General features: G+C 41.3%; 3 protein-coding genes across 4 annotated transcripts; all 3 read left to right on the top strand.

Annotated features, from left to right (window-relative positions):
- Nucleotides 1-22,349: 22,349 nt before the first annotated feature.
- LOC131346059 (ankyrin repeat and SOCS box protein 2-like) lies at nucleotides 22,350-34,175 on the top strand. The gene is made up of 9 exons (XM_058379385.1): nucleotides 22,350-22,724; nucleotides 27,473-27,602; nucleotides 27,684-27,859; nucleotides 27,964-28,119; nucleotides 29,351-29,596; nucleotides 29,728-29,899; nucleotides 32,353-32,932; nucleotides 33,023-33,176; nucleotides 33,394-34,175. Exons 2-9 carry the CDS (start codon nucleotides 27,508-27,510, stop codon nucleotides 33,567-33,569), a joined length of 1,755 nt encoding a protein of 584 aa, XP_058235368.1. The 5' UTR covers nucleotides 22,350-22,724; nucleotides 27,473-27,507; the 3' UTR covers nucleotides 33,570-34,175.
- Nucleotides 34,176-37,176: 3,001 nt separating this feature from the next.
- On the top strand, nucleotides 37,177-45,501 carry asb2a.2 (ankyrin repeat and SOCS box containing 2a, tandem duplicate 2). Its single transcript, XM_058378699.1, has 11 exons — nucleotides 37,177-38,469; nucleotides 39,625-39,655; nucleotides 39,737-40,055; nucleotides 40,538-40,660; nucleotides 40,749-40,918; nucleotides 41,007-41,162; nucleotides 41,282-41,527; nucleotides 42,066-42,237; nucleotides 42,335-42,899; nucleotides 43,771-43,924; nucleotides 44,578-45,501. Exons 3-11 carry the CDS (start codon nucleotides 39,760-39,762, stop codon nucleotides 44,727-44,729), a joined length of 2,034 nt encoding a protein of 677 aa, XP_058234682.1. The 5' UTR covers nucleotides 37,177-38,469; nucleotides 39,625-39,655; nucleotides 39,737-39,759; the 3' UTR covers nucleotides 44,730-45,501.
- Nucleotides 45,502-48,112: 2,611 nt separating this feature from the next.
- asb2a.1 (ankyrin repeat and SOCS box containing 2a, tandem duplicate 1) lies at nucleotides 48,113-63,579 on the top strand. 2 transcript variants are annotated; one of them, XM_058378675.1, is made up of 11 exons: nucleotides 48,113-48,322; nucleotides 49,347-49,633; nucleotides 51,512-51,631; nucleotides 51,746-51,915; nucleotides 53,288-53,443; nucleotides 53,721-53,966; nucleotides 54,047-54,218; nucleotides 54,824-54,874; nucleotides 56,138-56,708; nucleotides 58,548-58,701; nucleotides 59,115-63,579. In XM_058378675.1, exons 2-11 carry the CDS (start codon nucleotides 49,362-49,364, stop codon nucleotides 59,258-59,260), a joined length of 2,058 nt encoding a protein of 685 aa, XP_058234658.1. In that variant the 5' UTR covers nucleotides 48,113-48,322; nucleotides 49,347-49,361; the 3' UTR covers nucleotides 59,261-63,579. The 2 variants fall into 2 exon arrangements, with proteins under 2 accessions (XP_058234658.1, XP_058234659.1); XM_058378676.1 differs by lacking the exon at nucleotides 54,824-54,874 and having other exon boundaries at nucleotides 48,115-48,322.
- Nucleotides 63,580-71,344: the final 7,765 nt, after the last annotated feature.

Genomic DNA, 71,344 nt, shown 5'->3' with positions numbered 1-71,344 from the left:
CCTGAATGTAGTACAGCAGTTCTACTGAGCAAAAGTATTGGCACCCTCTGTCTACTGAACCAGTGTGTAAGGAACATTCTCACTGCTGCAGTAGATTAGAGGGGTGCCAATACATACATATATATACTGCCTTGAGTCAAGAGAGAGAGAGTGTGTGTGTGTGTGTGAGAGAGAGAAAGAAAAAGTGTGTGTGTGTGTGTGCATGTGTAAATGAGTGTGTGACTATGTGTGTGAATGTGTGCGTGTGTGTGTGTGTATGCATTTGTAAATGTGTGTGTGTGTGTATATGTGTATGTAAATGTGTGTGTGTGTGTGTATGTGTGTGACTGTGTGATTTTGAGTGTGTGTGTGTGTGTGTGTGTGTGTGTGCGTGTAAATGTGTGCAGAGTGTGTGATGAGTGTGTGCAGAGGGTGTCATGAGTGTGTGATGAGTGTGTGCAGAGGGTGTCATGAGTGTGTGATTAGTGTGTGCAGAGTGTGTCATGAGTGTGTGATTAGTGTGTGCAGAGTGTGTCATGAGTGTGTGATTAGTGTGTGCAGAGTGTGTCATGAGTGTGTGATTAGTGTGTGCAGAGTGTGTATAGTGTTTGTGTAGCATGTATGCAGAGTGTGTGTAGAGTGTGTGCCATGAGTGATGAGTACAGGTATGTGCAGAACTCAGAGTGTGTGATGAGTGTGTGCAGAGTGTGTGATGAGTGTGTGATGAGTGTGTGCAGAGTGTGTGATGAGTGTGTGATAAGTGTGTGCAGAGTGTGTGATAAGTGAGTGCAGAGTGTGTGATGAGTGTGTGCAGAGTGTGTGATGAGTGTGTGCAGAGTGTGTGATGAGTGTGTGCAGAGTGTGTGATAAGTGAGTGCAGAGTGTGTGATGAGTGTGTGCAGAGTGTGTGATGAGTGTGTGCAGAGTGTGTGCAGAGTGTGTGCAAAATGTATGATGAATGTGTGCGGAGTGTGTGATGAGTGTGTGCAGAGTGTGTGATGAGTGTGTGATGAGTGTGTGCAGAGTGTGTGATGAGTGTGTGCAGAGTGTGTGATGAGTGTGTGCAGAGTGTGTGCAGAGTGTGTGCAAAATGTATGATGAATGTGTGCGGAGTGTGTGATGAGTGTGTGCATAGTGCGTGATAAGTGAGGGCAGAGTGTGTGATGAGTGTGTGCGGAGTGTGTGATAAGTGTGTGCATAGTGTGTGCGGAGTGTGTGCAAAATGTATGATGAATGTGTGCGGAGTGTGTGATGAGTGTGTGCAGAGTGTGTGATAAGTGTGTGCGGAGTGTGTGCAGAGTGTGTGATAAGTGTGTGCGGAGTGTGTGCAGAGTGTGCGATGAGTGTGTGCGGAGTGTGTGATGAGTGTGTGATGAGTGTGTGCAGAGTGTATGATGAGTGTGTGCGGAGTGTGTGATGAGTGTGTGCAGAGTGTGTGATGAGTGTATGATGAGTGTGTGCGGAGTGTGTGATGAGTGTGTGCAGAGTGTGTGATGAGTGTGTGCAGAGTGTGTGATGAGTGTGTGCAGAGTGTGTGATGAGTGTATGATGAGTGTGTACAGAGTATATGATGAGTGTGTGATGAGTGTGTGCAGAGTGTGTGATGAGTGTGTGATGAGTGTGTGCAAAATGTATGATGAATGTGTGCAGAGTGTGTGATAAGTGTGTGCGGAGTGTGTGCAGAGTGTGTGATGAGTGTGTGCAGAGTGTGTGATAAGTGTGTGCAGAGTGTGTGCAGAGTGTGTGATGATTGTATGATGAGTGTATGATGAGTGTGTGCACAATGTATGATGAATGTGTGCAGAGTGTGTGATGAGTGTGTGCAGAGTGTGTGATAAGTGTGTGCAGAGTGTGTGCAGAGTGTGTGATGATTGTATGATGAGTGTATGATGAGTGTGTGCACAATGTATGATGAATGTGTGCAGAGTGTGTGATAAGTGTGTGCGGAGTGTGTGCATAGTGTGTGATGAGTGTGTGCAGAGTGTGTACAGAGTGTGTGCAGAGTGTGTGCAGAGTGTCTGATGAGTGTATGATGAGTGTATGATGAGTGTGTGCACAATGTATGATGAATGTGTGCAGAGTGTGTGATAAGTGTGTGCGGAGTGTGTGATAAGTGTGTGCAGAGTGTGTGCAGAGTGTGTACAGAGTGTGTACAGAGTGTGTGCAGAGTGTGTGATGAGTGTATGATGAGTGTGTGATGAGTGTGTGCAGAGTGTGTGCAGAGTGTGTGATGAGTGTGTGATGAGTGTGTGCAGAGTGTGTACAGAGTGTGTGCAGAGTGTGTGCAGAGTGTGTACAGAGTGTGTGCAGAGTGTGTACAGAGTGTGTGATGAGTGTGTGCAGAGTGTGTGATGAGTGTGTGCAGAGTGTGTGCAGAGTGTGTGCAGAGTGTGTGCAGAGTGTGTACAGAGTGTGTGCAGAGTGTGTACAGAGTGTGTGATGAGTGTGTGCAGAGTGTGTGCAGAGTGTGTGATGAGTGTGTGCAGAGTGTGTGCAGAGTGTGTGCAGAGTGTGTGATGAGTGTGTGCAGAGTGTGTACAGATTGTGTGCAGAGTGCGTGCAGAGTGTGTGATGAGTGTGTGCAGAGTGTGTACAGAGTGTGTGCAGAGTGCGTGCAGAGTGTGTGATGAGTGTGTGCAGAGTGTGTGATGAGTGTGTGCAGAGTGTGTACAGAGTGTGTGCAGAGTGTGTACAGAGTGTGTACAGAGTGTGTGCAGAGTGCGTGCAGAGTGTGTGATGAGTGTGTGCAGAGTGTGTACAGAATGTGTGATGAGTGTGTGCAGAGTGTGTGATGAGTGTGTGCAGAGTGTGTACAGAGTGTGTACAGAGTGTGTACAGAGTGTGTGCAGAGTGTGTGATGAGTGTGTGCAGAGTGTGTGATGAGTGTGTGCAGAGTGTGTACAGAGTGTGTGCAGAGTGTGTGATGAGTGTGTGCAGAGTGTGTGATGAGTGTGTGCAGAGTGTGTACAGAGTGTGTACAGAGTGTGTACAGAGTGTGTGCAGAGTGTGTGATGAGTGTGTGCAGAGTGTGTGATGAGTGTGTGCAGAGTGTGTACAGAGTGTGTGCAGAGTGTGTGATGAGTGTGTGCAGAGTGTGTACAGAGTGTGTACAGAGTGTGTGCAGAGTGCGTGCAGAGTGTGTGATGAGTGTGTGCAGAGTGTGTGATGAGTGTGTGCAGAGTGTGTACAGAGTGTGTGCAGAGTGTGTACAGAGTGTGTACAGAGTGTGTACAGAGTGTGTGCAGAGTGCGTGCAGAGTGTGTGATGAGTGTGTGCAGAGTGTGTACAGAGTGCGTGCAGAATGTGTGATGAGTGTGTGCAGAGTGTGTGCAGAGTGTGTGATGAGTGTGTACAGAGTGTGTACAGAGTGTGTGATGAGTGTGTACAGAGTGTATGATGAGTGTGTGCAGAGTGTGTACAGAATGTGTGATGAGTGTGTACAGAGTGTATGATGAGTGTGCACAGAGTGTGTGCAGAGTGTGTACAGAGTGTGTGCAGTGTGTACAGAGTGTGTGCAGAGTGTGTGATGAGTGTGTGCAGAGTGTGTGATGAGTGTGTGCAGAGTGTGTGCAGAGTGTGTACAGAGTGTGTGCAGAGTGTGTGCAGAGTGTGTACAGAGTGTGTGCAGAGTGCGTGCAGAGTGTGTGATGAGTGTGTGCAGAGTGTGTACAGAGTGTGTACAGAGTGTGTGCAGTGTGTACAGAGTGCGTGCAGAGTGTGTGATGAGTGTGTGCAGAGTGTGTGATGAGTGTGTGCAGAGTGTGTGCAGAGTGTGTACAGAGTGTGTGCAGAGTGTGTGCAGAGTGTGTACAGAGTGCGTGCAGAGTGCGTGCAGAGTGTGTGATGAGTGTGTGCAGAGTGTGTACAGAGTGTGTACAGAGTGTGTGCAGAGTGTGTGCAGAGTGTGTGATGAGTGTGTGCAGAGTGTGTACAGAGTGTGTGATAAGTGTGTGCAGAGTGTGTGCAGAGTGTGTGATGAGTGTGTGCAGAGTGTGTGATAAGTGTGTGCAGAGTGTGTGCAGAGTGTGTGATGAGTGTGTGCAGAGTGTGTGCGGAGTGTGTGATAAGTGTGTGCAGAGTGTGTGATGAGTGTGTGCAGAGTGTGTGATGAGTGTGTGATAAGTGTGTGCAGAGTGTGTGATGAGTGTGTGCAGAGTGTGTGCGGAGTGTGTGATAAGTGTGTGCAGAGTGTGTGATGAGTGTGTGATGAGTGTGTGCAGAGTGTGTGATGAGTGTGTGCAGAGTGTGTGATGAGTGTGTGCAAAATGTATGATGAATGTGTGCAGAGTGTGTGATGAGTGTGTGCAGAGTGCGTGCAGAGTGTGTGATGAGTGTGTGCAGAGTGTGTACAGAGTGTGTACAGAGTGTGTGATGAGTGTGTGCAGAGTGTGTACAGAGTGTGTGATGAGTGTGTGCAGAGTGTGTGCATAGTGTGTGCAGAGTGTGTAGTGTGTGATGAGTGTGTGCAGAGTGTGTGTACAGAGTGTGTGCAAAGTGCGTGCAGAGTGTGTGATGAGTGTGTGCATAGTGTGTGCAGAGTGTGTAGAGTGTGTGATGAGTGTGTGCAGAGTGTGTGATGAGTGTGTGCAGTGTATACAGAGTGCGTGCAGAGTGTGTGCAGAGTGTGTGCAGAGTGTGTGATGAGTGTGTGCAGAGTGTGTGCAGAGTGCGTGATGAGTGTGTGCAGAGTGTGTACAGAGTGTGTACAGAGTGTGTACAGAGTATGTGCAGAGTGTGTACAGAGTGTGTGATGAGTGTGTACAGAGTGTGTGCAGAGTGTGTGATGAGTGTGTACAGAGTGTGTGCAGAGTGTGTACAGAGTGTGTACAGAGTGTGTGCAGAGTGTGTACAGAGTGTGTGCAGAGTGTGTACAGAGTGTGTGCAGAGTGTGTGCCGAGTGTGTGCCGAGTGTGTGCAGAGTGTGTACAGAGTGTGTGATGAGTGTTACAGAGTGTGTGCAGAGTGTGTACAGAGTGTGTGATGAGTGTTACAGAGTGTGTGCAGAGTCTGTGATGAGTGTTACAGAGTGTGTGCAGAGTCTGTGATGAGTGTGTACAGAGTGTATATAGAGTGTATATAGAGTGTGTGATGAGTGTTACAGAGTGTGTGATGAGTGTTACAGAGTGTGTGCAGAGTGTGTGATGAGTGTTACAGAGTGTTACAGAGTGTGTACAGAGTGTGTACAGAGTGTGTGATGAGTGTGTACAGAGTGTGTGATGAGTGTGTGCAAAGTGTGTACAGAGTGTGTGATGAGTGTGTGCAGAGTTTGTGATGAGTGTGTGCAGAGTGTGTGGTGAGTGTGTACAGAGTGTGTGGTGAGTGTGTACAGAGTGTGTGGTGAGTGTGTGCAGAGTGTGTACAGAGTGTGTGATGAGTGTGTGCAGAGTGTGTGATGAGTGTGTGCAGAGTGTGTGGTGAGTGTGTACAGAGTGTGTGATGAGTGTGTGCAGAGTGTGTACAGAGTGTTTGCAGAGTGTGTACAGAGTGTGTACAGAGTGTGTGCAGAGTGTGTGCAGAGTGTGTGATGAGTGTGTGCAGAGTGTGTGCAGAGTGTGTGCAGAGTGTGTGATGAGTGTGTGCAGAGTGTGTACAGAGTGTGTACAGAGTGTGTGCAGAGTGTGTACAGAGTGTGTGCAGAGTGTGTGCAGAGTGTGTGATGAGTGTGTGATGAGTGTGTGCAGAGTGTGTACAGATTGTGTGCAGAGTGCGTGCAGAGTGTGTGATGAGTGTGTGCAGAGTGTGTGCAGAGTGTGTGATAAGTGTGTGCAGAGTGTGTGATGAGTGTGTGATGAGTGTGTGCAGAGTGTGTAGAGAGTGTGTGATGAGTGTGTGCAGAGTGTGTACAGAGTGTGTGATGAGTGTGTGCAGAGTGTGTGCAGAGTGTGTGATGAGTGTGTACAGAGTGTGTGCAGAGTGTGTACAGAGTGTGTACAGAGTGTGTACAGAGTGTGTACAGAGTGTGTGCAGAGTGTGTACAGAGTGTGTGCAGAGTGTGTGCAGAGTGTGTGATGAGTGTGTGCAGAGTGTCTGATGAGTTTGTGATGAGTGTGTGCAGAGTGTGTGATGAATATGTGATGAGTGTGTACAAAATGTATGATGAATGTGTGCGGAGTATGTGATGAGTGTGTGTAGTGTGTGTGCAGAGTGGATGCAGACTGTGTGATGAGTGTGTGCGGAGTGTTTGCAGAGTGTGTGATGAGTGTGGGCAGAGTGTGTGATAAGTGTGTGCAGAGTGTGTGCACAGTGCGTGCAGAGTGTGTACAGAGTGTGTGATGAGTGTGTGCAGAGTGTGTGATGAGTGTGTGATGAGTGTGTACAGAGTGTGTTCAGAGTGTGTGCAGAGTGTGTGATGAGTGTGTATAGAGTGTGTGATGAGTGTGTACAGAGTGTGTACAGAGTGTGTGATGAGTGTGTGATGAGTGTGTACAGAGTGTGTACAGAGTGTGTGCAGAGTGTGTGCAGAGTGTGTACAGAGTGTGTGGTGAGTGTGTGCAGAGTGTGTACAGAGTGTGTACAGAGTGTGTGGTGAGTGTGTGATGAGTGTGTGATGAGTGTGTGCAGAGTGTGTACAGAGTGTGTGATGAGTGTGTACAGAGTGTGTGGTGAGTGTGTGCAGAGTGTGTACAGAGTGTGTGATGAGTGTGTACAGAGTGTGTGGTGAGTGTGTGCAGAGTGTGTACAGAGTGTGTGCAGAGTGTGTACAGAGTGTGTGCAGAGTGTGTACAGAGTGTGTGATGAGTGTGTGCAGTGTGTACAGAGTGTGTGCAGAGTGTGTGATGAGTGCGTACAGAGTGCGTGCAGAGTGCGTACAGAGTGTGTGATGAGTGTGTACAGAGTGTGTTCAGAGTGTGTGCAGAGTGTGTGATGAGTGTGTATAGAGTGTGTGATGAGTGTGTACAGAGTGTGTGCAGAGTGTGTGATGAGTGTGTACAGAGTGTGTGATGAGTGTGTACAGAGTGTGTGCAGAGTGTGTGCAGAGTGTGTACAGAGTGTGTGATGAGTGTGTACAGAGTGTGTGCAGAGTGTGTGATGAGTGTGTGCAGAGTGTGTGCAGAGTGTGTGAAGAGTGTGTACGGAGTGTGTACAGAGTGTGTACAGAGTGTGTACAGAGTGTGTGCAGAGTGTGTACAGAGTGTGTGATGAGTGTGTACAGAGTGTGTACAGAGTGTGTACCGGGTGTGTGCAGAGTGTGTACAGAGTGTGTGATGAGTGTGTACAGAGTGTGTACAGAGTGTGTGATGAGTGTGTGCACAGTGTGTGCAGTGTGTATAGAGTGTGTGCAGAGTGTGTACAGAGTGTGTACAGAGTGTGTGCAGAGTGTGTACAGAGTGTGTATAGAGTGTGTGCAGAGTGTGTGCAGAGTGTGTACAGAGTGTGTACAGAGTGTGTGCAGAGTGTGTACAGAGTGTGTATAGAGTGTGTGCAGAGTGTGTACAGAGTGTGTGATGAGTGTTACAGAGTGTGTACAGAGTGTGTATAGAGTGTGTACAGAGTGTGTGATGAGTGTGTACAGAGTGTGTGATGAGTGTGTACAGAGTGTGTGCAGAGTGTGTACAGAGTGTGTGATGAGTGTGTGCAGAGTGTGTACAGAGTGTGTACAGAGTGTGTGATAAGTGTGTGCAGAGTGTGTGCAGAGTGTGTGATGAGTGTGTGATGAGTGTGTGCAGAGTGTGTGCAGAGTGTGTACAGAGTGTGTGATAAGTGTGTGCAGAGTGTGTGATGAGTGTGTGCAGAGTGTGTGCAGAGTGTGTGATGAGTGTGTGCAGAGTGTGTGCAGAGTGTGTACAGATTGTGTGCAGAGTGCGTGCAGAGTGTGTGATGAGTGTGTGCAGAGTGTGTGCAGAGTGTGTACAGAGTGTGTGATAAGTGTGTGCAGAGTGTGTGATGAGTGTGTGCAGAGTGTGTGATGTGTGTGCAGAGTGTGTACAGAGTGTGTGATGAGTGTGTGCAGAGTGTGTGCAGAGTGTGTGATGAGTGTTACAGAGTGTGTGCAGAGTCTGTGATGAATGTGTGCAGAGTGTGTGATGAGTGTGTGCAGAGTGTGTGCAGAGTGTGTACAGAGTGCGTGCAGAGTGTGTGATGAGTGTATACAGAGTGTGTGCAGAGTGTGTGCAGAGTGTGTACAGAGTGTGTACAGAGTGTGTGATGAGTGTTACAGAGTGTGTGCAGAGTCTGTGATGAATGTGTGCAGAGTGTGTGATGAGTGTGTACAGAGTGTATATAGAGTGTGTATAGAGTGTGTGCAGAGTGTGTACAGAGTGTGTGCAGAGTGTGTACAGAGTGTGTACAGAGTGTGATGAGTGATACAGAGTGTGTACAGAGTGTGTGCAGAGTGTGTACAGAGTGTGATGAGTGATACAGAGTGTGTACAGAGTGTGTACAGAGTGTGTGATGAGTGTTACAGAGTGTGTGCAGAGTCTGTGATGAATGTGTGCAGAGTGTGTGATGAGTGTGTACAGAGTGTGTATAGAGTGTGTATAGAGTGTGTGCAGAGTGTGTACAGAGTGTATATAGAGTGTGTGCAGAGTGTGTGCAGAGTGTGTGCAGAGTGTGTACAGAGTGTGTGATGAGTGATACAGAGTGTGTACAGAGTGTGTACAGAGTGTGTGATGAGTGTTACAGAGTGTGTGCAGAGTCTGTGATGCATGTGTGCAGAGTGTGTGATGAGTGTGTACAGAGTGTGTATAGAGTGTGTATAGAGTGTGTATAGAGTGTGTACAGAGTGTGTATAGAGTGTGTGCAGAGTGTGTGCAGAGTGTGTACAGAGTGTGTATAGAGTGTGTATAGAGTGTGTATAGAGTGTTTACAGAGTGTGTATAGAGTGTGTACAGAGTGTGTATAGAGTGTGTATAGAGTGTGTACAGAGTGTGTGCAGAGTGTGTATAGAGTGTGTATAGAGTGTGTATAGAGTGTTTACAGAGTGTGTGCAGAGTGTGTATAGAGTGTGTATAGAGTGTGTATAGAGTGTGTGCAGAGTGTGTACAGCGTGTGTATAGAGTGTGTATAGAGTGTGTACAGAGTGTGTGCAGAGTGTGTACAGCGTGTGTATAGAGTGTGTATAGAGTGTGTACAGAGTGTGTATAGAGTGTGTATAGAGTGTGTACAGAGTGTGTGCAGAGTGTGTACAGCGTGTGTATAGAGTGTGTATAGAGTGTGTACAGAGTGTGTGCAGAGTGTGTATAGAGTGTGTATAGAGTGTGTACAGAGTGTGTATAGAATGTGTACAGAGTGTGTACAGAGTGTGTGCAGAGTATGTGCACAGTGTGTGCAGTGTGTATAGAGTGTGTGCAGAGTGTGTACAGAATGTGTATAGATTGTGTGCAGAGTGTGTACAGAGTGTGTATAGAGTGTGTACAGAGTGTGTATAGAGTGTGTATAGAGTGTGTATAGAGTGTGTGCAGAGTGTGTGCAGAGTGTGTACAGAGTGTGTGCAGAGTGTGTGCAGAGTGTGTATAGAGTGTGTACAGAGTGTGTATAGAGTGTGTATAGAGTGTGTGCAGAGTGTGTACAGAGTGTGTGCAGAGTGTGTACAGAGTGTGTGCAGAGTGTGTACAGAGTGTGTGCAGAGTGTGTGATGAGTGTGTACAGATTGTGTGATGAGTGTGTACAGAGTGTGTGCAGAGTGTGTACAGAGTGTGTGCAGAGTGTGTGCAGTGTCTACAGAGTGTGTGCAGAGTGTGTGCAGAGTGTGTGATGAGTGTGTACAGAGTGTGTGATGAGTGTGTACAGAGTGTGTGCAGAGTGTGTGCAGTGTCTACAGAGTGTGTGCAGAGTGTGTACAGAGTGTGTGCAGAGTGTGTGATGAGTGTCTACAGAGTGTGTGCAGAGTGTGTGCAGAGTGTGTACAGAGTGTGTGCAGAGTGTGTACAGAGTGTGTGCAGAGTGTGTGATGAGTGTGTACAGAGTGTGTGATGAGTGTGTACAGAGTGTGTGCAGAGTGTGTGATGAGTGTGTGCAGAGTGTGTGCAGAGTGCGTACAGAGTGCGTACAGAGTGTGTGATGAGTGTGTACAGAGTGTGTGGTGAGTGTGTGATGAGTGTGTACAGAGTGTGTGATGAGTGTGTACAGAGTGTGTGCAGAGTGTGTACAGAGTGTGTGATGAGTGTGTGCAGAGTGTGTGATGAGTGTGTGCAGAGTGTGTGCAGAGTGTGTGCGGAGTGTGTGCAGAGTGTGTGATGAGTGTGTGCAGAGTGTCTGATGAGTTTGTGTGGAGTGTGTGCAGAGTGTGTGATGAATATGTGATGAGTGTGTACAAAATGTATGATGAATGTGTGAAGAGTATGTGATGAGTGTGTGTAGTGTGTGTGCAGAGTGGATGCGGAGTGTGTGCAGAGTGTGTGATGAGTGTGGGCAGAGTGTGTGATAAGTGTGTGCAGAGTGTGTGCGGAGTGTGTGATGAGTGTGTGCAGAGTGTGTGCAGAGTGTGTGATGAGTGTGTATAGAGTGTGTGATGAGTGTGTACAGAGTGTGTACAGAGTGTGTGCAGAGTGTGTGATGAGTGTGTATAGAGTGTGTGATGAGTGTGTGCAGAGTGTGTGCGGAGTGCGTGCAGAGTGTGTACAGATTGTGTGATGAGTGTGTCCAGAGTGTGTACAGAGTGTGTGATGAGTGTGTACAGAGTGTGTTCAGAGTGTGTGCAGAGTGTGTGATGAGTGTGTATAGAGTGTGTGATGATTGTGTACAGAGTGTGTACAGAGTGTGTGCAGAGTGTGTGATGAGTGTGTACAGAGTGTGTGCAGAGTGTGTACAGAGTGTGTACAGAGTGTGTGCAGAGTGTGTGCAGAGTGTGTACAGAGTGTGTGCAGAGTGTGTACAGAGTGTGTATAGAGTGTGTATAGAGTGTGTGCGGAGTGTGTGCAGAGTGTGTGATGAGTGTGTACAGAGTGTGTGGTGAGTGTGTGCAGAGTGTGTACAGAGTGTGTGATGAGTGTGTGCAGAGTGTGTACAGAGTGTGTGATGAGTGTGTACAGAGTGTGTGGTGAGTGTGTGCAGAGTGTGTACAGAGTGTGTGATGAGTGTGTACAGAGTGTGTGGTGAGTGTGTGCAGAGTGTGTACAGAGTGTGTGATGAGTGTGTGTAGAGTGTGTACAGAGTGTGTGCAGAGTGTGTACAGAGTGTGTACAGAGTGTGTGCAGATTGTGTGCAGAGTGCGTGCAGAGTGTGTGATGAGTGTGTGCAGAGTGTGTGCAGAGTGTGTACAGAGTGTGTGATAAGTGTGTGCAGAGTGTGTGATGAGTGTGTGCAGAGTGTGTGATGTGTGTGCAGAGTGTGTACAGAGTGTGTGATGAGTGTGTGCAGAGTGTGTGCAGAGTGTGTGATGAGTGTTACAGAGTGTGTGCAGAGTCTGTGATGAATGTGTGCAGAGTGTGTGGTGAGTGTGTGCAGAGTGTGTGCAGAGTGTGTACAGAGTGCGTGCAGAGTGTGTGATGAGTGTGTACAGAGTGTGTGCAGAGTGTGTGCAGAGTGTGTACAGAGTGTGTACAGAGTGTGTGATGAGTGTTACAGAGTGTGTGCAGAGTCTGTGATGAATGTGTGCAGAGTGTGTGATGAGTGTGTACAGAGTGTATATAGAGTGTGTATAGAGTGTGTGCAGAGTGTGTACAGAGTGTGTGCAGAGTGTGTACAGAGTGTGTACAGAGTGTGATGAGTGATACAGAGTGTGTACAGAGTGTGTGCAGAGTGTGTACAGAGTGTGATGAGTGATACAGAGTGTGTACAGAGTGTGTACAGAGTGTGTGATGAGTGTTACAGAGTGTGTGCAGAGTCTGTGATGAATGTGTGCAGAGTGTGTGATGAGTGTGTACAGAGTGTGTATAGAGTGTGTATAGAGTGTGTGCAGAGTGTGTACAGAGTGTATATAGAGTGTGTGCAGAGTGTGTGCAGAGTGTGTACAGAGTGTGTGATGAGTGATACAGAGTGTGTACAGAGTGTGTACAGAGTGTGTGATGAGTGTTACAGAGTGTGTGCAGAGTCTGTGATGCATGTGTGCAGAGTGTGTGATGAGTGTGTACAGAGTGTGTATAGAGTGTGTATAGAGTGTGTATAGAGTGTGTACAGAGTGTGTATAGAGTGTGTGCAGAGTGTGTGCAGAGTGTGTACAGAGTGTGTATAGAGTGTGTATAGAGTGTGTATAGAGTGTTTACAGAGTGTGTATAGAGTGTGTACAGAGTGTGTATAGAGTGTGTATAGAGTGTGTACAGAGTGTGTGCAGAGTGTGTATAGAGTGTGTATAGAGTGTGTATAGAGTGTTTACAGAGTGTGTGCAGAGTGTGTATAGAGTGTGTATAGAGTGTGTATAGAGTGTGTGCAGAGTGTGTACAGCGTGTGTATAGAGTGTGTATAGAGTGTGTACAGAGTGTGTGCAGAGTGTGTACAGCGTGTGTATAGAGTGTGTATAGAGTGTGTACAGAGTGTGTATAGAGTGTGTATAGAGTGTGTACAGAGTGTGTGCAGAGTGTGTACAGCGTGTGTATAGAGTGTGTATAGAGTGTGTACAGAGTGTGTGCAGAGTGTGTATAGAGTGTGTATAGAGTGTGTACAGAGTGTGTATAGAATGTGTACAGAGTGTGTACAGAGTGTGTGCAGAGTATGTGCACAGTGTGTGCAGTGTGTATAGAGTGTGTGCAGAGTGTGTACAGAATGTGTATAGATTGTGTGCAGAGTGTGTACAGAGTGTGTATAGAGTGTGTACAGAGTGTGTATAGAGTGTGTATATAGTGTGTATAGAGTGTGTGCAGAGTGTGTGCAGAGTGTGTACAGAGTGTGTGCAGAGTGTGTGCAGAGTGTGTATAGAGTGTGTACAGAGTGTGTATAGAGTGTGTATAGAGTGTGTGCAGAGTGTGTACAGAGTGTGTGCAGAGTGTGTACAGAGTGTGTGCAGAGTGTGTACAGAGTGTGTGCAGAGTGTGTGATGAGTGTGTACAGATTGTGTGATGAGTGTGTACAGAGTGTGTGCAGAGTGTGTACAGAGTGTGTGCAGAGTGTGTGCAGAGTGTGTGCAGAGTGTGTGATGAGTGTGTACAGAGTGTGTGCAGAGTGTGTGCAGTGTCTACAGAGTGTGTGCAGAGTGTGTACAGAGTGTGTGCAGAGTGTGTGATGAGTGTCTACAGAGTGTGTGCAGAGTGTGTGCAGAGTGTGTACAGAGTGTGTGCAGAGTGTGTACAGAGTGTGTGCAGAGTGTGTGATGAGTGTGTACAGAGTGTGTGATGAGTGTGTACAGAGTGTGTGCAGAGTGTGTGATGAGTGTGTGCAGAGTGTGTGCAGAGTGCGTACAGAGTGCGTACAGAGTGTGTGATGAGTGTGTACAGAGTGTGTGGTGAGTGTGTGATGAGTGTGTACAGAGTGTGTGATGAGTGTGTACAGAGTGTGTGCAGAGTGTGTACAGAGTGTGTGATGAGTGTGTGCAGAGTGTGTGATGAGTGTGTGCAGAGTGTGTGCAGAGTGTGTGTGGAGTGTGTGCAGAGTGTGTGATGAGTGTGTGCAGAGTGTCTGATGAGTTTGTGTGGAGTGTGTGCAGAGTGTGTGATGAATATGTGATGAGTGTGTACAAAATGTATGATGAATGTGTGAAGAGTATGTGATGAGTGTGTGTAGTGTGTGTGCAGAGTGGATGCGGAGTGTGTGCAGAGTGTGTGATGAGTGTGGGCAGAGTGTGTGATAAGTGTGTGCAGAGTGTGTGCGGAGTGTGTGATGAGTGTGTGCAGAGTGTGTGCAGAGTGTGTGATGAGTGTGTATAGAGTGTGTGATGAGTGTGTACAGAGTGTGTACAGAGTGTGTGCAGAGTGTGTGATGAGTGTGTATAGAGTGTGTGATGAGTGTGTGCAGAGTGTGTGCGGAGTGCGTGCAGAGTGTGTACAGAGTGTGTGATGAGTGTGTGCAGAGTGTGTACAGAGTGTGTGATGAGTGTGTACAGAGTGTGTTCAGAGTGTGTGCAGAGTGTGTGATGAGTGTGTATAGAGTGTGTGATGAGTGTGTACAGAGTGTGTACAGAGTGTGTGCAGAGTGTGTGATGAGTGTGTACAGAGTGTGTGCAGAGTGTGTACAGAGTGTGTACAGAGTGTGTGCAGAGTGTGTGCAGAGTGTGTACAGAGTGTGTGCAGAGTGTGTGATGAGTGTGTACAGAGTGTGTGGTGAGTGTGTGCAGAGTGTGTACAGAGTGTGTGATGAGTGTGTGCAGAGTGTGTACAGAGTGTGTGATGAGTGTGTACAGAGTGTGTGGTGAGTGTGTGCAGAGTGTGTACAGAGTGTGTGATGAGTGTATACAGAGTGTGTGGTGAGTGTGTGCAGAGTGTGTACAGAGTGTGTGATGAGTGTGTGCAGAGTGTGTACAGAGTGTGTGCAGAGTGTGTACAGAGTGTGTACAGAGTGTGTGCAGAGTGTGTACAGAGTGTGTACAGAGTGTGTACAGAGTGTGTGGTGAGTGTGTGCAGAGTGTGTACAGAGTGTGTGATGAGTGTGTGCAGAGTGTGTACAGAGTGTGTGATGAGTGTGTACAGAGTGTGTGGTGAGTGTGTGCAGAGTGTGTACAGAGTGTGTGATGAGTGTGTACAGAGTGTGTGGTGAGTGTGTGCAGAGTGTGTACAGAGTGTGTGATGAGTGTGTGCAGAGTGTGTACAGAGTGTGTGCAGAGTGTGTGCAGAGTGTGTGCAGAGTGTGTGCAGAGTGTGTACAGAGTGTGTGCAGAGTGTGTACAGAGTGTGTGATGAGTGTGTACAGAGTGTGTACAGAGTGTGTGCAGAGTGTGTACAGAGTGTGTACAGAGTGTGTGCAGAGTGTGTGCAGAGTGTGTGCAGAGTGTGTACAGAGTTTGTACAGTGTGTGTGCAAAGTGTGTGATGAGTGCGTGCAGAGTGCGTACAGAGTGCGTGCAGAGTGCGTACAGAGTGTGTGATGAGTGTGTACAGAGTGTGTTCAGAGTGTGTGCAGAGTGTGTGATGAGTGTGTATAGAGTGTGTGATGAGTGTGTACAGAGTGTGTGCAGAGTGTGTGCAGAGTGTGTGCAGAGTGTGTGATGAGTGTGTACAGAGTGTGTACAGAGTGTGTGCAGAGTGTGTACAGAGTGTGTGCAGAGTGTGTACAGAGTGTGTGATGAGTGTGTACAGAGTGTGTGCAGAGTGTGTGATGAGTGTGTGCAGAGTGTGTGCAGAGTGCGTGATGAGTGTGTACGGAGTGTGTACAGAGTGTGTACAGAGTGTGTGCAGAGTGTGTACAGAGTGTGTGATGAGTGTGTACAGAGTGTGTACAGAGTGTGTGCAGAGTGTGTGATGAGTGTGTACAGAGTGTGTACAGAGTGTGTGATGAGTGTGTGCAGAGTGTGTATAGAGTGTGTGCACAGTGTGTGCAGTGTGTATAGAGTGTGTGCAGAGTGTGTACAGAGTGTATTTAGAGTGTGTATAGAGTGTGTGCAGAGTGTGTACAGAGTGTGTGCAGAGTGTGTGCCGAGTGTGTGCAGAGTGTGTACAGAGTGTGTGATGAGTGTTACAGAGTGTGTGCAGAGTGTGTGCAGAGTGTGTACAGAGTGTGTGATGAGTGTTACAGAGTGTGTGCAGAGTCTGTGATGAGTGTTACAGAGTGTGTGCAGAGTCTGTGATGAGTGTGTACAGAGTGTATATAGAGTGTATATAGAGTGTGTACAGAGTGTGTGCAGAGTGTGTGCAGAGTGTGTGATGAGTGTTACAGAGTGTGTGCAGAGTGTGTACAGAGTGTGTGATGAGTGTTACAGAGTGTGTGATGAGTGTTACAGAGTGTGTGCAGAGTGTGTGCAGAGTGTGTGATGAGTGTTACAGAGTGTTACAGAGTGTGTACAGAGTGTGTACAGAGTGTGTGATGAGTGTGTGCAGAGTGTGTACAGAGTGTGTGCAGAGTGTGTACAGAGTGTGTGATGAGTGTGTGCAGAGTTTGTGATGAGTGTGTGCAGAGTGTGTGGTGAGTGTGTACAGAGTGTGTGGTGAGTGTGTACAGAGTGTGTGGTGAGTGTGTGCAGAGTGTGTGATGAGTGTGTGCAGAGTGTGTGGTGAGTGTGTACAGAGTGTGTGATGAGTGTGTGCAGAGTGTGTACAGAGTGTGTGCAGAGTGTGTACAGAGTGTGTACAGAGTGTGTGCAGAGTGTGTGCAGAGTGTGTGATGAGTGTGTGCAGAGTGTGTGCAGAGTGTGTGCAGAGTGTGTGATGAGTGTGTGCAGAGTGTGTACAGAGTGTGTACAGAGTGTGTGCAGAGTGTGTACAGAGTGTGTGCAGAGTGTGTGCAGAGTGTGTGATGAGTGTGTGCAGAGTGTGTACAGAGTGTGTACAGAGTGTGTGATGAGTGTGTACAGAGTGTGTGGTGAGTGTGTGATGAGTGTGTACAGAGTGTGTGATGAGTGTGTACAGAGTGTGTGCAGAGTGTGTGATGAGTGTGTGCAGAGTGTGTGTGGAGTGTGTGCAGAGTGTGTGATGAGTGTGTGCAGAGTGTCTGATGAGTTTGTGTGGAGTGTGTGCAGAGTGTGTGATGAATATGTGATGAGTGTGTACAAAATGTATGATGAATGTGTGAAGAGTATGTGATGAGTGTGTGTAGTGTGTGTGCAGAGTGGATGCGGAGTGTGTGCAGAGTGTGTGATGAGTGTGGGCAGAGTGTGTGCGGAGTGTGTGATGAGTGTGTGCAGAGTGTGTGCAGAGTGTGTGCAGAGTGTGTGCAGAGTGTGTGATGAGTGTGTACAGAGTGTGTACAGAGTGTGTGCAGAGTGTGTGCAGAGTTTGTACAGAGTGTGTGCAGAGTGTGTACAGAGTGTGTGATGAGTGTGTGCAGAGTGTGTGATGAGTGTGTGCAGAGTGTGTGCAGAGTGCGTGATGAGTGTGTACGGAGTGTGTACAGAGTGTGTACAGAGTGTGTGCAGAGTGTGTACAGAGTGTGTGATGAGTGTGTACAGAGTGTGTACAGAGTGTGTGATGAGTGTGTGCACAGTGTGTGCAGTGTGTACGGAGTGTGTACAGAGTGTGTGCAGAGTGTGTACAGAGTGTGTGATGAGTGTGTACAGAGTGTGTACAGAGTGTGTACAGAGTGTGTGCAGAGTGTGTACAGAGTGTGTGATGAGTGTGTGCAGAGTCTGTACAGAGTGTGTATAGAGTGTGTGCACAGTGTGTGCAGTGTGTATAGAGTGTGTGCAGAGTGTGTACAGAGTGTATTTAGAGTGTGTATAGAGTGTGTGCAGAGTGTGTACAGAGTGTGTGCAGAGTGTGTGCAGTGTGTGCAGAGTGTGTACAGAGTGTGTGATGAGTGTTACAGAGTGTGTGATGAGTGTGTACAGAGTGTGTGATGAGTGTTACAGAGTGTGTATAGAGTGTGTACAGAGTGTGTGATGAGTGTTACAGAGTGTGTGCAGAGTCTGTGATGAGTGTGTGCAGAGTGTGTGATGAGCGTGTACAGAGTGTATATAGAGTGTATATAGAGTGTGTACAGAGTGTGTGCAGAGTGTGTGCAGAGTGTGTGCAGAGTGTGTGATGAGTGTTACAGAGTGTGTGCAGAGTGTGTGATGAGTGTTACAGAGTGTGTGATGAGTGTTACAGAGTGTGTGCAGAGTGTGTGCAGAGTGTGTGCAGAGTGTGTGATGAGTGTGTGATGAGTGTTACAGAGTGTGTGCAGAGTGTGTACAGAGTGTGTGCAGAGTGTGTGATGAGTGTTACAGAGTGTGTGCAGAGTGTGTGCAGAGTGTGTGATGAGTGTTACAGAGTGTGTACAGAGTGTGTGATGAGTGTTACAGAGTGTGTGCAGAGTCTGTGATGAATGTGTGCAGAGTGTGTGATGAGTGTGTACAGAGTGTGTATAGAGTGTGTGCAGAGTGTGTACAGAGTGTATATAGAGTGTGTGCAGAGTGTGTGCAGAGTGTGTACAGAGTGTGTGATGAGTGATACAGAGTGTGTACAGAGTGTGTACAGAGTGTGTGATGAGTGTTACAGAGTGTGTGCAGAGTCTGTGATGAATGTGTGCAGAGTGTGTGATGAGTGTGTACAGAGTGTGTATAGAGTGTGTATAGAGTGTGTACAGATTGTGTATAGAGTGTGTATAGAGTCTGTGCAGAGTGTGTGCAGAGTGTGTACAGAGTGTGTATAGAGTGTGGACAGAGTGTGTATAGAGTGTGTATAGAGTGTTTACAGAGTGTGTGCAGAGTGTGTATAGAGTGTGTACAGAGTGTGTATAGAGTGTGTACAGAGTGTGTACAGAGTGTGTATAGAGTGTGTACAGAGTGTGTATAGAGTGTGTATAGAGTGTGTGCAGAGTGTGTACAGAGTGTGTGCAGAGTGTGTACAGAGTGTGATGAGTGATACAGAGTGTGTACAGAGTGTGTACAGAGTGTGTGATGAGTGTTACAGAGTGTGTGCAGAGTCTGTGATGAATGTGTGCAGAGTGTGTGATGAGTGTGTACAGAGTGTGTATAGAGTGTGTATAGAGTGTGTGCAGAGTGTGTACAGAGTGTATATAGAGTGTGTGCAGAGTGTGTGCAGAGTGTGTACAGAATGTGTGATGAGTGATACAGAGTGTGTACAGAGTGTGTACAGAGTGTGTGATGAGTGTTACAGAGTGTGTGCAGAGTCTGTGATGAATGTGTGCAGAGTGTGTGATGAGTGTGTACAGAGTGTGTATAGAGTGTGTATAGAGTGTGTACAGAGTGTGTATAGAGTGTGTATAGAGTCTGTGCAGAGTGTGTGCAGAGTGTGTACAGAGTGTGTATAGAGTGTGTATAGAGTGTGTATAGAGTGTTTACAGAGTGTGTGCAGAGTGTGTATAGAGTGTGTGCAGAGTGTGTATAGAGTGTGTATAGAGTGTGTATAGAGTGTGTACAGAGTGTGTATAGAGTGTGTATAGAGTGTGTACAGAGTGTGTATAGAGTGTGTATAGAGTGTGTACAGAGTGTGTGCACAGTGTGTGCAGAGTGTGTACAGTGTGTATAGAGTGTGTATAGAGTGTGTACAGAGTGTGTATAGAGTGTGTGCAGAGTGTGTACAGTGTGTATAGAGTGTGTATAGAGTGTGTACAGAGTGTGTATAGAGTGTGTGCAGAGTGTGTACAGAGTGTGTATAGAGTGTGTGCAGAGTGTGTACAGAGTGTGTATAGAGTGTGTGCAGAGTGTGTGCAGAGTGTGTACAGAGTGTGTGCAGAGTGTGTATAGAGTGTGTATAGAGTGTGTACAGAGTGTGTATAGAGTGTGTATAGAGTGTGTACAGTGTGTGCAGAGTGTGTATAGAGTGTGTACAGCGTGTGTATAGAGTGTGTATAGAGTGTGTACAGAGTGTGTATAGAGTGTGTACAGAGTGTGTACAGAGTGTGTACAGAGTGTGTGATGAGTGTTACAGAGTGTGTGCAAAGTCTGTGATGAATGTGTGCAGAGTGTGTGATGAGTGTGTACAGAGTGTGTATAGAGTGTGTATAGAGTGTTTACAGAGTGTGTATAGAGTGTGTGCAGAGTGTGTGCAGAGTGTGTGCAGAGTGTGTATAGAGTGTGTACAGAGTGTGTACAGAGTGTGTATAGAGTGTGTATAGAGTGTGTGCAGAGTGTGTACAGAGTGTGTGATGAGTGTTACAGAGTGTGTGCAGAGTCTGTGATGAATGTGTGCAGAGTGTGTACAGAGTGTGTACAGAGTGTGTATAGAGTGTGTACAGAGTGTGTACAGAGTGTGTATAGAGTGTGTACAGAGTGTGTATAGAGTGTGTACAGAGTGTGTATAGAGTGTGTATAGAGTGTGTACAGAGTGTGTATAGAGTGTGTATAGAGTGTGTACAGAGTGTGTACAGAGTGTGTACAGAGTGTGTACAGAGTGTGTATAGAGTGTGTACAGAGTGTGTATAGAGTGTGTACAGAGTGTGTATAGAGTGTGTACAGAGTGTGTATAGAGTGTGTACAGAGTGTGTACAGAGTGTGTATAGAGTGTGTACAGAGTGTGTATAGAGTGTGTATAGAGTGTGTACAGAGTGTGTATAGAGTGTGTATAGAGTGTGTACAGAGTGTGTATAGAGTGTGTACAGAGTGTGTATAGAGTGTGTACAGAGTGTGTATAGAGTGTGTATAGAGTGTGTACAGAGTGTGTACAGAGTGTGTATAGAGTGTGTACAGAGTGTGTATAGAGTGTGTACAGAGTGTGTATAGAGTGTGTACAGAGTGTGTACAGAGTGTGTATAGAGTGTGTATAGAGTGTGTACAGAGTGTGTATAGAGTGTGTATAGAGTGTGTACAGAGTGTGTACAGAGTGTGTGATGAGTGTTACAGAGTGTGTGCAAAGTCTGTGATGAATGTGTGCAGAGTGTGTGATGAGTGTGTATAGAGTGTGTATAGAGTGTGTACAGAGTGTGTATAGAGTGTGTGCAGAGTGTGTGCAGAGTGTGTGCAGAGTGTGTATAGAGTGTGTATAGAGTGTGTATAGAGTGTGTACAGAGTGTGTATAGAGTGTGTACAGAGTGTGTATAGAGTGTGTACAGAGTGTGTATAGAGTGTGTACAGAGTGTGTATAGAGTGTGTATAGAGTGTGTACAGAGTGTGTATAGAGTGTGTACAGAGTGTGTATAGAGTGTGTATAGAGTGTGTACAGAGTGTGTATAGAGTGTGTATAGAGTGTGTGCAGAGTGTGTACAGAGTGTGTGATGAGTGTTACAGAGTGTGTGCAGAGTCTGTGTTGAATGTGTGCAGAGTGTGTATAGAGTGTGTGCAGAGTGTGTACAGAATGTGTATAGAGTGTGTATAGAGTGTGTACAGAGTGTGTATAGAGTGTGTACAGAGTGTGTATAGAGTGTGTATAGAGTGTGTACAGAGTGTGTATAGAGTGTGTACAGAGTGTGTATAGAGTGTGTATAGAGTGTGTACAGAGTGTGTATAGAGTGTGTATAGAGTGTGTGCTGAGTGTGTACAGAGTGTGTGATGAGTGTTACAGAGTGTGTGCAGAGTGTGTGCAGAGTGTGTACAGAGTGTGTATAGAGTGTGTGTAGAATGTGTATAGAGTGTGCAGAATGTGTATAGTGTGTAGAATGTGTATAAAGTGTGTGTAGAATGTGTATAGAGTGTGTGTAGAATGTGTGTAGAATGTGTATAGAGTGTGCAGAATGTTTATAGAGTGTGTGTAGAATGTGTGTAGAGTGTGTATAGAGTGTGTGTAGAATGTGTATAGAGTGTGCAGAATGTGTACAGAGTGTGTATAGAGTGTGTACAGAGTGTGTATAGAGTGTGTATAGAGTGTGTACAGAGTGTGTATAGAGTGTGTATAGAGTGTGTACAGAGTGTGTATAGAGTGTGTACAGAGTGTGTATAGAGTGTGTACAGAGTGTGTATAGAGTGTGTATAGAGTGTGTACAGAGTGTGTACAGAGTGTGTATAGAGTGTGTACAGAGTGTGTATAGAGTGTGTACAGAGTGTGTATAGAGTGTGTACAGAGTGTGTACAGAGTGTGTATAGAGTGTGTATAGAGTGTGTACAGAGTGTGTATAGAGTGTGTATAGAGTGTGTACAGAGTGTGTACAGAGTGTGTGATGAGTGTTACAGAGTGTGTGCAAAGTCTGTGATGAATGTGTGCAGAGTGTGTGATGAGTGTGTATAGAGTGTGTATAGAGTGTGTACAGAGTGTGTATAGAGTGTGTGCAGAGTGTGTGCAGAGTGTGTGCAGAGTGTGTATAGAGTGTGTATAGAGTGTGTATAGAGTGTGTACAGAGTGTGTATAGAGTGTGTACAGAGTGTGTATAGAGTGTGTACAGAGTGTGTATAGAGTGTGTACAGAGTGTGTATAGAGTGTGTATAGAGTGTGTACAGAGTGTGTATAGAGTGTGTACAGAGTGTGTATAGAGTGTGTATAGAGTGTGTACAGAGTGTGTATAGAGTGTGTATAGAGTGTGTGCAGAGTGTGTACAGAGTGTGTGATGAGTGTTACAGAGTGTGTGCAGAGTCTGTGTTGAATGTGTGCAGAGTGTGTATAGAGTGTGTGCAGAGTGTGTACAGAATGTGTATAGAGTGTGTATAGAGTGTGTACAGAGTGTGTATAGAGTGTGTACAGAGTGTGTATAGAGTGTGTATAGAGTGTGTACAGAGTGTGTATAGAGTGTGTACAGAGTGTGTATAGAGTGTGTATAGAGTGTGTACAGAGTGTGTATAGAGTGTGTATAGAGTGTGTGCTGAGTGTGTACAGAGTGTGTGATGAGTGTTACAGAGTGTGTGCAGAGTGTGTACAGAATGTGTATAGAGTGTGTATAGAGTGTGTACAGAGTGTGTATAGAGTGTGTATAGAGTGTGTACAGAGTGTGTATAGAGTGTGTATAGAGTGTGTACAGAGTGTGTATAGAGTGTGTACAGAGTGTGTATAGAGTGTGTACAGAGTGTGTACAGAATGTGTATAGAGTGTGTGCAGAGTGTGTACAGAGTGTGTGATGAATGTTACAGAGTGTGTACAGAGTGTGTACAGAGTTTGAAGACATGGTGAAGTTATTTATAGGCGTCTCTAAAAGTCTGGTGTGGTCAGCAGAGTCATGTTGTGTGTAAACATGAACCATGCTGAGGTCCGGTGTCCATGCCGAGGTCCGGTGTCCATGCTGTCCGGTCCCCTGCTCCGTCTGTCACAGGAGAGAAAAACCCAGTCATCATTTTGTGTGTCACAGAATCGCTGACACAAATATTCCACAGTCATGTCCACGCACTGGTCAGTGGAGCAGAGAGCTCAGGAGCAAACACACTCAGACACACGCAGATCATTTCTCCAGCACTGCTACAGCTCAGGAGATCAGGTGGAGTCTGAAAAGGTAGGACCTTCTCCCAGCGTCATCTCTTTACACACACACACACACATTTACACATGCATACATAAACACACACACACACACACATTTACACATACACACACACATTTATACATATGCACACACACACACACATTTACACATACACACACACACACACACACACATTTACACATACACACACATTTACACATACGCACACACATTTATACATACACACACACATTTATACATACACACACACACACACACACACATTTACACATACACACACACATTTATACATATGCACACACATTTATACATACACACACACATTTATACATACACACACACACACACACACACATTTACACATACGCACACACATTTATACATACACACACACATTTATACATACACACACACATTTACACATACACACACACATTTATACATATGCACACACATTTATACATACACACACACATTTACACATACACACACACATTTACACATACGCACACACATTTATACATACACACACATTTATACATACACACACACACACATTTACACATACACACACACATTTACTCATACACACACACATTTACTCATACGCACACACATTTATACATACGCACACACATTTATACATACACACACACATTTATACATACACACACACACACATTTACACATACGCACACACATTTATACATACACACACACATTTATACATACACACACACACACACATTTACACATACACACACACATTTATACATACACACACACATTTATACATACACACACACACACACATTTACACATACGCACACACATTTATACATACACACACACATTTATACATACACACACACATTTATACATACACACACACACACACACATTTACACATACGCACACACATTTATACATACACACACACATTTATACATACACACACACATTTATACATACACACACACACACACACACATTTACACATACGCACACACATTTATACATACACACACACATTTATACATACACACACACATTTATACATACACACACACACACACACACATTTACACATACACACACACATTTATACATACACACACACATTTACACATACACACACACATTTATACATACACACACACATTTATACATACACACACACACACACACATTTACACATACGCACACACATTTATACATACACACACACATTTATACATACACACACACATTTACACATACACACACACACACACACATTTATACATATGCACACACATTTATACATACACACACACATTTACACATACACACACACATTTACACATACGCACACACATTTACACATACGCACACACATTTATACATACACACACACATTTATACATACACACACACATTTATACATACACACACACACACACATTTACACATACACAAACACATTTATACATACACACACATTTACACATACGCACACACATTTATACATACACACACACATTTATACATACACACACACATTTATACATACACACACACACACACACATTTACACATACACACACACATTTATACATACACACACATTTATACATACACACACACACACACACACACATTTACACATACACACACACATTTATACATACACACACACATTTACACATACACACACACATTTATACATACGCACACACATTTATACATACACACACACACACACACACTTTTACACATACACACACACATTTATACATACACACACACACACACACATTTACACATACACACACACATTTATACATACACACACACATTTATACATACACACACACACACACACACACATTTATACATACGCACACACATTTATACATACGCACACACATTTATACATACACACACACATTTATACATACACACACACATTTATACATACACACATTTATACATACACACACACATTTATACATACACACACACATTTATACATACACACATTTATACATACACACACACATTTATACATACACACACACATTTATACATACACACATTTATACATACACACACACACACACACATTTACACATACACACACACATTTATACATACACACACACATTTATACATACACACACACACACACACATTTACACATACACACACACATTTATACATACACACACACATTTATACATACACACACACATTTATACATACACACATTTATACATACACACACACACACACACATTTACACATACACACACACATTTATACATACACACACACATTTATACATACACACACACACACACACATTTACACATACGCACACACATTTATACATACACACACACATTTATACATACACACACACATTTATACATACACACACACACACACATTTACACATACACACACACATTTATACATACGCACACATTTATACATACACACACACATTTACACATACACACACACATTTATACATACACACACACATTTATACATACACACACACATTTATACATACACACACACACACACACACACATTTACACATACACACACACATTTATACATACGCACACATTTATACACACACACACACATTTACACAAACACATTTATACATACACACACACATTTACACATACACACACACATTTATACATACACACACACATTTATACATACACACACACACACACACACACATTTACACATACACACACACATTTATACATACACACACACATTTATACATACACACACACACACACACATTTACACATACACACACACATTTATACATACACACACACATTTATACATACACACACACACACACACACACATTTACACATACACACACACATTTATACATACACACACACATTTATACATACACACACACATTTATACATACACACACACACACACACACATTTACACATACACACACACATTTATACATACACACACACATTTATACATACACACACACACACATTTACACATACACACACACATTTATACATACACACACACACACACACATTTATACATACACAAACACATTTATACATACACACACACACACACACACATTTACACATACACACACACATTTATACATACGCACACACATTTATACATACGCACACACATTTATACATACACACACACATTTATACATACACACACACATTTATACATACACACACACACACACACACATTTACACATACGCACACACATTTATACATACACACACACATTTATACATACACACACACACACACACACATTTACACATACACACACACATTTATACATACGCACACACATTTATACATACACACACACACACACACATTTACACATACACAAACACATTTATACATACACACACACATTTATACATACACACACACACACACACATTTACACATACACACACACATTTACACATACACACACACATTTATACATACACACACACACACACATTTACACATACACACACACATTTATACATACGCACACACACACACACACACACATTTACACATACACACACACATTTATACATACACACACACATTTACACATACGCACACACATTTACACATACACACACATTTATACATACACACACACATTTATACATACACACACACATTTATACATACGCACACACACACACACACATTTACACATACGCACACACATTTATACATACACACACACATTTATACATACGCACACACACACACACACATTTACACATACGCACACACATTTACACATACGCACACACACACACACACACATTTACACATACACAATGTAAATGTGTGTGTGTATGTGTGTGTTCTTCCAGAAGCTCAGTATCTCCTCCATGGTGTGGATGATCAGATGAAGATGTGTGTGTGTGTGTGTGTTCTTCCAGAAGCTCAGTATCTCCTCCATGGTGTGGATGATCAGATGAAGATGTGTGTGTGTGTGTGTTCTTCCAGAAGCTCAGTATCTCCTCCATGGTGTGGATGATCAGATGAAGATGTGTGTGTGTGTGTGTGTTCTTCCAGAAGCTCAGTATCTCCTCCATGGTGTGGATGATCAGTTGAAGATGTGTGTGTGTGTGTGTGTGTTCTTCCAGAAGCTCAGTATCTCCTCCATGGTATGGATGATTAGATGAAGGTGTGTGTGTGTGTGTTTTCTTCCAGAATCTCAGTATCTCCTCCATGGTGTGGATGATTAGATGAAGGTGTGTGTGTGTGTGTTTTCTTCCAGAAGCTCAGTATCTCCTCCATGGTGTGGATGATTAGATGAAGGTGTGTGTGTGTGTGTGTGTTCTTCCAGAATCTCAGTATCTCCTCCATGGTGTGGATGATCAGTTGAAGATGTGTGTGTGTGTGTGTGTGTGTGTATGTGTTCTTCCAGAAGCTCAGTATCTCCTCCATGGTGTGGATGATTAGATGAAGGTGTGTGTGTGTGTGTTTTCTTCCAGAAGCTCAGTATCTCCTCCATGGTGTGGATGATTAGATGAAGGTGTGTGTGTGTGTGTGTGTGTTCTTCCAGAATCTCAGTATCTCCTCCATGGTGTGGATGATCAGTTGAAGATGTGTGTGTGTGTGTGTGTGTGTGTGTATGTGTTCTTCCAGAAGCTCAGTATCTCCTCCATGGTGTGAATGATCAGTTGAAGATGTGTGTGTGTGTTCTTCCAGAAGCTCAGTATCTCCTCCATGGTGTGGATGATCAGATGAAGATGATGAGCTGTAACAGTGTGCTGCAGTCGGAGTGTGTGATGTGGAGAACTCTTGACAGCCTGCGTCCTGACTCCCTCACACCTGTCCAGTACTTTCATACAAATTACATTCACCATCGAGTTAGTCTATAAAATAAAATTTGCCCTGACCTCTGACCTCTGACTGGCAGGGATGAGGAACAGATGATGTCGGCTGTGGGCTCCGGAGACGTGAGGAAAGTCAGGGACATCCTGACGCGTGAGGAGACTCCCAGGAATCTCCTGAGGGCGGATGCAGACGGCTGGACCGCACTACACGAGGCCAGTTATTACGGCCAGGCCGAGTGCCTGAAGCTGCTGCTCACGGGTGAGGATACAGGAAGTAAAAAAACAACACATCCTGTCTGGAAGAGTCTCTGGATAGATTAACACGAAGCCTCGTCTCTCCTCATCCTGCGTTTTCTTGTCCAGCTGTTCCCGAGATGATGGACACTGGAACCCGTAAACACCAGACTCCTCTGATCCTCGCCGTGTCTCGGGAACATCTACACTGTGTGGAGGTTCTCTTGGAGAAAGGGGCGGATCCCGCAATTCCAACCCTAACCAATGAGACGCCTTTGTATGAAGGTGACCGCTTTAATCACTAAATTTAATGACCATAGTCACAGCATTCAGACTGGACGCTACGGAAACCTGACTCCAGGTGGAAAATCTCTTCAATTATACAGCACATAAATTTAATATAAAATTTAAAACAAATAATTTAATCATTTAATTTAATTTAATAAAAAAAATTCCACTTGCAGTATTTACACTCAGGACAATTCAATTATATCATTAAAATCTTTTCATATTTTCCTGAACACGAGCTTTAATAAAACACATTGATTTGTATATTATAATGTTTTTAAAATAAATTTTCTCTGTATCAGTTTTAATCAGTTGCAGAGAACAGGAAGTGCAATTATGCATTCAGATGACAATAAAATACTGAATCTTAAATAAACAAACAAACAAACAATTAAACAAACAAAAAAATCCTAGAACACACAGGCTGAACTGTGTTTATTAGTGTAGTTATTTTATTTACTGATTGTTAGTTTGTTCTAGTCACACACAATTCATGTGAAACTGTTTTAAAACAATTTATTTATTAATTTGTTTGTTTGTTGTTTATTTGTTTTTTTACCAGTGATACACAATACATTCAAAAGTGTTGTGTTCTAAAACCATTTATTTATTTATTTATTTATTTATTTATTTATTTATTTATTTATTCATTCATTCATTCATTCATTCATTCACTCAATTTTTTAATTTTATTTATTTATTTATTGCTAGTTTGTTTACCAATCACACACACAATGCATTTAAAAATGATAGTGTTCTTAAACCAATAATTTATTTATTTATTTATTGCTAGTTTGTTTACCAATCACACACACAATGCATTTAAAAATGATAGTGTTCTTAAACCAATAATTTATTTATTTATTTGTTTGTTTGTTTTAATCTATTTATCTCTTGCTGTAAAGTGAAACACACAAATAAACCTTTTTTAAAAAAAAGTAAAAAATCTATTTTTACTCCTCATATATTAAAGTGTAATAATTGATAAATAAATAAATAAATAAATAAATAAATAAATAAATAAATAAATAAAAGTCTTAGTGACAGTTTAAAATTATGTAAAATTAATTTATTTAATACTTGAGCAGGTTTTCACTTGATTGATTTTATTTCACTATTCATTTAGTTGAAATAATTTTCACACAAAATGTTTCTACACTGCACACTGTCTGTGTTTGTTTGTTTGTGTGTGTGTGTGTGTTTGTGTTTGTTTGTTTACTCTGCTCAGCGTGTGCGAGGCGTAGCGCTCAGATGGCGCGTCTCCTGCTGAGATACGGAGCAGACGTTAACCAGCGGTGTCTGGACGGATGGACGGCTCTACACGAGGCGGTGTCTCAGCAACACCTGGAGCTCTGTGAGGTTTTAGTGGAGCGCGGCGCTGACCTCAGCTCACGCAACATCTACGGGGTCACGCCGCTCTTCCTCGCCGCTCAGTGCGGATGCCTGGAGCCGCTCAACTTCCTCATCTCCCTCGGTTCGTATACATCACTCGGCTCTTGCTCTAACACCTTAGGTTTCTATGGTAACAGCTCCTTCACAGGGTCAGCAGTGGTTGATGATTTTACCTCTACAGCGTGACACACAGTGTGTTGTGTGCTCCTGCAGGCGCTGATGTAAACAGCCGGGCGAGAGACGGAGCCACGCCCCTGTACGAGGCCTGCAAGAACCATCACACAGATGTGGTACAGCTGCTGCTGTCTCACTGTGCTGATGCTAACACACCAGGAAAGGACCGCCTTTTACCTCTGCACATGGCAGCCAAACACGGAGACTACAGGTAGAACACAAACAAACAAAATAAACACAAACATACACAAACAAAATAAACACAAACAAAATATATACAAACAAAACAAACACAAACATACACAAACAAACACAAAACAAACACAAACAAACACAAACATACACAAACATACACAAACAAAAATAAACACAAACATACACAAACAAAATAAACACAAACAAAATATATACAAACAAAACAAACACAAACATACACAAACAAAACAAACACAAACAAAATATATACAAACAAAACAAACACAAACATACACAAACAAAACAAACACAAACAAACACAAACATACACAAACATACACAAACAAAAATAAACACAAACATACACAAACAAAATAAACACAAACAAAATATATACAAACAAAACAAACACAAACATACACAAACAAAACAAACACAAACATACACAAACAAAACAAACACAAACAAACACAAACATACACAAACATACACAAACAAAAATAAACACAAACATACACAAACAAAATAAACACAAACAAAATATATACAAACAAAACAAACACAAACATACACAAACAAAACAAACACAAACATACACAAACAAAATAAACACAAACATACACAAACAAAATATATACAAACAAAACAAACACAAACATACACAAACAAAACAAACACAAACAAACACAAACATACACAAACATACACAAACAAAAATAAACACAAACATACACAAACAAAATAAACACAAACAAAATATATACAAACAAAACAAACACAAACATACACAAACAAAACAAACACAAACAAAATATATACAAACAAAACAAACACGAACATACACAAACAAAACAAACACAAACATACACAAACAAAACAAACACAAACAAACACAAACATACACAAACAAAAATAAACACAAACATACACAAACAAAATATATACAAACAAAACAAACACAAACATACACAAACAAAACAAACACAAACAAACACAAACATACACAAACAAAAATAAACACAAACATACACAAACAAAATAAACACAAACAAAATATATACAAACAAAACAAACACAAACATACACAAACAAAACAAACACAAACAAAATATATACAAACAAAACAAACACAAACATACACAAACAAAAATAAACACAAACAAACACAAACAAAATATATACAAACAAAACAAACACGAACATACACAAACAAAACAAACACAAACAAACACAAACATACACAAACATACACAAACAAAAATAAACACAAACATACACAAACAAAATATATACAAACAAAACAAACACAAACATACACAAACAAAACAAACACAAACAAACACAAACATACACAAACAAAAATAAACACAAACATACACAAACAAAATAAACACAAACAAAATATATACAAACAAAACAAACACAAACATACACAAACAAAACAAACACAAACAAAATATATGCAAACAAAACAAACACAAACATACACAAACAAAACAAACACAAAAATACACAAACAAAACAAACACAAATAAACACAAACAAACACAAACAAACAAAGGTTTGTACACCCCTCACTGTTCTGCATGCCTTATTAATGGGTTTACTCACTTAACTCATTCAGCATCTTCATGTAGAGTCAGGGTTGTTGTGTAGTTGTGTAGTTTTATGTGGTGTTGTGTGAGTAACTATCATATGTTGTGTTTTGTTGTGGTGTGTTTTGTTGTGTTGGGTGTTGTTTTGGTGGTGCTCTGTGTGTGGTGTTGTGTAGTATTGTGTGGTTCTGTGCGGTTTTGTGTTGTGTGAGTAAATATCTGATGTTGTGTTTTGCTGTGGTTTGTTATTGTGTATTTTTGTACAGTGCTGTGTGATGTGTAGTGTTGTGAAGTGTTGTTTTGTGTAGTGTTGTGTTGTATGGTTTTATGTGGTGTTGTGTAGTATTGTGTTTTGTGGTGTTGTATGGTGTTGTGTTGTGTAGTATTGTGTTTTGTGGTGTTGTGTATAATTGTGTAGTATTGTGTTTTGTGGTGTTGTGTATTATTGTGTAGTATTCTGTTTTGTGGTGTTGTGTATTATTGTGTAGTATTCTGTTTTGTGGTGTTGTGTAGTATTGTGTAGTATTCTGTTTTGTGATGTTGTGTAGTGTTGTGTAGTATTGTGTAGTATTCTGTTTTGTGATGTTGTGTAGTGTTGTGTAGTATTGTGTAGTATTCTGTTTTGTGGTTTTGTGAGAATTGGCTTCTCAGGTCTACTGAATAATTCTACATTGTTGATCTAATACTTTAAAGCCTAGTTCTTATAGAATCCTCAGTTTTGGTGACCTCAGTGATGTTCCCCTGAATGTTTTGGTAGAACCCAGGTTCCTCCTCGAGAGTTCTGGTTTATTAGATGGTTCTAGCTCTGATAGAGATCCTAGATCCTACATACAACCCTGTACTGAAGCTTAATAACCTTCTCCATCTCGTCCAGGATGATCTCCAGCCTGATTCTTCTGACCAGTGAGAGTGAAGTCCAGCGCAGTGGCATCAGCCCCATCCATCTCTCAGCCGAGAGCAGTGAGGACGAAGCTCTGGAGCTCCTGATCCACGCCAGCTTCAACGTCAACTTCCTGCTGGCTCCGGAACGTTCCTGCATGTATGAGGACCGCCGCCGGTCTGCTCTGTACTTTGCTGTAGATAACAGGAACCTCAAGGCTGCCAGCATGCTCCTGGATGCTGGTGCCAATCCTAACCTGGACCCGTTCAACGTCCTGCTGCTGGCCGTGAGGCAGGGAGACGTGTGCATGGCCACCTTACTCCTGGAGCATGGAGCTGATGTCAACGCCTCCTTGCCTACTCATCCCAGCACCTTCCCTGCCTGCGTGATGCTCAGCGTGAGGAACATCACCATGATGAAGTGCCTGATGGACCACGGCTGTGATGCAGAAGCATGTTTCCAGTGTGAACATGGAGCTGAGGAGCATGGAGCTGAGGAACATGGAGCTGAGGAGCATGGAGCAGAGGAACATGGAGCTGAGGAGCATGGAGCTGAGGAACGTCCAAGCTTACAGGTGTTAGTTACCTTCAAAACCTTCCAGCAAATAAAATGTTCTTCTAGTCTTCTGGTTCTTCTTCTCTATCTTCTGTATCTCCACACGCAGTTCTGTGAGATGATCTCGGCCAGGTCAGTGCGCCACTGCACTGGACCCGTCATTAACCTGCTGCTGGATTACGTCTCTCCAGTAAAGCTCTGCTCCAGACTCCAGGATCTCCTGGACAGTGAAGACTCCTGGACACACATCAGAGATAAATCAGGTACGTTCTGTATGTCCAGATGAAGCAGCAGCTCAGAGTGAAACACTGATCAGGTCAAACATCTCCCAAATATATATATATATATTAACACCACACTACATAACACTACACAGCACCACTTTACAGTACACTACACAACACTACACTCTATCTCCACCTCAGCTGGTGAGAAACTGGAGATTTAAGCTGCTGGCTTGTTCTTCCTCCTCTTCCTCAGTGCTTCCTCCGAGTCTGCTGCAGCTCTGCAGGCTGAGAATCCGACAGCTGGCTGGAGGAACCAGACTGAAGAACATCAGGAATCTTCCAGAGAGATTAATCCGCTTTCTCCAACACAACCAGCAAGCTGAAGATATCGTCTCATCTCCTGAGTGCATGCATCCAGACTCACTGTGACCTCACTCACACAACAAACAAACAAACAACAAACAAACAAAACAAACAAACAAACATTAATACAAAAACAGTTTGTTTCTGCTGTTTGAAATACTGTCACTATTATAGACTATTATAGAGCCAGGCTTATTTTGTGTGTGTGTGTGTGTGTGTGTATGCGTGTGTGTATGCGTGTGTGTGTGTGTATGCGTGTGTGTGTGTGTGTGTATGCGTGTGTGTATGCGTGTGTGTGTGTGTGTGATATCATTTGAACCAGATGATGGAGCTCAAGTTATAATGTAGGAGTCTGTCTGATAAAGAAACACACTCGTTACACAACACACATATCATGTAATATTTAATGTGTGTGTGTGTGTGAGAGAGAGAGAGTGTGTGTGTGTGTGTGTGTTTTCAGGTAATTTCTACAGGTTTACATTTGATTAAATCTAACTCTGTTATTAAAGCAGTTGTTGGCTCATGTTTTTTTACCCTTTAAATATAAAATATTCAGTACAGTATTGTAATTAAACCCAGAATGTTTTATTTTAGATTCTAAGAGATTCAAAGAGCAGGGCTGTGTCTCAATCCACTCTCTAGTGCACTACTCAGGGCTCAGATCAGGGCGTCGGCCAGGTGTGTGGTGTTAGGTCGTGTTTGTTTTTTGTGGTGTTTTTTTTGTTTTGTGTAGTGTTGTTATGTGTGGGATTGTGTAGTGTTGTGTAGTGTTGTTTTGTGTAGTGCTGTTTGTGTAGTGTTGTGTAGTGTTGTGTAGTGCTGTTTGTGTAGTGCTGTTTTGTGTAATGTTGTGTAGTGCTGTTTTGTGTAGTGTTGTGTAGTGCTGTTTTGTGTAGTGTTATGTAGTGCTGTTTGTGTAGTGTTGTGTAGTGCTGTTTTGTGTAGTGTTGTGTAGTGCTGTTTTGTGTAGTGTTGTGTAGTGCTGTTTGTGTAGTGTTGTGTAGTGCTGTTTTGTGTAGTGTTGTTTTGTGTAGTGTTGTGTAGTGCTGTTTTGTGTAGTGTTGTGTTGTGTAGTATTGTTTTGTGTAGTATTGTTTCGTGTTACATATTGTAGTGTAGTGTTGTGTAGTGTTGTGTAGTGCTGTTTGTGTAGTGTTGTGTAGTGCTGTTTTGTGTAGTGTTGTGTAGTGCTGTTTTGTGTAGTGTTGTGTAGTGCTGTTTGTGTAGGGTTGTGTAGTGCTGTTTTGTGTAGTGTTGTGTAGTGCTGTTTGTGTAGTGTTGTGTAGTGCTGTTTGTGTAGGGTTGTGTAGTGCTGTTTGTGTAGTGTTGTGTAGTGCTGTTTTGTGTAGTGTTGTGTAGTGTTGTGTAGTGCTGTTTCTGTAGTGCTGTTTTGTGTAGTGTTGTGTAGTGCTGTTTTGTGTAGTGTTGTTTTGTGTTGTTTTGTGTAGTGTTGTGTAGTGCTGTTTGTGTAGTGCTGTTTTGTGTAGTGTTGTGTAGTGCTGTTTTGTGTAGTGTTATGTAGTGCTGTTTGTGTAGTGTTGTGTAGTGCTGTTTTGTGTAGTGTTGTGTAGTGTTGTGTAGTGCTGTTTGTGTAGTGCTGTTTTGTGTAGTGTTGTGTAGTGTTGTTTTGTGTTGTTTTGTGTAGTGCTGTTTGTGTAGTGCTGTTTTGTGTAGTGTTGTGTAGTGCTGTTTTGTGTAGTGTTGTGTAGTGCTGTTTTGTGTAGTGTTGTGTAGTGCTGTTTTGTGTAGTGTTGTTTTGTGTTGTTTTGTGTAGTGTTGTGTAGTGCTGTTTGTGTAGTGCTGTTTTGTGTAGTGTTGTGTAGTGCTGTTTTGTGTAGTGTTGTGTAGTGTTGTGTAGTGCTGTTTTGTGTAGTGTTGTGTAGTGCTGTTTTGTGTAGTGTTGTTTTGTGTTGTTTTGTGTAGTGTTGTGTAGTGCTGTTTGTGTAGTGCTGTTTTGTGTAGTGTTGTGTAGTGCTGTTTTGTGTAGTGTTGTGTAGTGCTGTTTGTGTAGTGTTGTGTAGTGCTGTTTTGTGTAGTGTTGTGTAGTGCTGTTTGTGTAGGGTTGTGTAGTGCTGTTTTGTGTAGTGTTGTGTTGTGTAGTATTGTTTTGTGTAGTATTGTTTTGTGTTACATAGTGTAGTGTAGTGTTGTGTAGTGTTGTGTAGTATTGTTTTGTGTTACATAGTGTAGTGTTGTGTTGTGTAGTGTTGTTTTGTGTTTTGTAGTGTAGTGTTGTATAGTGTTGTGCAGTGTTGTATTGTTTTGTATAGTGTTGTCTAGTGTAGTTGTTTTCTGTGATGTGTTGTTTTATAGTGTTGCATAGGCTCGTGGTGTTTTTTGTGTTGTGTAGTGTTGTGTAGTGATGCTTTGTTTTGTGTGATGTAGTGTAGTGTTGTGTTGTTTTGTGTAGTGTTGTGTAGTGTTGCGTAGTGCTGTTTTGTGTAGTGTTGTGTAGTGCTGTTTTGTGTAGTGTTGTGTAGTGCTGTTTTGTGTAGTGTTGTTTTGTGTTGTTTTGTGTAGTGTTGTGTAGTGCTGTTTGTGTAGTGCTGTTTTGTGTAGTGTTGTGTAGTGCTGTTTTGTGTAGTGTTGTGTAGTGCTGTTTGTGTAGTGTTGTGTAGTGCTGTTTTGTGTAGTGTTGTGTAGTGCTGTTTGTGTAGGGTTGTGTAGTGCTGTTTGTGTAGTGCTGTTTTGTGTAGTGTTGTTTTGTGTTGTTTTGTGTAGTGTTGTGTAGTGCTGTTTGTGTAGTGCTGTTTTGTGTAGTGTTGTGTAGTGCTGTTTTGTGTAGTGTTGTGTAGTGCTGTTTGTGTAGTGTTGTGTAGTGCTGTTTTGTGTAGTGTTGTTTTGTGTAGTGCTGTTTTGTGTAGTGTTGTGTAGTGTTGTTTTGTGTAGTGTTGTGTAGTGCTGTTTGTGTAGTGCTGTTTTGTGTAGTGTTGTGTAGTGCTGTTTTGTGTAGTGTTGTGTAGTGTTGTTTTGTGTAGTGTTGTGTAGTGCTGTTTTGTGTAGTGTTGTGTAGTGCTGTTTGTGTAGTGTTGTGTAGTGCTGTTTTGTGTAGTGTTGTGTAGTGCTGTTTGTGTAGTGTTGTGTAGTGCTGTTTTGTGTAGTGTTGTGTAGTGCTGTTTGTGTAGTGTTGTGTAGTGCTGTTTTGTGTAGTGTTGTGTAGTGCTGTTTTGTGTAGTGTTGTGTAGTGCTGTTTTGTGTAGTGTTGTGTTGTGTAGTATTGTTTTGTGTAGTATTGTTTCGTGTTACATATTGTAGTGTAGTGTTGTGTAGTGTTGTGTAGTGCTGTTTGTGTAGTGTTGTGTAGTGCTGTTTGTGTAATGTTGTGTAGTGCTGTTTTGTGTAGTGTTGTGTTGTGTAGTATTGTTTTGTGTAGTATTGTTTTGTGTTACATAGTGTAGTGTAGTGTTGTGTAGTGTTGTGTAGTATTGTTTTGTGTTACATAGTGTAGTGTTGTGTTGTGTTGTGTAGTGTTGTTTTGTGTTTTGTAGTGTAGTGTTGTATAGTGTTGTGCAGTGTTGTATTGTTTTGTATAGTGTTGTCTAGTGTAGTTGTTTTCTGTGATGTGTTGTTTTATAGTGTTGCATAGGCTCGTGGTGTTTTTTGTGTTGTGTAGTGTTGTGTAGTGATGCTTTGTTTTGTGTGATGTAGTGTAGTGTTGTGTTGTTTTGTATAGTGTTCTGTTATATAGTGCTGTGCTGTTTTGTGTAGTGCAGTGTGTCCGAGTCTTTACCAGAACTTCTCTACACCACACACTCACTCACTACCTAGTGATCCAGAGAGTGGATTGAGACACAGCCTGAATCATTTCTAGATTCAGTAGACCAGAATGCAGCACACAGTAAATCCACACACTCAAGAGTAAACCGGGTTTATCCGGTAGTTTCTGCTTAAAGCTCCTCCCCTTAGGTGTGGCTCAGATCTGTGAGTGAACAATGACTTCCTTCATTTCAGTGTAGCATGGCTACAACACGGTGATGACAAAAAAACAATTCCCTGCTGATAGAGTGATAGAAAAACAACACAATGAAAGTTTCTAATGCATTAAAATGACCTGTTAGATACACTAAATTGGCAAAAGTATTGGGACACCCCTCCATATCATTGAGTTCAGGTGTTGTTTTTCAGGGGTTGGACTCATTTTGGACAATTTCATGCTCTTTGTGGGAACAGTTTGGGGATGACCCCTTCCTGTTCCAACATGACTGCACACCAGTGACCAAAGCAAGGTCCATAAAGACATGGATGAGCAAGTCTGGTGTGAACTTGACTGACCTGCAGAGTCACCAGAGTCCTGACCTCAACCCCATAGATCATCTTTGAGATGAATTAGAGCGGAGACTGTGAGCCAGACCTTCTTGTCCAACATCAGTGTCTGACCTCACAAATGCTCTTCTAGAGGAACGGTCAAAAATTCCCATAAACACACTCCTAAACCTTGTGGAAAGCCTTCCCAGAAGAGTTGAAGCTGTTATAACTGTAAAGGGCGGGCCGACTCCATGTTACATTCATGTGCATGTAAAGGCAGACGTCCCAAACTTTTGGCAATATAGTGCATTCAAATGCTGCTACCTCATATCTGGAGCTGACTGTCCCAAAACCGCTTTAAAATCCTGTCAGGTTTTATTTTATTAGGAGTTTAAAGTGCAGAGCAGAGAGACGTTGGTGTTGTTTGTGTTTATCTGAGCAGTTTGTTTATTCCCAGCTGGATCTCTGTATTTCCAGCACTCTAACGTTTCCCCCTGCTCTGTAGCCCAGACATGCCTCACTGTCCTACGTGTAAGCCAAGTAAAGCTGAGTTTGAGGTCAGAGGTTTGTTTACAACATGACATGCAGATTGCTTTCGCAGGAGCTCTTAAAGGAATAATCCAGCTCTCACACGGAGCAGTCGAGAGAGTCACATCCCGAAGAGCACAACTTCTACACGAAATCTCTACACCGTCCTGTGTCCCGGTCCACTCTGAGAAAGGTTGGTCAGCATCTCCATCACATCCACATCAAACAGATTAGCAGTGTGTAGCTTCCCCTCAATGACGAAACTAGATTTTCTTCTAGATTTTCTTCTAAAAACTTCTAGACTCTCTGTGTTTTTGTAAGTTTTAGATGTTTATGTGAACCATGAGAATTTCCTCTAACTAGCTGTGGCTAGTTTACGAAGTTAATATAATGCTAATATATGAATCTGCTAATATGCTAATATAAAAATCTGTATGAGATCCTGAGGTACGTTTATTAACAATTTTCAATACACATGAGAGCAAAAGTTTTTTCTCTCTGGAAAATGCCTTCTTATTATGCAAATGATCTACAACTAAAAAATCTAAGCTATAACTGGAGATCACTGTATTATTCAACCCAGGGTCATGTTCTGTGTTTCCTGTTTTTTCCATCAACCTGATCAGAGACAGCAGCTAAAAATGAGGCAGGTTTCCAAATCAGATGCATTTACATCGTAACCAGTCGTGTCAATGATCCTGTAAAAGCCTTCTGTTAAAGAAATGAAGCCAAAGTGGTGGTGTATGAGCTACACTATATTGCCAAAAGTTTTGGGACACCCCACCAAATCATTGAATTTAGTTCCTTAGTTCCAGTGAAAGGAACTCTTAATGCTTCGGCTTCATACCAAAACATTTTGGACAATTTCATGCTCCCAACTTTGTGGGAACAGTTTGGGGATGACCCCTTCCTGTTCCAACATGACTGCACACCAGTGCCCAAAGCAAGCTCCATAAAGACATGGATGAGAAGTTTGGTGTGGAGGAACTTGACTGGCCTGATGTCCCAAAACTTTTGGCAATATAGTGTATGAATGTACAAGTCACTTAACCTCATAAGGCTAGTGCTTTTCACTGTTAATATTTAAACATACAACATGACCATGTTTGAAGGAACATTTGAGAAACACCACATGTCAGACATATAAAGTTCTAAAAGGTGTTTCTTACTGATCTTCTGAAGCAGTATAACCCATCTCCAACACTTCCTTTACCTGAGAGAGGTTGAAGAAAGTCTGAGATTAAGAAGAGTTTGTGGTGTTTTTTATTAATTGTTGAATTAATATCTTTAACTCTTTATCTTCATCATGACTCATCATGATTTATTTATGATTTGATCTAAATTTCAGACTCAAACAGAACAAGGATATTTACATAAAGGTAACTATTTTTAAGAAATATTCTTACAAATTTATTTGTTTTGCACAGAGCCACAAACTTTTGTTTCCTTTGTTTTTTCAGAATCTCATCTCTCCAGGTGGACAATGGCGGTTGCACGGGTGTCGGTCCCGAGCCTGACAACTTCCTCTGTGGACACGGAGGACTACAGCATTTATGCTAACATGTCTGAGGAGCAGCTCCTGCAGCTAGCAATCGAGCGAAGTCTCGCTGATGCTAACACTCAGCAAATCTGCTCTCGGACCCCAAGGTTGACGTCTCAGTGTTCACGCAGTCTTCCACGGTCTCAGAATGTCCCTCCTCCTGCAAACCCACCTGCTAATCCACCAGCTAATCCACCCGCTAATCCACCTGCTAACCCACCAGTCAACCTGTCAGCAAGGTTAATCACTATATAATCACTTTTCTCTATATAATACAGTACAGCAAATGAAACAATCACAGTTAAAATCTTCCAGTTCATTTTTACTTATTTACCCACAATAACACTTCAGTTCCTCCCAAATCTCTAATGGCTTCCTGCTCACTACACAGCGTAATGTGTACTACCTAGCTAGTGCACTATTTTGCACAATTGAACAGCAATTTAGATTCAGACACTGAAAACGAGCAACACTGACAAGCAACACTGGAACACTGACTGTGAGGTCAAATCCCAGGACCACCAAGCTGCCAATGTTGGGCCCTTAACTTTCAACCACTCAGTTATATAAAAGAGAGATAAAAATCTTCTACCAGTAGTCCACAAACTCTAAAGAGAGTAATCCACAAAAGCAGTACACATACTCAATATACAGAGATATAGATAATCAAGATATTAATAATCCTGGATCTGAACTTGATATATCATTTTAAACCTCACAGTGAGAACCAGTCCTCAAAAATCAACCGAAATGCGCTAAACCATTTCTTCAGAAAGGACAAGCAGGAAGTGATTGCTTGGACAAGACACAACGGATTTCTCCGGGTTACTGTTGAATCAGTCGAGTGAGTATGTTTGAAAGTATCTTGCAAAACGAAAACCTTCACAAATGTGGCTAAAATCAATGTGCTGATTGGTGCATTTGATTTCCAGGGATTTAGACCCTTTTCTCTCAGCGATTTGGAAAGGTGATGCTACGGCTCTAAGTGCGCTGATACAAACCAAATCCAGAAACCTTTCAGAAGCTAATCAGGAAGGTTGGCTCCCCCTGCACGAGTCTGCTTACTACGGCCATATCGACTGTCTGAAGATTTTGCTGAGTGGTAAGGAGTCATTAATATATCCTGATCGCTCATGTGATTCCTGTGTGAAGTCTATTCATGATAGTATCTGACTGTGTGACACTTTTAGCCAAACCAGAAATGATTAACAGTCGCACTCTAAAGAACCAAACTCCGCTTCTTCTGGCCGTGAGTCGCCGACATTCAGCTTGTGTCCATTATCTGTTGGAGAAAGGTGCTGATCCCAACCTGGCAAACAACCAGTGGGAGACTCCCCTGTACAAAGGCAAATACTTTTTAATTTAAATAAATGGGTCCTAGCAATCAAATCAATGCTAAATCAGGTGCTAAACCTCTGCAGCACTGCAGTTGGGTTATATATATATATATCATTGTTTTTTATAGCTTGTGAAAAGGGAACTGAAGAAGCTGTCGGTCTTCTGTTAAGATACGGAGCAACAGTGAACAAGGCATCTGTGCAAGGTTCCACACCGTTGCATGAAGCAGTGACAAGCAAAAATGTGGAGATGTGCAAGATGCTCCTGCAAGCGAACGCAAATCTGATGGCTAAAAACTTTTATGGCATAGATCCTCTATTCACAGCAGCTCAATGTGGAGCTTCTGAAGTTCTTAGCTTCCTGATCATGAAAGGTAGGCAACAAACAAAAGGAAAGGTCACTTACAAAATTAAGGACAATTGTTATAGTCATCAACCATGTCGATCAGGTGAAGGTTTTATCTAGGAAGTAGTATCCCTCACAGCAGATGGGTCTGGGCCAGATCTGGCATTAAGCCGGCACTGCTGGCTGAGTGCTGGCATGGCAAGTGCTATGTCAACCAGATGTGAACCAGGTCTGGCAGTGATGTCACTTTTTTATGATGTTTTATGATGCCAGATGTGACCCGGTTATGGTTTGGTTTATGTGGCCCAGGTCTGTCCATGCCAGATGTGGCCCGGTGCTGGACTTGTGCTGTCCTATGCGTGGCCCACCTCTGGCAAACCACATATGGGCCACCAAAGGACTGTCATTCTTTGTGGTATGTGGGCCGAGTGTAAGTGCATTGTATGGGCCAGATCTGGGCCAGACCTATTTTGCTATCTGGGATGAGGCAACATTTGCAAGTGGACCATACTGTTCAAGTTTCCCTCACTAGTTTATAAGTATTTATTATGTTAATCTACCTCCAGGTGCAAATGTCAACACTCAGGCTAATGACGGTGCCTCAGCCTTGTATGAAGCCTCGAAAAATGGTCACACAAATGTTGTTGAGATTCTATTATCCAAAAGGGTTGATGTTAACAAAGCTAACAAAGCTGGACTACTTCCTATCCACATTGCTGCTAAAAACGGACATGATGGGTTAGTGAACCTAGGTCCATCCTTTTATAAACTGATACAGAATTAATTTGTTCAAATTAAGCAAAAGCTTAACTGCATGATTTCTTTTCCTCATCAGAATTGTTGCCTTGCTAATACCAAGAACTAGCAGGGCCAAAATAAAGCACTGTGGCATAAGTCCTCTTCATATGGCTGCAGAACGCAACAGAGACAATATTCTTGAAATGCTTATAGAGGCCGGTTTTGATGTCAACTTCGTGCTGTCAGAGGATTGGTCCAAAATGTTTGAGGATCACCGAAGCACCGCGCTCTATTGCGCCGTTTGCAACAGTAATCTTGATGCGGCCACGATGCTCCTGGAGGCAGGTGCCAGCCCAAATCTGGACACCTTCAATCCTCTTCTTGTTGCTGTGAGGAAGGGCTGCATGGAAATGGTCAAGCTTCTGGTCAGCCATGGTGCGAATATTAATTCCATCCTCCCAACTCATCCCACCGACTTCCCAGCTGCTATGATTTTTTGCCTGAACTACTTGCCAATGATTAAGTACCTGATGGATAATGGATGTGATGCCCTATCATGTTTTAAGTGTGACTATGGCAGCAATACTCACCCACCTATTAAATCTGATGGAAGGGACAGGCTGTATTACATCAGCGATGAACCTTCAGACAGCAATATACAGGTAAACCTCAGGAAAAATATTATGGGGAATCCCAAAGGTCCATCCTTGGTATTTTCAATTTGTATCTTTTACCTGAGCATAGGATATATTTAAGCCAAAGACTTTAGGGTAGAGTAGTGGTCCACAGTGTTTATTAATCTATGTTATGTTAGTTTTAAGTTGCCCTACATTCAGGTTCTCAGGTAAAACATGGAAAAACTAAGGTCCAAAGGATGTAAGTGTTTTATTCCTCAACAATTTCCGAAGCAATTTACCCCTTCATCCATCAAGACTATAATAAGTCAGCATATGTAGTTTAGTTAACTTCAGGGCTATGTCACTGGGAGGTTAATGCTGAGTGACTCTCGTAAAAAAAAAATCTGTGGCCTTTAATTTGGTCACATAAACATTACAGCACAGTGAAGTTCATTTTACTTTTATATCCTAAATTGCTAGGAATCTAGCAGGGTCAGCCATGATACAGAGCCATGGAGCAGGGATGGACAAAGGCCTTGCTCAAGAGCCCATCTTGGTAGTGCTTAGCTTGAACCCCTGACCTTCTGATCAGTAACACAGAGCCTTAAGCATTAAGCCACCACTGACCTGCATGAAGTTTGAGAGTAGTGTCCACAAGCAAGGTGGGTGACCAGGCCACCCACCTAACTTAGTCAGGCTAAGCCTTATGGGCTCACCATAAGGGGGGGGGCTAATACAATTCCAGCCAGGTGACAGGTATGTTAGACCGACCAGGCTCTTGTAATGACAATTTACTTTCCCAGGTCAAAGATACAACAATATGTGCCAAGGCTGTACCCCTGAGGTACCCCAGTGACCAGTAATGGTACAACTTGCTTGTTTATTGCTTTATTATTAAAAAATGTTACTCCAACAGTTCTGTGAGATGCTGTCCAAGCCATCCATCACCAGCTGGGCTGGACCTATCATAGACATACTGCTAGACTACGTGGGTCATGTGAAACTCTGTTCCAGACTTATCGAACACCTGGACAGTTACAGTGCATGGGCTCAAATCAAAGAGAAAGCAAGTATGTCAAATTCCAGTTAATTTGCAAACATTTCCCATTATAAACCACTAAGAGCCAAGTAAATGTGTGGTACTCAGTAATCATCAGTAAGTTCTTAATCCTGGTCAGAATGGTGATGGATCTGGACACTATACTGGTTATACTTGGGGATACTTCCTGTTTTTTGCTAAGCAGTCCATCACTGGGCAGCATGTACAAACATTCATACCTACTTACATGTTTCTGGGATGTTGGAGGAAACCAGAGAACCTGGAGGAAACAGGACACAGGGAGAACTTGAGCTCAGGATTAAATTCCGGTGCCCTGGAGCTGAAAAGCTACCTGCTGTGCCCTAATTTTGCCCTTTAGTATCTTCTGAACTTGGTAGTCAGTGGTTTAATGACTCAACATTGGCTCCATGTGTGAATATGTGTGTTCATGGTGTCTTGTGATGGACTATCCATGACATATTCCCACCTTACACCCATGGTTACCTGGATAGGTTCTGAATCCACCATGACGCTGATCAGGTTCAAGTGCTTGAAGATAAATGAATGAATAATTACCCAGAACTTTTCCTGTTTCTTTTGGTGTGTTTTATATCATACACTTACCTGGTAAATATTTGTTTGTGATTAATGGACTGTAAAGCCTTATAACTCTTGTCTGTCCAGTGCCTCCTCGCTCCCTGATGCATCTCTGCAGGATAAAGATTCGTCAGCAGCTGGGAGTCCAGAGACTAAGACAGATGAACAGACTTCCTCTGCCCGGGAGGCTTATCAAGTTCTTACGGCATGAAAAAGAATTCTTCTCTGATATCCTGTAAAAGGTTGGACATTAAATGTGTCTCGAATGGTTAACTGAGGCCATGGCTTTACAAAAGATAATACACAGAAATATCCAGAAAGCTTCTCAAAGCTATTAAAGTTGTGTAATTTCCCTTTTTTAATGTTGTAAGACTGTAAGTTGTAAAACTGTAAGTTGTAAAACTGATGTTATTATAGATGTGTTTAGTCAAACCAGCTGTTTTGTTTTAGGAAACTGATTTGATGTTTACGTTAAAAATTTTTGGTTTACATCTTTTTCTGCTTTATTTTATGCAAATCAGATTCATTTTCTTTTTCAAAATTCATCCATAAAAACACACAATAAATACATAGTTAATTAGTTGATTTATTATGAGATTATGAACAGTCACTGATTTCTCAAATTCTGATTTTTATTTACTTATTTTCAAAAATGCTATTTTCTGATTCAACAGAAATTCAATTTACGAAGCACTTTAAAAATGTATACTTTGAACCGCAGTAATGTAATAAATGTGACTCTCCTGAGTATTTTATTCCAGTTCCAGCTAGCCAAAGTTAGCTTCATGAACAAGAAGCCAATTCTAAATGAAATTGTACTACATGTAGAATATAATGAAAATAATGTAGTAGTAGTAGTACAGGCTTACATATGAAAGCTGAAGAATGTGTTCTAAAATAGAGCAGATGTTATAAAATACACGAATTTGTGAGTTTTTCTGCTTTATGTTGCGTGGAATAGTGTACAGAAAGTGGATATGTGTATAATACTGTATATGATGTATGATAAAATTGTTTTTGCAACACCTTTGTGGTTGTTTCAATAAAAGAAAAGAAAATTAAATAAATAAATTTCTTTGCAGTATATCGTTATTATCATTTATCTACTTGAATTGAAATCTATGCTAATGTTATGACGCCTATTGAAAGATTATTTTAAATCATTTAAAAACTCTTTATGTTTTTAATTTTATTAATCATTAGTTTAATTATAATCTGTGTTGAATAATTAATTAGTTCTTTTTCTGCCACTTTACCTTCATTAAAAATACCATTATCTATGAACATTCATAATTATGCAAATTTGGGAACAGTTAAGATTATCCTGCTGTCCTTACTAATACTCTACCATTAGCTTACTTTGCTAGTCAGATAGCTATATGCTCATACATTACCTAGCATTAGTGGCAGGGTTCGGTATTACCGTTTTCATTTGTTCACGTTTACGGTGATAAAATACAACGTTACCATAGCGACCCCTATCGTCATCACTAACATTAGCTTTCTAGTGTAGCATGTAGGTTTTAAGGCTAAACTTTACAAGTTTGTCATCATCTATTCTCAGATGTGATTGGTTAAAAGGTTATATTTAGTGACATCACAAAATCATAGCCCCGCCAGATTTATAGACAAGTACTAGTACGAGTTTAATTTTTAAGTTTACAAGATAAACAAGACAAAGATGAAGCGTCATCTGTCCTGAAGTTGCTGGAAAGCTTAAAGATAAAAGCAGTCTCTTTCAAAGGCACTGACACTGGAGACTCCTTCCATAAATATCGAGGAACGTGGAGAAAACATGCGCTTAAAGCAGTTTACTTTTCACAATTATGCAACAGACATGTTGTGTATCAGCTGTTTGTTAGATGCAATGATATTTAAAGTGTTGTGTAAGACACACGTGCTGTTAGATACCCGCAGAAACAGCTGAGGATTATAAAACACATCCTTCTGTCAGGGATCTGTTACACTGCTCCCAGCATGACCTGGGAGAAATCAGAGATGTGTGTGTGTGTGTGTGTGTGTTAGAGATCTGTTAGAGATTATATTTAATCTTTGAACAAACACCTTCCTGGAGGTCTAGGTCCTGAGAGTCGAGAGCGTCTCGAGCGTGACCTTCATGTGCTCTCATTAAAGGAGGATAAAGAATTTAATACACAGAGCTGCAATAGGATGTTTTATGACATTTGGCGAGATCACGGAGTGTAAATAATCTTCTCTGTCGCACATGACCCATGAACAGCCTCTAAATCTATACATTCATCTATAAATGCAGCACTAATAAAGAATTATTTTTAAAAAAAAAAGACTATTCATAATTTAATGAATTGAAATATTTATCTAAATATCCATCTTCAAGTATGATGGATTTATTTGGCAGATTATATTTTTATTTTAAGTTCTTTAAAAGTTCATCTAGGTAAAAAATTGTAAAATACAAATAGTTAGTCTATAGATAGATAGATAGATAGATAGATAGATAGATAGATAGATAGATAGATAGATAGATAGATAGATAGATAGATAGATAGATAGATAGATAGATAGATAGATAGATAGATAGATAGATAGATAGATAGATAGATAGATAGATTTCTAAATAAAGATAGATAAATTTATAGATAAATTTCTCTCAAGAAACTGAGTACTAAATGTCAACAAACAAACAAACAAGCAAACATTTGAGAAATATTCACAATAGTGGTGATTTCAGGCTATTAGGAATGATGGAGGATGATCCTAATTATTCCCAAATTTGCATATTTACGTATATTCATAAATACTGATGTCTTTAAAGGGTAAAGTGGTGGTTATTTATAGTAATTTCTTTGGCAGTAAAAAGAAAAATTTGACACATATTATTTGACACAGATTCTGATTAGATTGTTAATAATAATAATACGTTAATAATTTATTAATATATGATTATATGGAAATTAATAATATAATATGAAATATATTAACAATATGATTAATGTATAAATATAAAATGAATAATATATACTATTAGTAAAAATAGCATATTACCAATAATATATGTAAATTACTAATAAATAATAATAATAATAATAATAATAATAATAATAATAATAATAAATATAATGTAATAAATGTTTATAATAATTAATGACGTGATTTCTGAATGTGATTATGATTAAATTACTGAAGAAAATAAATCATAGCCTCTGTGTTATGAATTCTTTTTTTTATCTCAAACACAGTGTTTCATTTATTTATTTTATTTTATTTTATTTTATTTTATTTTATTTTATTTTATTTTATTTTATTTTATTATTTAGTGGCCACTAGAGCATGCAACACACACACACACACACTGATAAACTAAAGCAGATATTTGGGGATGTTATTAGTAAATAAAGTAGGAATGAAGGACATTAAGTGTAAGTGGAGTCACACACAGTGTTTAAAGGTTGGAGAGGGGGCGCAAACTTTTTCACTCGATTCCATGCGCATGGAATAAAACCTATAAATCTATATGGATGACTTTTTAGAAGAAAAGTAATGAAAACACTCTGAAAAGCAGCTTTTCTCCTGCTCCCTCGGTCATGTCAGGTGTGTGAGGTTGGGTCTTGGGGCCATGGGTTCCTGCGGTTCCTCTGCTCCAGCTCTGAGAGGAATCTGAGCCCTGAGGCTGGCATGCAGTGTTCCTGAGATCATGTGCACCCTTTAGAAACGTCCTAAAAACAGAGCGAGGACACAGGGACGCGGGAGACTGTAGCAGCAAAAAGAGCAAGAGCGGCTTTCTGTGACTTTTATTGAAATCGATAAAAACCTGAGGGAAATTTCCTGCTTTCAGAAGAAGCTAAACGTCCTGGTGAGTGTGTCTGAGCTTTATTTCTGCTTGTGTTCAGAGCTGAAGGCACGGATATTCAAACTGTTAGCAATGCAGATTAGCCCTTATGATTTATTTATTTACACAAGACTTTTATTTTATTACTGTTTGATTATTCAGTGTGTATTCAGTATGTATTCAGTATGTATTCAGTGTGTATTCAGTATGTATTCAGTGTGTATTCAGTGTGTATTCAGTGTGTGTGTGTGTGTGTATGCTGCTGTGTGATATAGTTTAAAAGAATTAGTGTGAAACAGTGAGGAGAGAAAGAGGAGCTGGAGATCCAGAGAGCACTAAGGTTCTATTTATAAAGCTGAAGATATGTGAGTGAGCTAATCTTATACAAATACTGGGTCACACACAACACATGACTCTTTACAAACACACACAACCACACACACACTCACACACACACACACACACACACACACACACACAAAACCTCCACAAGTGAGTTAGTCTATATTACTTTTGTTTTAATCTAATTATTTAATTAACTATGTTCATTGATCTCACTGAGGGCTCAAGGAGTCTTTAGGGGAACTTGCGGTGCTTATGAGTCTTCTGGGGTACTCAGTGGGATTCAGGGGTACTTAGGAGTTGTCAGGGGTTCTCAAAGGGATTCAGGATTACTCAGGAGTACTCAGGGGAACTTATGAGTCTTCAGGAGTACTCAGGGGTACTTAGGGGTAGTCCAGGGTACACAGGGGTACTCAGGGGTATTTAGGGGTACTCAAGATGACTCAAGGGTGTTTATTATAATTTAATAGATTATCTGAGCTGGTTGCTAGGGTGTTGTGAGGTGGTTGCTATGGTATTCCTGGTAGTTTTGAAGGTGTTCAGTGGTCACTATCATTCCAGCACCTCATTCCCATAATGGTGTCCACGTCTATGAGCTTTAGTCAGTAGAACAGTGATGGAGCTGGAAAACGTCTGATTTTTCCTTTCTGCTGTGGGGATTGTATCAGTGCCATGTTGTAATGATGACTCTGTTATCGTTATCCAGGAGCCCGGACTCATCATGGCGGCTGCCGGGGGGCCTGTACTGGGGGCCACTAATCCCACGCTGAACTACGATGACTTCTGCCTCTACGGCTACATGTCTGATGATGAACTGATGCAGCTGGCCATCGAGCGCAGCCTCACTGAGAGCCAGAACAACTCCACAACATCATCAGCTGAAAACACCAAGAGCTCCGCCCCTCAGTGCAGGACCGAGATCCCACGGCAGGGTCAGCGCCAGACGCCACACCGTGCTCCGACTCCACCCCCCTGTCCTGCAAATCCACCCAGGTACACTCTCTCTCTCTCTCTCTCTCTCTCTGTCTCTCTCTGTCTCTCTCTCTCTCTGTCTCTCTCTGTCTCTCTCTCTCTCTCTGTCTCACACACACACACACACACAAAACATGTTTCTTCGTTTGTTTATTTCATTTCCTGTCCTACAAATTTTGTCCAATCATCCTAAAAAATGTGTGTCACAGTTTTGTGAAACCAAACAAACAAACTGTCTTCAGGGGTACTTAGGGGTAATCAGGGGGATTCAGGGGTAATCAGGGAGTTTCAGGAATACTTCGGAGTTATCAGGGGTAGTTAGGAGTCTTCAGAGGAACTCAGGGGGATTCAGGGGTACTTATGAGTTGCCAGGGGTACTTAGGAGTCTACAGGGGTACCTGGGGTACTTAGGAGTCTTCATGGGTTCTCAGGGGGATTCAGGATTACTCAGGGGTACTCATGGGAATTCAGGAGTCTTCAGGGGTACTAAGGGGGACTCAGAGGTACTTAGGAGTTGCCAAAGGTACCTAGGAGTCTCCAGGGGTACTTGGGGTACTTATGACTCTTATGGGGTACTCAGGGGCACTTAGGAGTTGTCAGGGGTCCTCAAGGGGATTCAGGAAACCTGTCTCCTAGAATTTTTGATATATGAAATTACTTTGATTTGTGAATTTAATGGCTATGTGACCAAACAGGAAGTGAGCAAACCAAACACCAAAAATGTAATAAACATAATATTTAACTTGGAAGTGGGACTAAAAACAGGAAGTGAGGTAATATCTCAGCAACAGTTTGAGGCTTTTAGCTTCAAATGGAGTTTATCTGCGCTGATGGTCTTCCTCCATCATGAAGGTGTGGAGCTAGCTTAGGTTTTAAATAACACAACACTGGTGTTGTGAGGGTTCACGGTCAGTGTTTATCTAAAACCCTGGCATGCTGATGGACATGTTGCTTACTGACACCTGACACCTGGCTTACTACATCTCCACACCTGTCGCTGTACATCCTGCGTAACAGAGCACTAACATAAACTCCAGAGCAGGATGAAGTCCAGCTGAAACCAGCCCAAAAGCTCACCTTCCTGCCATGAGGAAAATACAGAAGCTCCGCCCCCTGCCCGCCCCCTGCTCTGTGCTGTTGCTTTGTGTTTAACTCTGAGCTCCAGTTCCTCTGAACAAAACCCATGAACGTTGACTGTACCGTCGCAGTTTACATCATAATGTCTTCAACATTTCCTTCAGGATTAATGAAGTTTATCTTCTCTTATCTTATCTTATTTTTATCTTATCTTATCTTATCTTATCTTATCTTATCTTATCTTATCTTATCTTATCTTATCTTATTACTACTATTATTATCTTTACTAGAACAGTCTCAGTCTGGGGTTTGAGTTAGATATTCAGACATAAAATGAATGAATGAATAATAAATAAATAAATAAACTAACAAATGAACAAACAAATAAATAAATAAATAAATAAAAGCATTATTGTGTGTTGTGTGGTTACAGGAAAATAAACAGCGACATGATGACCACAATTTTTTTTATCCATTTACAGTTACATTGAACACTTCCTGTTGTCTCTTATGTTATAGCAGACAAAAAAAAACACAGCTTGTTGCTAAGAAACCGCAGAGAAGTATAAAAAGGTCCGTCTCTGACACTGGAGACTCGGTCCCGAAATGTTACATAAATGTCTCTTTACGTCAGGAAAGCATCACCGTATTAACAATTACACACACATTTTTAAAGCATGGAGTCCATGTGAACGAGCGGTTGCTGTAGAAACGATTATATTGTTGCTAAACACCTGACAACCAATCAGAGTTGAGGATTTAACAGTGTGAATATTAATACAGTTTAGATATTAATGTTTGTCTGAAATATTCTCTGTGCAGGGACAGAAAAAACCAGCAGTCTGTGATCGTGAGCCACTTCGTCACGGGTTACGGGAAGAGGATGGTGGCGTACCGGACGCTTGACGGAACTCTGATCGAAGTCAAACCCGAGGCAGAAGAGTGAGCACCTTCACTCCATGTCCTCACCTTCAGCCTTATTCAGAGGAAGTTGTTTTTATTTTTTTGATGTTTTTGAGCAGAATGTTCTGAAGTGTGGTGTTTGTTCTATGATAGAGACGTGGATCCTGTGGTGAAGGCCATCAGAGACGGAGACGTCGGGACTTTGAGAGGATTGATCAAAAAATCCGACTGTAATATCCTGATGCCGAACCAATCCGGCTGGATCCCGCTGCACGAGGCTGCGCACTACGGCCAGGAGCAGTGTATTAAAGCGCTACTGAGAGGTAGGACTGACCCAACACACACATCCACATGGATACCAAACTACAGTGGCCGAGAAGTGCAGTACAACAACAAAAACAAAATAACAATAAGAAAAACAAAATAACAAAAACAAAATAACAAAACAACAAAAACAAAATAACAAAAAAAACAACAAAACAAAATAACAAATAACAAATAACAAATAACAAATAACAAAATAACAAAATAACAAAAACAAAATAAAAAAATAAAAATTACAAAATAACAAAAATAAAAATAACAAAAACAAATTAAAAACAAAATAACAAATCAGAAAACATAACAGAACTTCATATCTGAGAATTTTAAAAATCTGTGTTAGTTTAAAAGAGAGGTGAACACAACAGTTTAGAAACATATTATCCTCATTTTTGGTAGAAAATGAAACCTACAATCTTTTCATTCAGCTAATCATGTGATCGCAGCAGAACTCTGTACTGATGGGGGTGAATACTTATTCACTCAGTTTATTTATCTGTTAATAATTATGTTGAGGAGTTTAAATGGGGGGGGGGGTGAAGGGTACTTATGCAAGGCATTTAAATACAAGAAAAAAGCCTTCAAAGCCACTGTAAAGCAGGAAAATGATCAAAACCATTTGCCAGAAGGTTCAAATCTGACCATCAGATCCAACAAGATCTAACAAGAAAAATAAAATAAAATAAAATAAAATAAAATAAAATAAAATAAAATAAAATAAAATAAAATAAAATAGAAAATATAAAATAAAATAAAAAGCCCCCAAAATAATTATTATTAATTATTAATTATTTATTTACTTATGTTTTAATTATTTATTTATTTATGTTTTAATTATTTATTTATTTATTTATTTATTTATTTAATTATTTATATGAAGTTCCATGTACCTTTGAATGTACTGGAAGACCCTACAACCTCATTAGATTTCACCGGATCAAGTTCCCTGATGTTCTTAATGATAATGTGTTAAATATAGTAACTGATATAAATAAAATTCGACACCATGCCTATCAGTGAATGCTTAAAATCACTCGGTGCTATTTATTTTTAGATATTTGACCTCGTTTCTATTTGTTGTGGCTGCCAATAATTCTTTAAATTGTTGTCAGCTGAATAAAATGGTCTGGTTTATTTTTATTTTATTTTATTTTATTTTATTTTATTTTATTTTATTTTATTTTATTTTATTTTATTTTATTTTAACTTAATTTATCTTACTTTACTTAATTTAATTTAATTTAATTTAATTTAATTTAATTTAATTTAATTTAATTTAATTTAATTTAATTTAATTTAATTTCATTTCATTTCATTTCATTTCATTTCATTTCATTTCATTTTATTTTCCCATGTTTGAACGGTGTGATGAAGTCCAACCCGGGATGATTAACAAGCGGACACTGAAGGATCAGACGGCGCTGCTGCTGGCTGTGGCGCGGGAGAAGCAGGACTGTGTAGCGTGTCTCCTGGAGAAAGGTGCAGATCCCGACATTCCCAACAAGGACAAGGAGACGCCGCTGTATAAAGGTAAAGCAGCGAGCTTCCAAAACCTGCTTCAGCTCTAAACACTAACACTGATAGGAAAGGAATCGTTTATGGAAGGAGTCTCCAGTGTCAGTGCGGTGTAATGATGAGGTAGCTTCAGGTTTGCAGGATAGAGGAAAATTGAGAGGCGCCACCTTGTGGTCAAGAACTGTAAGAACTTTCATTATCTTTTAAAGAATTTTTGGTGTACATTATCTCCAGGTCTTCTTCCTTTTTACATTCTCGAAGTAAGTTTCATGAGATGTTTCTGTGTTTCCAGCGTGTGAGAAGGAAAACCCAGCGATTGTGGCCATGCTGCTGAATCACGGCGCGACGGTGAACAAAAGCTGCATCCAGGGCTGGACGGCGCTGCACGAGGCAGTGTGCAGGAACCACGTGGAGATCTGTGAGATGTTAGTGAAGGCAGGAGCGAAAATCAGCACACCTAACATATACGGCATCACCCCTATCTTCGTGGCAGCTCAGAGTGGGAAAATAGACACGCTTCGCTTCCTCCTGAAGAACGGTAAGGGAACAGTTCTGCCTTTATTTCAACACCTCGGGAGTTTTTACACAGCGGTTTGAACTGGATTCCTCTCCTCTCAGGAGCTGATATCAACAGCCAGGCAGCAGATGGAGCCACGGCGCTTTATGAAGCCTGTAAGAACGGTCATGTGGAGATCGTGGAGTTCCTGCTGTCTCAAAAAGCCGACGCCAACAAACCGGGAAAAACCGGACTGCTGCCGATCCACATTGCAGCTCAGAGAGGAAACGATGGGTAAGTGTTGGATTAAGTTTTTATTCACTTGCTTAAGTGTATTTATTTATTTTTATTACAATTTTTTTCTCCTGCTGATCATCTAATAAATAAATAAATAAATAAATAAATAAATAAATGTTAAAAAAAAGTTATAATAATAATGTTTTTTAATTGGTTGGTTGGTTTATTAATTAAATTAAATTAAATTAAATTAAATTAAATTAAATTAAATTAAATTAAATTAAATTAAATTAAATTAAATTAAATTAAATTAAATTAAAATTTAAATTATTAATAATAATTCTTCCTTTAATTTAAAAAGTAACTATCTGTAAATTCCTCCTGCAGTGAAGAATCCTCATGATCATTAATAATTATAAATGAAATGCATTGTACTGTGTTCAGGTCATGTGACTTTATCCTGTATGCAGTTTGAACAAGACAGTAATTATAATAACTGCTTATGTTTCATTATAAGCTGTAGCTAATGAAGTTTCCTGTGTCATGTGACTTAATTGCTGCCAGACTGTGTATTGTTCCCATGTACTATGCAGTGTGTATGTTGTGTATATTTGTTGAATTGTTGTGTAAAAGTGTGTAAATGTTGTTGCGCGCTGTTTCAGCAACGACCTCTTCACTTTCGGCTCAACACACAATACTGACAGGGCGCTTCAGTAAGTCCCTCGGCGTGACTGGAAGAAAACAAATAAACCCTCTGGATTAACACATAACATTATTAACATGACATTAATGTGTAGAGTTGTGTAGAGTGGTGTAGAGTTCAAAACAAAGTGTGGTTTTAATTCATGAAGTCATTTGATCTTAACCGTGTGTCCCCCTGCTTTCTCACTACACTCCATTCTCAACTCAGATTTTACATCAACTCTTCAGTTGCTCTGGATTTATAAAGTCCATCAGACGTAGATGTGTGAAGGGTAATAATGCTGGTGTTCATAAGGCTTCATGACCCCTACGTAACTCCATGACAGCTCATCAAAAACCAGACATGAAATTAATACAAGATACATAACTATTAAATATACTACATATAAGCTACATAACTCATTACACTGCCACTGCACTGAGATAGCTAGTCATAATATTGTTATAAGCAGAAGCAGTTTACTGGCACTATCATTAGTGTAATAACATGGATAAGGGTATGTTATAAGCAGAAATATGGCATTTATATGAGGATCATTGTAAATATGCATAAGTATGTCATTACAATATCGTAGCACTGACATTGGAATTCAAAGAATCATAAGCAGGAATTTATTTTACTTCATTTAACTGCCACAATAGTGCCATAGCATTGACATAGGTATTCATATGTATGTTATAAGCAGAACTAAATAAGTAAATTATTTAAAGGCCATAAGAAATCTACCCAACTGTCATTGCAGTGTCATAGTAATGAAGCAGGTATGTTATAAGCAGAAATCTGAAATTTTATTTAAAATATACTGACACTGTCATTAGTGTCATAACACTGACATGAGTATTCATAAAAATCATACAAGCAGAAATATGGCATTTACATAAGGATCATAGAAAATATGCGTAACAAATTTTACTTGTTTTTCTTTTACTGCCATTATAGTGCCATAGCATTGACATAGGTTTCCATATGTAGGTTATAAGCAGAACTAAATAAATAAATATTGACTCAAGTGTGACGTCAGTTTGTCATCAGAACTGATGAATATGACTTGATGAATGGTTATGTAGGTTTATGAAGCCTTAATGTCAGCACACCCTATGTGAGGTGTAAGATGTTGGACTTTTTTTCTAATGTCAATAAGAATCATCCCTCCATTTCACAGTGTGTATTCCACTTAATAATTCCTGCTACTAAACCATTGCCTCCATTAGCAGTTCATAGCACTAGCATTCAATGAGACGTAAACGTTCATAACGCTGCCTCTGTGCTTCAGAATCGTGTCGATGCTCATCCCTGCTACCAGTAAGGCCCGCGTGAGGCGTAGCGGCATCAGTCCTCTACACCTCGCCGCCGAGCGAAACCGAGACGAGATCCTGGAGCTACTCATCGAGTCTGGCTTTGACGTCAATGCCATGCTGTCCGAGGACCGCAGCACCATGTACGAGGACCGCCGCAGCACCGCCCTCTACTTCGCCGTAATCAATAACAACATCGAAGCCACCAGAATGCTGCTGCAGGCCGGGGCCGACCCCAACCTGGACACCTTCAGCCCTCTGCTCGTAGCCCTGAGGCAGGGCTGCATAAGGACCGTGACCTTACTGGTGGAACACGGCGCTAACGTCAACGCCTACATCCCCATGCACCCCACCACCTTCCCCGCCACCGTCATGTTCTGCATGAAGTACCTCACCATGCTCAAGTACCTGATGGACAACGGCTGCGACGCGCTGTCGTGTTTCAGCTGCGTGTACGGCAGCGACCCTCACCCGCCTCTGAAAACGAGCCAGAGCGAGGGGAGGCGCTACAGAGACGATCAACCGACATCTCACAACACCTGCGTCCAGGTAATACAGTGTCACCGAGCTGACATTAGAGTTTCAGCAAACACACGGGTTAGTTAAAAACCAATATAAAGAAAATATAATACTCATAACCCTGTCTTTTCATGTGATTTGCATAGAAACTAAATAAAATGTAATAAATGTTCATTAAGATCCACTGAAAATATACATAACTTTGTCATTAGTGTCATAGGATTCATTAAAATTCATGAAACAGTATAAGACAATTTTACTGATGGACCAATGAAAATATACATAACAGTTATAACAGTGTCAAAGGACTGACATATAGCTTTCTAAAAACTGTCAAAAGCAGAAATATTAAATTTAAATTAACTAATCCTGTAATTAGTGTCATAACCTTGACATAGGTATACATAAAGCTGTAATAAGAATAAAATATGATATGTTCATTAAATTTTCAAATTCAAATTTTATTTATCACATACGAAATCATACACGGTACGACATGTAGTGAAAGGCTCTTTACGACCGTCCTACAAAATTAAAAAGTGTGTGGGCATGAAAAATATAGGGATATGGATATTATCAGATATAATAATATTACAGCAAAATAGTAAAAATAAAAACTAACATAGTAGAAATTAAAGACATGATAAACTATATATATATAAATAATATATGTATAAACATATATAATATATAGAAAAATACAATATGTACATATACAGTATGTAGATATATAAAGGCAAATATTAAAGTATATTATAATATTATATTCAACTGTATATTTGTCAGTAGTGTTAGTGTCACTAATGTCATTAGCCTTGACATATGTATTCACAAAGCTGTTATAAGAAAAATCATTACATTTGTCTTAAGGATCATAGACAATAATGCAGTATGTATTTGTATAATCTATATATACTCTTTATGTACAGAACATAATACAGTGTATCTGTCAATAGTGTCATAGCTGTGACATAGATATTCATAAAACTGTATTAGAAAAAAAATATTCCAGTGCACAGTATATGCAACAAGATGTCTGTCACTGGTGCCATAGCTTTGACACAGGTTTCATAAAACTGTTATGAGACAAAACCTGACATTAAACATAAAAAACATAGACAAAAAGAAGAAGAAGAAGAAGAAGAATGTGTATGATCTATACAGCAGTGTATCTGTTATTAGTGTCATATCCTCGACATAGGTATTCATACAACTGTATTAGAAAAAAATGTAATTTACTGAAGGTATTCATAAATCTGTAATAAGGAAAATAATACAGTATTTTACTTTAGGGCCTTAGAAAATGTAAAGTATAAGTGATATGAAGTATAATATACATAAGTCTGTTATTACAGTTTCATGGAACATAAAGTATTTTATAAGCAGAAATATGGAATGTATTTCAAACTTATGACCTGACGCAGGAGTTATGTGAACTTCATATCAAAACTGATTAATAGGATTTCCTAAATGTTGTGTAGATGTTTTATGGCCTGTCTTGAGTCTTGAATGGTTTATGTCATGACCGCAGGGTGATGTGTTAGATCTAGGAGTTGGTCAGAAATTTAGGCACCTGTAATGAGGTGGGTGGAGATACACAAAAAGTGGGTGTGATTTAAAATCTGTTAGCAGGTTATTGCTAGTAAAAGAATTTCAGTGCAGACGTTAAGGTTTATTGTATATGTTGTGTGTTAATGGGTGTGGCTGGGAGGCAGAGTCAAGGAGTACAAAAACTATTCCAGCATTTTTGTAGCTCAAATATTTCAGAAAAAACACCTCTATAATTAAATATAATGTGTAAAGTCCACCACTCTTAACGCGGCTATGCTATCACTGATGCTACAGTACCCATGTCTCCTGTGTCTCCAGTTCTGTGAAATGGTCTCCACGGACATGTACAGCCACTGGGCAGGACCCATCATAGACGTCCTGCTGGATTATGTAGGTGACGTGAATCTCTGCTCCCGACTCATAGAACACTTGGACAGTTACCCGGACTGGGCCAACATCAAGGAGAAAGCAAGTACGGCTAAACCCTCAGGCTTTAGGGCTTCAAAACTTGGTAGATTAAACTGGTAGATAGAAACTTCTTGAATTACTACACCACAACAAGTACAGCAAACAGAAAATCTCAACAACTGATTTTGACTTGCAATCTCAGACAGGGTGTGTTCAGATATTATCAACATTAAATGCAGTTTATCTTGCTAAGCGAGAGCTAAGCTGAGCAGTTTTGCTAAGCTAGGCTACCAGTTTGAGACACTGTGTGAAACCAAGCTGGATTTTCAACAGGAGTTGAGTTCTGAGCATGTAGTAAGTATTTAATACTGAAACTTAAGCACTATTCAGAAGTTTTATTTAGTTTAGTTTTATTTGATTTAATTGCTTTAAATCAGTACAGTTCTGTCTCTTGTTCATGTCTTTCTTTTATTTCAGCGCCTCCGCGGCCGCTCATGCAGCTCTGCAGGCTGAAGATCCGGCGGCTGATCGGAAAACACAGATTGAACAAAATCAAAAAGTTGCCCCTTCCTGGACGACTGATCAAGTTCCTGAATTATGAGGAGCGCTTGCAAGATTTATGAGCCTCGCTAGGTGTGACAGAAAACAAAGATAAAAAAGAAAAAACTAAAAAACTAAAAATTAATAAATAAGCAACAACACATTTACACTACACAGCACTGTGCAGAAGTATTAGGCACAAAAAAATCATTAAAGAGAAGATTTTTTTAAAAATCATATGAGAAGTTTCTTAACGACTATAACACCAAATCTGATCCATAATTAGTTTGCATTTAAAGCTGCATGGTTTCTTTCAGTAGCTGCTAGCCTGGTATTTGGTCCCACTTTGCTTCCTGGTTTTTGTATCTTGAATTCTGTCTCTGATTTGCTCTGTTCCTGTCTTTGAGCTCACGTCACATTTTGTATCTGTGTTCCACCTTCAATAAACATTCAAAACTCTAACTGCATCCTTCTCCGACTCCATCTCATGGCACATAACTTCACCATTACCAAGGATGCAGCTGGAGATTCAAACTGGTGCACCGCCATGGCAGCCCATGCAAGCTGTTTGTAGAACAACAACAACACCTGGCCATTCTGGACACTAAACTGAACATGTCCACCACTTATGTTATCTCCTCTGCTTCGTCCCCCACAGAAACTCATTTTGTAAACTCAAGTTCGCTCATCTCTCATCGAGACTTGTATGCCAGAGAGACCTCCCAGAGCAAACATTTTCTTCAACAGTCTTTCCTGTACTTCTCCAGTCAGGAGGGGGTTTCAGATCACCAAAATCTTTTCTCAGACAAAGCCACCAAGTGGGCCACTGTGGTCAGGACTAAAGGACAAGAACTGCTGTCTTCTTATGGCTGCTTCATTGAATTATTTCAGCGAGTGTCTGAGAGTCGAATGTCACACTCCAGCTGCTGAAAGTGGACAGAACGAGCTGAATCTCAAAGCCGCTTTCCAGCAGGGGCTTAACCAGGAAGTGTTAGAACTGGTACATGATATCCTGTCACTCGATTCACTGATGGATCTCAACATTTCTCTGGATCATCTTCTCTGCACTCAGCAAATGCCTGAGTGCATGGGGAACCCTGCTCCTGTAGTTGACCCCCTTCACCCTGTGCAACTCGGAGGGACTTGCCAGGTTCAAAAAGAAATTTGAAGACCTCTAAAAGATGGTTGGGGGTCAAGAGCACAGTCCTGTAACAAGCTGAGGAGAAATGTTCAGGATTATGGGATTACTATTAAATGAATAAATCAATCTCTTAAGTCGTACCTGAATTAGGTAAATGGATGATGGGCTGCTATCTATAAGATTGATCAGGCCATGAAGACCTAAGGTCTCTCTTGGTGTTAGAGAGAATTACCAAAGATGGGCAGAACTACAGCAGAACACTTGTAGCACTCAAGTCCAATTACAGGATCAATGTCCAATCAATTAAAACCATCCAGAGTGGGCACACATCAGAGACTCAACCTCAGCTTAGACATAAAGTATGACCTTACATTACAGGTCATGACCCTGCAGATACAGCTGAACAACCTGTCTCCTTAGATTGATCAGCGCGAGGACAGCATGCATGACCATCAGTATCATGCCAAGTACTCTGCAGATAGGACTGGATAAAGGTTTGCAACACAAGAAACAAGCATGAGTTCCATTGAACTGGAGACTGACTCATTGCCTACAGCATTTACATATATGGCTTTTGGCAGATGCCCTTATCCAGAGGAACTTTTTTTTTTATCTCATTTTATACAACTGAGCAAATGGTGGTTAAGGGCCTTGCTTAAGGGCCCAGAGGTGGACCTGGGATTTGAGCTCACAACCTTCCAATCAGCAGGCCAACCACTAGGCTACCACATCCCCCAGCATTAATGCTGGAGTTAGAGTCTATGCTTCTCTTGCTGCCAAACTGCTCACTTCATGGAACAGTGCCCTTTCTGTAAGCAGACCCCAGGTCAACCTGAGTCACCTGAGAGGGTCACCAACCTCTCAGTAAGTTTCTACCTCAGCAATCATTCACATAAAAGTTCAGACCATGTTTCTGTCCTGTAAGCACTAATCGACTCTAGAATGGTGGGGAATTTCATTAATCAGATATTTGTTCTGAACCTCAACTTACCCTCTCAGGTTCTGAAACATCTCCCCAATATTTATGCCATATACAGGGGTCTCATGGGAAGCTGAACGATGAAGCTTTGCACTAAACCCCTTTCTGCTCCAAGTCAGCGGCATCCATCAGGAACACAACTCTTTCTTAGTTATGCTCACCTAGAACACTTAGAACAAGTGGCTCAAAGAAATAAGGTATTCACTGATCAATCCTATGAAGAAACCCACAATTCTGGGCGATTGAGGATGGTTGTCTTCTCAGGACCTGAGAAACCCTCAGGATCATAAAAATCTTAGTGACTGATTCATCGCCCTTACAATATCTTCCATCGTATCAACAATGTCACATACAAGATAGACTTACCACCTCACAGTGGACTTTCACTCTCTTCCCATGTTTCACATCTTAATCCTGTCATTCCTGGACCTCAAGATCACCAGCACCCCTCAATATTGAAAGACAACCTGATTACCTAGGTTTCCTATGTTGGAGTCTACAGTCCCAAAGATCAGCTTTGGATTCTGGCACATGTCGAGCTCGACCCCTGCACCCTGCCAAGCACCCTAAATGATTAGCCCCTTGCCCCAGAGCAAAACAAGAAAGCATTCAACCCCCAGCGTGAGCTCCTTGGGATGTACTCTCATGCTATCTCCAATATCCACCATAAATTCCACACCTGTTCCTAATCTCACCCTACACCTGTTCCTAATCTCACCCTACACCTGATCCCAATCTCACCCTACACCTGTTCCTAATCTCACCCTACACCTGATCCCAATCTCACCCTACACCTGTTCCTAATCTCACCCTATGCCTGTTCCTAATCTCACCCTACACCTGTTCCCAATCTCACCTTACACCTATTCCTAATCTCACCCTACACATGTTCCTAATCTCACCCTATGCCTGTTCCTAATCCTGCCCTACACCTGTTCCCAATCTCACCCTACACCTATTCCTAATCTCACCCTACACATGTTCCTAATCTCACCCTATGCCTGTTCCTAATCTCACCCTACACCTGTTCCCAATCTCACCCTACACCTATTCCTAATCTCACCCTACACCTGTTCCCAATCTCACCCTACACCTATTCCTAATCTCACCCTACACCTGTTCCCAATCTCACCCTACATTTCTTCCTAATCTCACCCTACAATTATTCCTAATCTCACCCTACACCTGTTCCTAATCTCCCCCTACGACTATTCCTAATCTCACCCTACACCTGTTCCCAGTCTCACCTCCTCAGCCTTTAAATACAATCTCACTGGACTCTTACCGCTCAGTGTGCTCATTACCTGACTGACCAAACACTTGTTTCTGTGCTTCTTGGTTTTTGTATCTTAAATTCTGTCTCTGACTTGCTTTCTGCTTCTCACCTGGCTTTTTGCCTGTCCCTGTTTTTAAGATCGAGTCACATTTTCAGTTTGTTTTCCACCTTTAATAAACATTCTAAACTCCAATTGGACCTGGTGCCGATTCCGTCACATGACACTAGGATTTACTTTAAAATCTGGGAGAAAAAATCTGATGCAGAAAACAGTGAAAAGGTCTATGCCTTAAAAAGTTAGATTAGATGCGAATTAGATGCTTCAAATTATTACTAATAATTGTTACTTATTAATATTCGTTATATATAAATGATGACTTTTGCACAATGTCTACAAATTTGTATTTTTAATACAATATCTAAATATGTGCAGATATGTGACAAATTAAAGGAAAAAAGTATTTTTTATGTACAGAAGGTGTGTGTTGTTGTTGTAGATGGTTTGTAGTTTGGATCGTAGTTACGATAGACTGAATTGCACTTTATTACACATAATCATGCACTAATTTATACATTTAATACAATCTTAGAATAAAGATAAAGCTTATTTCTAACACTTCTTTATACACTCCTAAAAATAAAGCTTTCAGGAAGAACCAGTAATGCCATAGAAGTAACTTTATGTTTTTGGTTCCTCAAATAACCTTCCAGTGAATGGTTCTTAAAAGTAAACTTCTTAGCACCATAAAGAACAATTCTAAATTTCTGAAGAACTTTTTTTTCACTACTAAGAAGATTTTCTGCAATGGAAACGATCCATGGGCGTTAAAGGTTCTTCATGGAACCATACACCCTAAAGCCAAAGAACCGTTTAAGAACCTTTATTTTTAAGAGTGCAGAAGGCTTCTCTTTCAGAAACTGATGTAAGTGGAGCCTTTCTAGATAGCATGATGTATAAAGTGGTTAAATACTGCGTTATTAATGCTGGATGTGATGAATGAATATGAAATGTTGAAGTATTTTCATTTTATCATGCTCATTAATAAACCTTGTAAGCACTCGTCATATCGTTTCATCTTCTTAGTCTGGTCTCATTCATTACTTACCAAAAAGAGGGTTTTATGGATTTTTTTTTTCTTTTTCTCATTTTCTCATAGCCATATCGTTGTTGTTTTCTATTTCTCTGAATTTCTCTGAGGTCATGTGACATATAGGATGAATCCAGCAGGTAGAACAAAGCAAATCACTGTTGCTAAATTATCACACTTATTCCTAACTCTAAACTACGGAAATGAGTCGCAATTCTGTATAGCAAGCACCAGGGGGCAGCAACGATCCACATGTTCTGCAAAACAACAAAGTCTGAAACATCCAGCTTAGGGGTTTGTCCAATCTACCTAAACCATGTTAGAAATATATAAATAATTCTCAGAGATACTGTACTGCTCAGCTCAGCCACGTTGCTCCTGCAGATCCTTATTCTCCATTTGTCTTCCGTTTTAAATGTGTTTTGTCTTCCACTCTTCCTCACCATGCATCACGGCTCTGAATCTATCACCACTCGATACAATTTGTGAGACGAGCCAGACCACAGCAATCCATTCTGCCTGGCTCATGTCTGGAGCCCGATCGAGCTCTGTGTGGAAAAATGGCTTTTCGAGAGCAGGCAGTGGGCCGAGAGCAGAGTTTCATCACGGTTTGTTTAGTGCAGAGGTTTGGGTGGACAAATAAAAAGCTGAAGGAGGGTTGATTGAGAGCTGGATAGAGATTCAGGATCTAATCAAAGCAGGCATGCTAACAAATCTGAGGAGCCAAGATTATAACTTAGTGTGTCTATAGAGAAAAAAAATCCTAGATCATATGCATACGTTTTCCATACAAACATAAAGCACTGACTGATTTCACCAGTCCCGCCAGGACTTCATTATTTTGCGATTGCAGAATCAAGATATTCAGAGGATCTTGCGTTTTTAAAAATTAGTGCAGATTTTACGCATATTCTGGCTGAGAGGTGTCGCATTATGTCATCACAGCACAACATGAGTACAGCTCTTACAGAAAGTCATTACTGGGAATAGTGGTATATAATGGTATCTCCACAGCAATGCAGCATTCCTAAACAGGGATCAGGGATCAGGACGACCAAGTGGAGTCCAGGATGGCTGAGCAGAGTCCCAGGGGGCAACGCGGAGCCAGGAAGGCTGAGCGGCCTAAGACGCTGCGGTCAGGTCGCAGTCTCCCTTGGAGGCGTGGGTTCGAATCCCATTCCTGACAGAAATCTTTTCTGGGTGGTGGTTAAAGCTTGGGTTTTAAGCCCCAGCACCTCCAAACTGTCATCGTTGGGACTTTGAGCAAGTATCAGGGTTAAATTGTCCACTGCACCAAATTTCACTGTGCTGTAATATACTGTATATGTGACAATAAAGGTGACTTGACCCAATGAAAGCTGAAATAATTCAATCCTTCAACTCTTGCTGCAGTGGACAATTAAACCCTGATACTGTAGAGCCATACATAAGAGCTGCCGCTGTAATCATAAACACTGATTTATTAGAATAAAAATGGACTGAATGGAATTGAACATCAGAACTGACTCTGGTTCTTCATGTTCTTCATCTGGTTCCTCATGTCCTCTCACGGTCTCCTTTGAGACTGTCGCTTCGATAAAATCAAAACCTTATAGCCCAATTTCTGTAAAGCTGCCTTGTGTTAAAAGTGGTTTATAAATAAAACTGGTCTGAGTTAGCAGTATGGTTTGTGTCATTTACACGTTTCTGTGAAGTCTAGTGACTGATCTGATTAGGGTTCAGATTCTGCAGACCAGAGGGTTGATGAAGAACTTCCAGAAAACATGTATAAATCTTACCTTAAAGTTCTTTGAAGTTCATTTCCAGGTATTAAAGGGATGGAACTGCAATCCAGATTGTTTTGGAAGCCTGGAATGTCAAAAAGGTTCATCCAGAACTAAACTTCTCACACTGTGGAACTCATGACAGGAGAGTCTGCAGGAGAATTCACCCTGTTTTCAACATACACATGATCATTTTCCTGCTAGTGAAAGTGAAGGATCATCTGTGAAGCCAATCACACCATCAATTCTTTCCATTTTTGTCCTCAGGGGGCACAAACTTTTGAAGCCATCTATACACACAAACAATCATCCTTGAGTTTCCTCTTTATAACCCTTGCTCTTTTTTTCAGCAGTCCCTGTCCATCATGTAATCAGCAGCTCTGTGGAGTCCTGGAGCTCATCCACACCTTCAGGAACCCTAAGGCATCTCGGTGCTTTTTTTTAAAGCCCCATCAACGTCAACAACACGTTAAGAATGACTGACACGGCAAATCAGTGACCGCTCGAGGCACCGAGGGCTGCAATGACTGCCCAAGAGTCTCTGAGAAATATTCAGAAAATGATCAGAATCAAAATGAAGTATTGTGGGGATTTTATATCTGATAGATGTGCAGTTCTGGTGACAATAAAATTGGATTAAATAGCAAGGTATTTACATATATATATATATATATAAGGAGAAATGAATGCTTTGTGCAAACTGTAGACTGGATAGATAGATAGATAGATAGATAGATAGATAGATAGATAGATAGATAGATAGATAGATAGATAGATAGATAGATAGATAGATAGATAGATAGATAGATAGATAGATGCTGCACTACAGATTGGATCATTTATTGAATTATTTTAAATCTGTTCTGAACATGATGAGGTTTTCTCTTGATGCTAAGTCTAATTGTAGAAGCTGTCTGGAATATGAAGAGGGGGATTATGGGTAATAGGTGGTAGACACTCCACAGGAAAACCCTGCATGATACAAACAGCTCAGAGCGCAACCAACTGCGCTGCAGGGTCGATGCTAATCACAAACACAACCCATGCTGCCAGATGCACCTGGCATTACACACACACACACACACACACACACACACACACACACACAGGACTCTGCTTTTATTTCCTCCATCAGAAAGACAAAACAACCCCTGTGCCAGCTGCTGTGTCACCGCAGTGTGAGGTCTTTACACGTGGAAGTCAAGTCAAATAAAACCAGTTAATACAGAGATGTTAGCTCTGTATTACAACAGAGTGTTGTGTGTTGTGTGTTGTGTGATGTGTGATGTGTGTTGTGTGATGTGTGTTGTGTGTTGTGTGATGTGTGTTGTGTGTTGTGTGATGTGTGTTGTGTGTTGTGTGATGTGTGATGTGTGATGTGTGATGTGTGTTGTGTGTTGTGTGATGTGTGTTGTGTGATGTGTGTTGTGTGTTGTGTGATGTGTGATGTGTGTTGTGTGATGTGTGTTGTGTGATGTGTGATGTGTGATGTGTGATGTGTGTTGTGTGTTGTGTGATGTGTGTTGTGTGATGTGTGTTGTGTGATGTGTGATGTGTGTTGTGTGATGTGTGTTGTGTGATGTGTGATGTGTGTTGTGTGTTGTGTGATGTGTGATGTGTGATGTGTGTTGTGTGATGTGTGTTGTGTGATGTGTGTTGTGTGTTGTGTGATGTGTGATGTGTGTTGTGTGTTGTGTGTTGTGTGTTGTGTGATGTGTGTTGTGTGTTGTGTGTTGTGTGATGTGTGTTGTGTGATGTGTGTTGTGTGTTGTGTGTTGTGTGATGTGTGTTGTGTGATGTGTGTTGTGTGATGTGTGTTGTGTGTTGTGTGATGTGTGTTGTGTGATGTGTGTTGTGTGTTGTGTGATGTGTGTTGTGTGATGTGTGTTGTGTGATGTGTGTTGTGTGTTGTGTGTTGTGTGTTGTGTGTTGTGTGATGTGTGTTGTGTGTTGTGTGATGTGTGATGTGTGTTGTGTGATGTGTGTTGTGTGTTGTGTGATGTGTGTTGTGTGATGTGTGTTGTGTGTTGTGTGTTGTGTGATGTGTGTTGTGTGTTGTGTGTTGTGTGATGTGTGTTGTTTGTGTGATGTGTGTTGTGTGATGTGTGTTGTGTGTTGTGTGTTGTGTGATGTGTGTTGTATGATGTGTGTTGTGTGTTGTGTGATGTGTGTTGTGTGTTGTGTGATGTGTGATGTGTGTTGTGTGATGTGTGTTGTGTGTTGTGTGATGTGTGTTGTGTGTTGTGTGATGTGTGTTGTGTGTTGTGTGATGTGTGTTGTGTGTTGTGTGATGTGTGTTGTGTGATGTGTGTTGTGTGTTGTGTGTTGTGTGATGTGTGTTGTGTGTTGTGTGATGTGTGATGTGTGTTGTGTGATGTGTGTTGTGTGTTGTGTGATGTGTGTTGTGTGATGTGTGTTGTGTGATGTGTGTTGTGTGATGTGTGTTGTGTGATGTGTGTTGTGTGATGTGTGTTGTGTGATGTGTGTTGTGTGATGTGTGTTGTGTGTTGTGTGATGTGTGTTGTGTGATGTGTGTTGTGTGATGTGTGATATGTGATGTGTGTTGTGTGTTGTGTGATGTGTGTTGTGTGTTGTGTGATGTGTGTTGTGTGTTGTGTGATGTGTGTTGTGTGATGTGTGTTGTGTGTTGTGTGTTGTGTGATGTGTGTTGTGTGTTGTGTGTTGTGTGATGTGTGTTGTGTGATGTGTGTTGTGTGATGTGTGTTGTGTGTTGTGTGTTGTGTGATGTGTGTTGTGTGATGTGTGTTGTGTGTTGTGTGATGTGTGTTGTGTGTTGTGTGATGTGTGATGTGTGTTGTGTGATGTGTGTTGTTTGTGTGATGTGTGTTGTGTGATGTGTGTTGTGTGTTGTGTGATGTGTGTTGTGTGTTGTGTGTTGTGTGTTGTTTGTGTGATGTGTGTTGTGTGATGTGTGTTGTGTGTTGTGTGATGTGTGTTGTGTGTTGTGTGTTGTGTGATGTGTGATGTGTGTTGTGTGTTGTTTGTGTGATGTGTGTTGTGTGATGTGTGATGTGTGTTGTGTGTTGTTTGTGTGATGTGTGTTGTGTGTTGTGTGTTGTGTGATGTGTGTTGTGTGATGTGTGTTGTGTGATGTGTGTTGTGTGTTGTGTGTTGTGTGTTGTGTGATGTGTGTTGTGTGATGTGTGTTGTGTGTTGTGTGATGTGTGTTGTGTGTTGTGTGATGTGTGTTGTGTGATGTGTGATGTGTGTTGTGTGATGTGTGTTGTGTGTTGTGTGATGTGTGTTGTGTGATGTGTGTTGTGTGATGTGTGTTGTGTGATGTGTGTTGTGTGTTGTGTGATGTGTGATGTGTGTTGTGTGTTGTGTGATGTGTGTTGTGTGTTGTGTGATGTGTGTTGTGTGTTGTGTGATGTGTGTTGTGTGATGTGTGTTGTGTGTTGTGTGTTGTGTGTTGTGTGATGTGTGTTGTTTGTGTGATGTGTGTTGTGTGTTGTGTGATGTGTGATGTGTGTTGTTTGTGTGATGTGTGATGTGTGTTGTGTGTTGTGTGTTGTGTGTTGTGTGTTGTGTGTTGTGTGTTGTGTGATGTGTGTTGTGTGTTGTGTGTTGTGTGTTGTGTGTTGTGTGATGTGTGTTGTGTGATGTGTGTTGTGTGTTGTGTGATGTGTGTTGTGTGATGTGTGTTGTGTGATGTGTGTTGTGTGTTGTGTGATGTGTGTTGTGTGATGTGTGATGTGTGTTGTGTGTTGTGTGATGTGTGTTGTGTGATGTGTGATGTGTGTGTGTGTGTGTGTGTGTGTGTGTGTGTGTGTGTGTGTTTAGTGTGTGTGTGATGTGTGTGTGTGTTCTGTGTTGTGTGATGTGTGTTGTGTGTTGTGTGTTGTGTGATGTGTGTTGTGTGATGTGTGATGTGTGTTGTGTGTTGTGTGTTGTGTGTTGTGTGTTGTTTGTGTGTTGTGTGTTGTGTGTTGTGTGTTGTGTGTTGTGTGATGTGTGTTGTGTGATGTGTGTTGTGTGTTGTGTGATGTGTGATGTGTGTTGTGTGTTGTGTGATGTGTGTTGTTTGTGTGATGTGTGTTGTGTGATGTGTGTTGTTTGTGTGATGTGTGTTGTTTGTGTGATGTGTGTTGTGTGTTGTGTGATGTGTGTTGTGTGTTGTGTGTTGTGTGATGTGTGTTGTGTGTTGTGTGATGTGTGTTGTTTGTGTGATGTGTGTTGTTTGTGTGATGTGTGTTGTGTGTTGTGTGTTGTGTGATGTGTGTTGTGTGTTGTGTGTTGTTTGTGTGATGTGTGTTGTGTGTTGTGTGTTGTGTGTTGTTTGTGTGATGTGTGTTGTGTGTTGTGTGTTGTGTGTTGTGTGTTGTTTGTGTGATGTGTGTTGTGTGATGTGTGATGTGTGTTGTGTGTTGTGTGATGTGTGTTGTTTGTGTGATGTGTGTTGTGTGATGTGTGTTGTTTGTGTGATGTGTGTTGTGTGTTGTTTGTGTGATGTGTGTTGTGTGATGTGTGATGTGTGATGTGTGTTGTGTGTTGTGTGTTGTTTGTGTGATGTGTGTTGTGTGTTGTGTGTTGTGTGATGTGTGTTGTGTGTTGTTTGTGTGATGTGTGTTGTGTGTTGTGTGATGTGTGTTGTGTGTTGTGTGTTGTTTGTGTGATGTGTGATGTGTGTTGTGTGTTGTGTGTTGTTTGTGTGATGTGTGTTGTGTGTTGTGTGATGTGTGTTGTGTGTTGTGTGATGTGTGTTGTGTGATGTGTGATGTGTGTTGTGTGTTGTGTGATGTGTGTTGTGTGTTGTGTGTTGTTTGTGTGATGTGTGTTGTGTGATGTGTGATGTGTGTTGTGTGTTGTGTGTTGTGTGTTGTTTGTGTGATATGTGTTGTGTGTTGTGTGATGTGTGTTGTGTGTTGTGTGTTGTTTGTGTGATGTGTGTTGTGTGATGTGTGTTGTGTGATGTGTGTTGTGTGTTGTGTGTTGTTTGTGTGATGTGTGTTGTGTGTTGTGTGTTGTGTGATGTGTGTTGTGTGTTGTGTGATGTGTGTTGTGTGATGTGTGTTGTGTGTTGTGTGTTGTGTGTTGTTTGTGTGATATGTGTTGTGTGTTGTGTGATGTGTGTTGTGTGTTGTGTGTTGTGTGTTGTGTGATGTGTGTTGTGTGTTGTGTGATGTGTGTTGTGTGTTGTGTGTTGTTTGTGTGATGTGTGTTGTGTGTTGTGTGATGTGTGTTGTGTGTTGTGTGATGTGTGATGTGTGTTGTGTGTTGTGTGTTGTGTGATGTGTGTTGTGTGTTGTGTGTTGTTTGTGTGATGTGTGTTGTGTGTTGTGTGTTGTGTGATGTGTGTTGTGTGTTGTGTGATGTGTGTTGTGTGATGTGTGATGTGTGATGTGTGTTGTGTGTTGTGTGTTGTTTGTGTGATGTGTGTTGTGTGTTGTGTGTTGTTTGTGTGATGTGTGTTGTGTGATGTGTGTTGTGTGTTGTGTGTTGTGTGTTGTGTGATGTGTGATGTGTGTTGTGTGTTGTGTGTTGTTTGTGTGATGTGTGTTGTGTGTTGTGTGATGTGTGTTGTGTGTTGTGTGATGTGTGTTGTGTGATGTGTGATGTGTGATGTGTGATGTGTGTTGTGTGTTGTGTGTTGTTTGTGTGATGTGTGTTGTGTGTTGTGTGATGTGTGTTGTGTGATGTGTGTTGTGTGTTGTGTGTTGTGTGTTGTTTGTGTGATGTGTGTTGTGTGTTGTGTGTTGTGTGATGTGTGATGTGTGTTGTGTGTTGTGTGTTGTTTGTGTGATGTGTGTTGTGTGTTGTGTGATGTGTGTTGTGTGATGTGTGATGTGTGTTGTGTGATGTGTGATGTGTGTTGTGTGTTGTGTGATGTGTGTTGTGTGATGTGTGATGTGTGATGTGTGATGTGTGTTGTGTGTTGTGTGTTGTTTGTGTGATGTGT

The sequence above is a fragment of the Hemibagrus wyckioides genome, linkage group LG25, assembly GCF_019097595.1.
Source record: "Hemibagrus wyckioides isolate EC202008001 linkage group LG25, SWU_Hwy_1.0, whole genome shotgun sequence".
Lineage (NCBI taxonomy): Eukaryota > Metazoa > Chordata > Actinopteri > Siluriformes > Bagridae > Hemibagrus > Hemibagrus wyckioides.
Note: the sequence above shows the minus strand (reverse complement) of the source record. Positions and strands in the feature narration are given on the sequence as shown.

Bases quoted from the DNA above. Each gene is read 5' to 3' on its own strand.
- asb2a.1 (XM_058378675.1), top strand. From the start codon at position 49,362: ATGGCGGCTGCCGGGGGGCCTGTACTGGGGGCCACTAATCCCACGCTG. The intron at 53,967-54,046 runs GTAAGGGAACAG...CTCTCCTCTCAG, and splicing joins TCGCTTCCTCCTGAAGAACG to GAGCTGATATCAACAGCCAG. The intron at 54,875-56,137 runs GTAAGTCCCTCG...TCTGTGCTTCAG, and splicing joins AATACTGACAGGGCGCTTCA to AATCGTGTCGATGCTCATCC.
- LOC131346059 (XM_058379385.1), top strand. From the start codon at position 27,508: ATGAAGATGATGAGCTGTAACAGTGTGCTGCAGTCGGAGTGTGTGATG. The intron at 27,860-27,963 runs GTGAGGATACAG...TTTCTTGTCCAG, and splicing joins CCTGAAGCTGCTGCTCACGG to CTGTTCCCGAGATGATGGAC. The intron at 28,120-29,350 runs GTGACCGCTTTA...TACTCTGCTCAG, and splicing joins TGAGACGCCTTTGTATGAAG to CGTGTGCGAGGCGTAGCGCT.
- asb2a.2 (XM_058378699.1), top strand. From the start codon at position 39,760: ATGGCGGTTGCACGGGTGTCGGTCCCGAGCCTGACAACTTCCTCTGTG. The intron at 40,919-41,006 runs GTAAGGAGTCAT...TGACACTTTTAG, and splicing joins TCTGAAGATTTTGCTGAGTG to CCAAACCAGAAATGATTAAC. The intron at 41,163-41,281 runs GCAAATACTTTT...TGTTTTTTATAG, and splicing joins GGAGACTCCCCTGTACAAAG to CTTGTGAAAAGGGAACTGAA.